The 72,089-nt window shown below is 40.9% G+C and overlaps 2 protein-coding genes across 2 annotated transcripts; both read left to right on the forward strand.

The window, feature by feature from the left end:
• Positions 1-21,124: 21,124 nt before the first annotated feature.
• Positions 21,125-25,991, forward strand: LOC311494177 (uncharacterized protein; the record flags this gene model as incomplete). The annotated part of the gene is made up of 4 exons (XM_084553087.1): positions 21,125-21,233; positions 21,745-21,876; positions 22,253-22,460; positions 25,497-25,991. The coding sequence occupies 4 exons, from the start codon at positions 21,125-21,127 to the stop codon at positions 25,795-25,797; spliced, it is 750 nt and encodes a 249-aa protein (XP_084409213.1). The 3' UTR covers positions 25,798-25,991.
• A 12,800-nt stretch (positions 25,992-38,791) lies between these two features.
• On the forward strand, positions 38,792-52,387 carry LOC311493779 (troponin C, slow skeletal and cardiac muscles-like; the record flags this gene model as incomplete). The annotated part of the gene is made up of 6 exons (XM_084552563.1): positions 38,792-38,815; positions 39,784-39,814; positions 43,078-43,224; positions 43,377-43,491; positions 49,467-49,603; positions 52,356-52,387. The coding sequence occupies 6 exons, from the start codon at positions 38,792-38,794 to the stop codon at positions 52,385-52,387; spliced, it is 486 nt and encodes a 161-aa protein (XP_084408689.1).
• Positions 52,388-72,089: the final 19,702 nt, after the last annotated feature.

Here is a 72,089-nt window from a genome sequence, read left to right on the forward strand (position 1 = left end):
TTTTTCTTCTGCAGAAAATAAAAATAGATTTTCTTTTGGTGCTGTCACGGATACCTCTAACATTAAAGGATACTATTTTTTAGGAACTAAAATGGAAGTCCGTCATAGAGAAAGAAAAAAAAAGTGAACTAGATGTCTGTCAAGATAATCAAAGAACTTGTGCTAAGATATAAACACGCTAGCTAGATATTCTCAGAAGAAGAACTCTAAATATTGAGTACCTTAAGAAACTTGACTAGTTCGGTAAAGCTGGAAAGATATTGACAGATTCGAACTTCCGGGATCAATAAATCTGAAGTGAAACGTTTTTCAAACATAAATGATGCCCCTGTCCCACCGTAATAGCATAGACTACGAGCTGCAAGGACCAAAACCCCGATTTTTTTTTACAGAACTAAGCTGTCCTCCGAGCTCGTTACAACATCGATTTCTATACGCAGCCGGCAGCCGGGCGAATGCGCAGGGACCGTCTGCAAATTGCAAGATGAAAGCGAGAGACTGCAAACAAAAATAAATAACTCCACTATTACACAGTACAGAGGCTCCAAAATCACTACACACACCAAGGGTCTCCTCATGCTCATACTACAACAGCTGTTTACTAAAAATGTGCCTTTTTAGATTTTTGGTGATTTTTTATTGGTATTAATCGGTAGTGATGGGTAGATGAGGCCTTGTGAAGCGTTGCGGCACATTACCAAACCGTATCGATACTGTGTCGGTACTGTGTCACTCAATAGGGACACCTGCTGGACCATAAACATTATTGCAGGCAACCTAGTTGAGACTCCACTGACATAGTGATTGAATGACCTAGTATATACACAATATCATTTGTTATTGTTGTTTATATCGTGTTATTTTATATCGTAATCTAAGTGTAAAAAATCTTTGATATCTTTAAAATGTGGTCAATAAATAATGTGAACATGTGAAAATTATAGTGAATGTGTGAATGTGCTTATGTACTTGTCTTTGAGGCAGGGAGGGTTTTTTTTTATTTTATTTTATTTTTATTTTACAAATTTTTATTCAAAAAAACAAGCTTTTCCAGGGTTTTCGCATTTAGTCGATTTCGTTTTTTCGATGCAAGTTCTCCAGCTTTGGAGAACACCCGCTCGCATGGGACTGAAGAAGCTGGGGTGCATAAAAACTGTAGTGACAGCCGGAAGAGGTGTGGATAATTATACCAGAAGGCTGGCCCAGTACAGTAAAGGATCCTGGGATCTGGGGAGGTTGCCCTCAGCAAGGTACCGCTGCACCTCAATGATTGAGTCCGCTGTGGCATTACTCGTCTGCCTGCCAACGTCCTCATCGAGCTGCTGCCAGAGGTTATCTAAAAAACAACAAATTGGCATTTTAGTTTGAGTCATCAATTACAAGCCTGTGCATGTTTTGTAAGCAAATACATGCACAAATAAACTGATAAAACTGAACATAACATGCCTGCAGTGGGTGCCGATAACTGTTGTGAAGACGGTCCAGGCTGTGGCTCGGTTGCTACGCGCCCAATTACAGCTGCACATTCCGATTTTAACCTGTTCACTGCTTCACGGCATTTGGAGGAACTCCGAAATCCGAGTGACTTAAATCTGGGGCCTAGAAGTGTGGATAGGGTCAGCACACTCAATGACTCCAGATTGGAAGCAGTGTCTGTGACTCGTCGCCTAAGGTGTTGGTGTAGGTGCATGGCTGCCTGTGTGTGCAAAGCTGAAGCATTACGCTCAAGTGCATGACATAGCATTTTCATCATCGGGATGACCTTTGACCCTGAAACTCTCTTCTCCTCAGACAACTCCACCGTGGCTTGATGGAAAGGAGCAAGCACAAGAAGTGCTTCTCCTATGATGTTAAACTCATCAGCCGTTAGTGGAGTTATGTCTGTTGGTAGTGAGGCCAGAGATACCCACACTGGTTCCTTCTCATCATGTAGCCTCACCAGCATCTGATATGTGCTGTTCCAACGTGTTGGTACCTCATTGAGAAGTTTCAGGGTTGGCCGTCCCATCTGTTGCTGCACTTGAGCAAGCTTCTCTTTGGCTGTGGTGCTTGATCTGAAGTATGTTACAATTTGCCTACATTTGTGTCTGATTGCTGTAAATGCTGGGATTTGATCACATGATTTTTTTACTATTAAATTTAGACTATGTGCAATGCAAACCGAATGCCGAATCTGGAGCTGTTTTGTGGAAGCAATCATGTTTGGTGCTGCGTCGGTCACGAGACACTTTACTTTATGAGTTATGGCCCAGTCATCCATCATGCCCCTTTTGACTTGGGCCAAATTGTCTGCAGTGTGACTTTGCGGAAAGTGTTGCACTCCCAGCACAGATGTACACAGCTGCATATTGTCATTAATATAGTGACAGGTTAGAGCCAAGTAAGCATCCATATTCACAGATGTCCACATATCAGCTGTTATACTCACTGCCACAGCTTGCTGTACTTCCATTTTCACTCGTTCTCGTTCCTCCTCATATTTTTTGGCCACCATTTCTTGGACAGTCTGAAAATTAAACCAAGTTAAGCCAAAAGCACGTCAATATATTTAAATTCTATACCACATTAATTAAATATAATTACTTCTGTAGACCTTTTCTATACAAACCTTTCTGGTTGGCAAAACATATGATGGCTCCAGGACCTGAAGCAGTTCCCTGAAGCCCTCACTCTCAACCGTACTGAAGGGTTGGCAGTCCTTGACGATGAAATTTATTATGGCCTGGTCAACCACATGCTTCCTGGAAGCTTGATGGTCAAAAATGAAATAATAAAAACAATATATGTATTCATTAATAACAAAAGCGACCATGAGGAAGTTGTAAAATGTCTGTTTATGCCTGTTTAGGCCTACCTGTGTTTATTGCAGGTGTATGTGGGGCCTCCTCATTTTCGTGCCTAGCTCTATAATGTCTTAGCATTGAGGAGGTGCTTTTATTTATATACGATAGTTCCGTATAACAAATGCGGCATTTAACCTGCAGAAAATAAAATGAGTAATTTAAACTAAGAGTCACTTTGATTTGAATTCTGATAGATCAAGTGGAAACTAAGAGCAATTGGATGAAATAAAAACAAATACCTTATTTGCCGATATAAGATCAAAATGGTCCCACACGGCGGAGACCTTTCTCTTTCTTTGGGGTTCCATATTTCAACTTGATTTGATTCCACAGTTCCAGGGTTTTTTTTGGCAAACATCATCCCGTTGACAGATGCGCTTCCTTATAAACACAGTTTGGCGCCTCGGTGACGAACGAAACAGCGTCTGTATCGGTCACGTGACTTTTTCTTAACGCGATACGCGCACCGAAACGGGGTTTCGCTCTACGAGCTCGACACATGCGCCGACGCATCGGTGTTGACCCATCACTATTAATCAGTAATATCTACCAATATTAATCAATAACTCCACTGTTATACACTATGGACACTCCAAAATCACCACACACACCAATGGTCTCCTCGTGCTCATACTACTACTGCTGTTTTGTAAAAATATGCCTTTTTAGATTTTTGGGGATTTTTTTATTGCTATTAATCAGTAATATCTACCAATATTAATCAATAATTCCACTGTTATACACTGTGGGCACTCCAAAATCACCACACACACCAATGGTCTCCTTGTGCTCATACTGCTACTGCTGTTTTGTAAAAATGTGCCTTTTTAGAATTTTGGTGATTTTTTTATTGGTATTAATCAGTAATATCTACGAATATTAATCAATAACTCCACTGTTATAGAGTATAGACACTCCAAAATCACCACACACACTGAGGGTCTCCTCATGCTCATACTACAACTGCTGTTTTGTAAAAATGTGCCTTTTTAGATTTTTGGGGATTTTTTTATTGCTATTAATCAGTAATATCTACCAATATTAATCAATAACTCCATTGTTATACAGTATGGAGACTCCAAAATCACTACACACACCGAGGGTCTTCTCATGCTCATACTACAACAGCTATTTTGTAAAAATGTGCCTTTTTAGATTTTTGGGGATTTTTTTTATTGCGATTGATCATAAATATCTATCCATACCAATCAATAACTCCACTGTTATACAGTACAGAGACTCCAAAATCACCACACACAGCTATTTTGTAAAAATGTGCCTTTTTTGAGAATTTTGGTGATTTTTTATTGGTATTACCGTAAATTCCGGACTATAAGCCGCTACTTTTGTCACTTGCTTTGGACCCTGCGGCTTATACAATGGCGGATGGATTTTTACAGCTAACGGTCACCAGGGGCGCACTATCATGTCATAGACGATGACACGAGGATTAAGAACTGACTTTTCTGGTATAGTAGGCTGGTTATTTTGATACAGTAAACGGCCGTGTTACTGCACCTTTACTGCTGTGTTCAGGGACGTGCACAGGAATTTTGAGGGGCAGTTGCTCTGACCTGAAAAAAGGGCATGAAAATCCCTACATCAATATCCCTATCCTGCCTTAATTGTCTCTCCCTCTCAGGGGCAGAGTGGGGCACTAAAATCCACCGGGAAAATTCTGACCGCACCCCCCCTTAATATAATACTAAATAATATATATATGGGAGTATTTGGCCGCTATTCACGGAGAATTTAGTAACGTCAATGATTCTGATAAGCTCAGGCCGGTCGCGTTCGCCTCGCGGCCGCTCAATTTGTAATCCGCTGCGTAAATCCTTCAGCCGGCCGACCGGGAAAAGTCCCGGTCGTCCCGATTGCCACTCCGCCCCTGCTCCCTCTCCTGAATCCGCCTTTTTTCGGTGGGCATCTCGGCTTCAAACAATACCAAAAATAGTGATAGGATTTAGGCATTTAACCATTTTGAATAAAATAATTAATGTGATGCATTACTTCCATCATTCATTCTTCTTGCTAAAACGAAATGTGAGAAACTAACTATCAGCAAACATGTAGCTTAGTTTGCCTAATGCCTAAAAAATAGCCTAGGCTATGTGATAACGGGCTGCTTGTCTGCAAGCTATCTGTCTGATTATTTAGGCTAAACGTGGCAAACTCAGAATATAATAATTAATGTGATGCATTACTTCCATCATTCATTCTTCTTGCTAAAACGGAATGTGAGAATCTAACTATCAGCAGACATGTAGTTTAGTTTGCCTAATGCCTAAAAAATAGCCTAGGCTGTGTGATAACGGGCTGCTTGTCTGCAAGCTATCTGTCTGCTAAACGTGGCAAACTCAGCCTGGATTTATGAAGATTTTAATTCATTTAATAAAACTTGATGATGATGATCGTTCGTTTGTTATACATCACAAACTCACCTTCTCCGACAGCGTTGAGTCGTCTCACCCGACAACCCTATCTTTTACTGTCTATGCGACAACCTCGACGTGCTCCTACTAGGGCCGCTGCCAGTCGCGTGCAGCACTGCAGCCACGTAAACAGAGTTTGCCCCTACTGACTTTCACTGTCGGTGCCCGAATGGAAGTGAATGAGGCTTTGCGATTATTATTTTTTTTTATCTAGGCCTACGTGAAATTCTGCATCCATTGTACAATTTATTTTTTTTCCCCTCAGAAGGGCAACGTGAGTCGAGAAGGACATATGGGCAGTTGCCCGAGCAACCTGAGCAACCCCCCTGTGCACGTCCCTGGCTGTGTTGGCTGTTTTCGAAAAAGATGCTGGTTATTTTGTTGTGCAGCCGGGTTACTGCACTGTTGCTGCCGTGTTACAGGCAAGCACTTTTAAAAACGAATTAAATTTAGCCATTTAACGTTATTGCCTCGTTGTAAGCTTTGTTTTTTGTTATACTGCACTACTACGGTTACTGCAGGAAGTGTGCAAAGAGCGCACCGTATTATTTGTGCACTGCACGAATGCTGTTTGTAATGTCAAAGATGTGAAAGTTTGATCGATTGATTTTTTGTTTGATTGATCGAAAGATTTATGTTTGTCAAATGTAAATAAATGGGACGCTTTGCGTTTCCAAACAGTCATTTCTGTCCCGACAATCCCCTCCGTGGTAGAAGAAACCCTTACGGTAATTAAACATTAAAACACCAGCGGTTTATAGTCGGGTGCGGCTTATAGTCGGGTGCTGCTTATATATGGCATAATCTGTAGTTTCCCCAAAATTTAGCTGGTGCGGCTTATATTCAGGTGCGCCTTATAGTCCGGAAAATATGGTAATCGGTAATATCTACCAATAATAATCAATGATTCCACTGTTATACAGTATGGACACTCCAAAATCACTACACACACCAAGGGTCTCCTCATGCTCATACTACACCAGCTGTTTCGTAAAAATGCCTTTTTGGAATTTTGGTGATTTTTTTTATTGGTATTAATTGGTAATATCTATCTATATTAATCAATAACTCCACTGTTATACATTATGGAGACTCCAAAATCACTACACACACCCAGAGTCTCCTCATGCTCATACTACAATAGCCTTTGTGTAAAAATGTGCCTTTTTGGAATTTTGGTCAATTTTTTTATTGCAAGTAATCATAAATATCTACCAATACTAATCAATTACTCCACTGTTATACAGTATGGAGACTCCAAGATCACTACACACATCAAGGGTCTCCTCATACCCATACTACAACAGTTGTTTTGTAACAATGTGCCTTTTTAGAATTTTGGTCAATTTTTTTTATTGCGAGTAATCATAAATATCTACCAATACTAATCAATTACTCCACTGTTATACAGTATGGAGACTCCAAAATCAATGCACACCTCAAGGGTCTTCTCATACCCATACCACAACAGCTGTTTTGTAAAAATGTGCCTTTTTAGAAGTTTGGCCATTTATTTTTTTTTTTTATTGCAATTAATCATAAATATCTACCCTGGTGTACTATTGGGGATGAAAACAGCCACTTGGAGTCACTTTTTGCTCTTAATCTGACCATAACTTTCACTCTATTGGAGCAAATGAACTGATTTTTGGCAAGGAACCTTAATTTTACATCAATTTTGACAATATGATCTCAAAATTTCCAACAGGAGGGTGGAACAGTGGCGAGGTGGTTTGCACTGATGCCTCACAGAAAGAAGGTCACCATTTCGAATCCATGGGCCGGCTGGGCCTTTCTGTGTGGAGTTTGTTCTCCCTGTGTCGGTTCTCTCTGGGTACTCCGGCTTCCTCCCACCATCCAAAGACATGCTCATTAGGTTAATTGGTGATTCTAAATTGGCCGTAAGTGTGAGTGTGAGTGTGAGTGTGAATGGTTGTCTGTCTCTCTGTGCTAGCCCTGCGATGGACTGGCGACCTGTCCAGGGTGTACCCCTGCCTCTCGCCCGATGACAGCTGGGATAGGCTCCAGCAGACCCCCGCGACCCTTAACAGGAATAAGCGGGTATAGAAAATGAATGATTTAATTAATTAATTTTCAACAGGCCAATAATACACTGTGGGCAAATTTACTATTCAATTCAATTCAATTTTATTTATATAGCGTCAATAACAATACAAATCGTCTCAAGACGCTTTACAAAAACCCGGCCTGAAACCCCCAGAGCAAGCCTGAAGGCAACGGTGGCAAGGAAAAACTCCCTTTTAACAGGAAGAAACCTTGAGCAGAACCCAGCTCATATGGAGGGACCCATCTGCCTAAGGCCAGCCGCGTACAGACAGAAGAAAGAGAGAAGAGAACAGCAAGATAAACATACATCTGTCATAGATACACATATCTGGCTAAAGCGTACATGTGGAATCTTATGATACAAACTGATGATGTTACATGACAGTTTGAAAATGTAAGAGGAATCATAGGCAGGTTGGAGAATTGTTCATTCAGGTAGGAGTGGATAACTGCAGGATTCCATGAAGACTGGGCAGGCTGGTGAGACCACGACAACAGATGTAGTATGGAGCTCTACAGGAAACGCACAACTCCAGGCCAGAGATACTCACAAACTACCCTTTCATGCTGTTAGTGGGTGAAAACAGCCACTTACTTTGACTGCTGTAAAAATATCAGATAAATATTTTTCCAACTTTTTTTGCTTCAGTCTGTTAATCAACTCCAGCCCTGATCAAAACTACTAAATATAAAAAAAATAAAAATAAAAAAAAAAATCAATATTTTAACCCTTTAGATGCCAATTTAGAAAATAAAGTCACTGTTATGGGGAAAATTACACACAAAATTACCTATTTTAAATATAAAAAATTATTGGAGACAGGAGTTTTTTTTAACCTGTTATCACAGTCTTGGATATGTCAAAGATTAGTAACATCATTGCCTTATATGCATATTTAGTTTTTGTGCAGCATCAGATTTTCATTAAAACTTCCTTTCATACTGTTAGTGGCTGTTTTTGCCCCATTGACTCCAGTTATAACCACATTATTTGAATGCACAGACGTGACACTAAATAACAATGCATTTTACAATCCTGGTGATTCCCCTTGTTCAGAAGGACTCAAATTTGGCAGTTTTACTGTTGATCACCAAATTGAGCCATTTACCCATTACATAAGCCTGTTGTATAAAAAGCTTATTTTTTCTATTTGATATATGGAGTTTATGAGAATATTAGTGTGCGTGGTGGTGGTGTTGGTGGCGTGGGGTGAAAAGGACAGGGTTAAAGTAGTGACTGCAGGGTTGTCCTCAGGAGTGTGAGTGCAAATTATGTGTGTGACCTTTGTGCACTGACATTGATATAACCATAACAGCTCTCAGAACACAAAGTCAACAAAAACAAAGTGTTTTTGGCTAAGTGCCTTTGGATTTGGATAAGTTATCTTTTACCCCACTACTTGTTTGGGAAGTGGTTGGGGGTGGGGTGGGTAGATTCAATTCAATTCAATTCAATTTTATTATATAGCGTCAATAACAATACAAATCGTCTCAAGACGCTTTACAAAAACCCGGTCTGAAACCCCCAGAGCAAGCCTGAAGGCGACGGTGGCAAGGAGGGAGGGACACACAGCAGTAAACATTCTATATAGTAATAGCACAGAATTGCATGACTAGTAGTAGATAGGAAATTAGAGGGCAAGAGCTCTGTGCCAGGGAAAAGAAAGTGGAGGTTGCGAGAGAGGAGAGAGAAGAAAGAAGGAGGACATGTGTTCGGTGCATCGTCCCCCAGCAGCCTAGGCCTAGGCTAGCAGCATAACTAAGGGATGGTTTAGTCCAGCCCTAACTATAAGCTTGATGTCTGTGAAGGTTCTCAGGTGGATATAAGCTTGATCAAAAAGGAAAGTCTTAAGCCTGACGTTAAAAATAGAGAGAGTGTCTGCCTCCCGAACCCAAACTGGGAGCTGGTTCCACAGGAGAGGAGCCTGATAGCTGAAAGCTCTGCCTCCCATTCTACTTTTTGAAATTCTAGGAACCACAAGTAGGCCTGCACTTTCAGACCGAAGTGATCTGTTGTGATGATATGGTACAATAAGGTCTTTAAGATACGATGGAGCTAGGCCTTTGAGGGACTTGTTTGTAAGGAGGAGGATTTTAAATTATATTACAGACTTTAAAGGGAGCCAGTGAAGAGAAGCTAAAACTAGAGCAATATGATCTCTCTTGCTAATTCCTGTCAATGCTCTTGCTATGGCATTTTGAATCAATTGGAGGCATTTTAAAGAGCTATTTGTACAGCCAGACAGTAATGAATTAGAGTAATCCAGTCTGGACGACACAAATGCATGAACTAGTTTTTCAGCATCACTCTGAGACAGGATGTTCCTAATTTTGACGATATTACGCAGGTGAAAGAAGGCAGTCCTGGTTACTTGCTTTGTGTGACATTTAAAGGACATCCTGAGGAACTCTGTAACTTACTTTTGTATAAGTAGAGGAATCATTGTTGACATGAACAAACTGGAATCTGTCAGACAGATAGGATTCAAACCAGTCTAATGCAGTTCCTTTAATCTTGATCTCACTTTCAAGTCTCTGTAGTAAAATATTATGATCAATAGTGTCAAATGCAGCACTAAGATCTAGCAGAACCAGTATAGAGACAAGTCCACTGTCTGAAGCCATGAGGAGATCATTGGTAACTTTAACCAGAGCTGTTTCTGTACTGTGATGAACTCTAAAACCTGGCTGAAACTCTTCAAACAGACCATTCCTGTTTAAGTGGTCACACAACTGATTAGCAACAACTTTTTCTTGAATTTTGGAAATAAAAGGAAGGTTGGAGATTGGTCTATAGTTGGCAAAAACATCTGGATCTAGAGTGGCTTTCTTGAGTAAGGGCTTAATTACAGCAATCCTAAAAGACTGAGGCACATGCCCTGTTAATAAAGATAAATTTATCTGGTTCAATGTGGAGGTGTTAATTAATGGAAAAACTTCTTTGAGCAATTTAGTTGGGATTGGATTTAGAATACAGGTTGATGGTTTAGATGCTGTAATTGTTGAAGAGAGCTCAAGAAGATCTACTGGGGAGAAGGATTCCAGATATTGATTAGGTCTTACAGAAATTTCTAATGTCACTGTACTTGCATCTTTGACAGCTGTTGGAAGGAAGCCTTGAATGTTTTCTCTAATGCCAACAATTTTATTAGTAAAGAAGCTCATGAAGTCATTACCACTGAGGGCTAAAGGAATAGATGGCTCAACAGTGCTGTGGCTCTTTGTCAGCATGGCTACAGTGCTGAAAAGAAATCTGTGGTTGTTCTTGTTTTCTTCTATTAATGATGAATAACACGCTGTTCTAATATTACTGAGAGTTTTTTTTATAAGTTGTTAAACTATCTTTCCAGGGTATGCGAGCTTCTTCAGAATTAGTGGAATGCCAAATTCTTTCTAACTTTCGAACTGCCTGTTTTAAACAGCGCAACTGTGAATTATACCAGGGAGCTAACCTCCTCCGATTCATGACCTCCTTTTTCAGAGGAGCAACTAAGTTTAGAGTTGAACTAAGTGATGCTGCAGTGCCATCGACAAAATAATCTATTAGTGCAGGGGTTAAATTGTGGTTGCTGTTTGCCACAACATTGGCACATGGCACTGGGGTAAATAAAGGAGGAATTAATTCTTTATATCTAGTTACAGCATCATCAGATAAACATCTACTGTAATGAAATGTCTTTTCAGTTCCTGTGTAATCCATTATTGTAAATTCAAAAGTTATGAGGAAATGATCAGACAAGAGCAAGACTAAGAGTAAGACTTTCAAATGAATTAAAGCTCTCCTTAGGTCTAGGATTAATAGATAAATCAGAGTGGAAGATTGCTGCCACTCCTCCTCCTCTACCTGTGCTTCTAGGAATGTGAAAATTACTAAGACTGGGTGGCGTAGACTCATTTAAACTAACATGTCATCCTGTAGCTACATTTCAGTCAAACTAAATAGATCAATCTGATGATCAGTAATCAGATCATTCACTAAAAGAGATTTAGATGGGAGAGATCTGACATTTAAAAGACCACATTTAATTTTCCTATTCTTCTGTTCTGCCAATGAAGTTGTACTGATTTGTATCAGTTTCAAATGAGTAACTCCTCTTTTGTTGTTTTTTGGTTTAAATAATCTGGGAGCAGACAGAACACCTATTGAGTTTATAGAGTTTTGGATGTGAGACAGTCCTAGAGAAGCGGCAGAGAAGTGTATAAGACTACAACTCCGCCTCCTGGTCTGAACTCTGGGTTGTCATGGTTTCGGGGGGTTAATAAAATTGGCCATATTAGTAAAGAGATGAGAGCAGCACCCGCTAAAGTGGGGTGGATGCCATCTCGCCTAATCAGACCAGGCTTTCCCTAGAAAGTGTGCCAATTGTCAATGAAGATGTGAGGTTTGAAAGCTTAAGAGAGGTTACCCTGTTGAAAGTTGTTATGCGTACACGTCTTTTTTGTACAATTCCCCTCCCCCTCCTTTTTTTGTTCCCTTTTTTCCCTTTGTTTTTTTTTTGTTATTTTTTTTCTTTTTCTTTATTTTCGTGGATGCAGGAACATTCATATTACCAATATTGCTTTCCAGATTAGACTATTGATAGAAACCAAAATAGATCCTTATGACTGGCGATGACAAGGTGGTAAGGTTTGTTAACTGGAACTGCAAAGGTCTGAATGCAACTGTGAATCGAGGTAATGTGCTTTCTTATCTTCGGAGATTGGGGGCCGATGTTGCCTTTTTACAATAAACGCACCTTAAAAATCATGCACATAAGCAACTCCATAAACATTGGCTTGGACATGTGTTCCATTCCAGCTTTAACTCCAAATTACGTGGGACCGCTATTATAGTTAATAAATATATTCCTTTTACTGCATCAGATATAATTGCTGATTCAAATGGCAGATATATAATAGTAACAGGGGAAATTTATAACACCCCAGTAACTCTAGCAAGCGTCTATGCCCCCAACTTTGACGATGAGAGGTTTGTAAGTTCTGCACTGTCATCTTTACCTAACCTTCACACTCATAATCTAATTTTAGCCGGTGACTTTAATTTCGTGATGGATCCAGTACTGGACAGATCATCAAACAGGTGACAATCTTTGTCCAAATCAGCTAAAATGTTGCAGAACTTTCTAAACTCAGATAGATATGATAATAGAAGCATGGAGATACATGGGTAACACTTTACTTGACAGTGTCGTCATAAGAGTGACATGACACTATCATAACTATGACATGACACTGTCATAAAAGTGTCATAAACTTTATAAACATGTCATAAACGTTTATGACCTCTGTCATTAAGTGTCATTCGGTTTTTGTTATGACAAGTTGACATTGCTTGGGTTGTCTCGATTATGACAATTTGACATTAATCAAAGTGACATTACCAGAAGTTGTCTTGGTCATGACAAGTTGACATTAAATATGTTTGGGACGTCTTTGTAATGACAACTTGACATTAACCAGGATGACATTACCAGAGGATGTCTTTGTCATGACAACCTGACATAAACAGAAAATCCACCTCTTTTTGTATTCATGACATGTTGACATAATGATTATTGTAATTAGATGTGCAATTCTAGCACTTGGTCAGATAGATGTGTGTTTGTGACATGACAGGATATTTCACAAAACTGACTGTCATGACACCGTTATGACAGTGTAACGAATACATTCTTTGACCTAAAGTGGTACCATTTTGATTTGTCATTAATATATCATGAAGGAAAATGTCTGTCATGACACCATTATGACAGTGTAACGAATACATTTTTTGACCTAAAGTAAAGTGGTACCATTTTGAATTGTCATTAATATATCATGAAGGATAATGTCTGTCATAACACCATTATGACACTGTAACGAATACATTTGACCAAAAGTGGTACCATTTTGATTTATCATTAATATATCATGAAGGGTAATGACTGTCATGACACCATTATGACACTGTAACGAATACATTTTTTGACCTAAAGTAAAGTGGTACCATTTTGAATTGTCATTAATATATCATGAAGGATAATGTCTGTCATGACACCATTATGACACTGTAACGAATACATTCTTTGACCTAAAGTAAAGTGGTACCATTTTGATTTGTCACTAAGATATCATGAAGGATAATTACTATCATGACACCATTATGACAGTGTAACGAATACATTCTTTGACCTAAAGTAAAGTGAAACCATCTTGCTTTGTCATTAAGATATCATGAAGGATAAGACTGGATATCATGACACCATTATGACAGTGTAACATACATTCGTTGAAGTGGTACCATTTTGTTGTCATTAAGATATCATGAAGGATAAGATGTGGCATACGTGTCATTGCACAATGTGCTGTTAAAATCTTTGTCAAGACAATGGGAAAAGTTAATGTTTTGCTGACATTACATTTGCCACAACAAAGATTTACCCTGAATGAACATGAATAATTAGTTTTGTAACATCATGAGCAAGGTCAACAAACACTCACACTCAGAAATTAAACAATAAAGCAGTTTAATACATCAACATTGACATGGGATGGTGGGAAAATAATAAAATGGAGATTCTGATTCAGCAAAAAAAAATAAAAAAAAACATGAATTACATTTGATAAGTGAAGTATAAAGGAAGTGATTACTTCTGTACTTTTTTAATGTCATGTACCAGTCGACCCAAAATATTGTTGCGATGCTGAGTTCCTAACCAATAACACCATTCTATCATTTTGAGGTGGATTTTGAGGGACTCCATTGTCCTGTTTCCTCTTAGGCGCCATATTTGATTTTTGTACGTCTGCCATGCTCTCTCAATGTGCTGTGTGTGGGCTCCATTATCTGTATTCACAAAGTTCTTTTTATGACAGACACTAAATTGCTTATACCCATACCGGGCTAGATGATCTTTGTATGCCCGCCATTCATCCGTAAGAATGCTGGCATTCCTTCTGATGTGCTTCTTAATGTGGCGTACGAGGGTTCTCCTGCAGCGGTTCCTAACTAACTTCAGGATTGGTCTCCTTGATTCCCTATCCACCTCCAACATGCCAAAAACCCAGTTGTGGGAACGGCGCCAAGTATTACCACAACGGCCACGATGGTACTAAAAAAAAAAAAAAAATAGAAACAGATGATCAATTACACATGACATAAATTTCATTTTTTTTACATTTATTTTTACTGAGGTTATCTACATCCTAATAGGAGGAAGGGTTTAGGAGTAGCATTACCATACATAGTTCCCTCATTTCAAGGGACAATAAGTGTTGGGACAAAAGCTGCTCTATTGACTTTACATGTCATTACCTTCTTGTTACAACAAGCGGTCAACAAAGGAGCTCACAATGCAAGTGAAAATCCATCAGAGAAGAACCCTTTCACAGCAGGATGTATGCATATCCTTATCCAAGTTTACCAAAAAAAGAAATTACATGAGAGTACAGGGTTCACCACAAAGTGTAAACTATTCATCAGGGTTCCCACTCTTAAGTCGGATGTAGACTTTTCCCTGACTTTCCCTGACAAAAAACCTGAATTTCCATGACCTACTAAGAATGAATCGTACAATATACCGACCAAGATTTCACAGAGTAACCACGTAGCATTCAAGAATCTTTGACTTTTTTTTAGAGAGGGAGATGAATAAATGGGCATTGAAAAAGCAAAGTTAGGCTAACCACTCAAGCAAGCAGTAAAGCTAATTACCGGATATATACATCAATTCTGCGTGGACATATATTTGCATTAATGTATTTTGGCAAGTAAATTGTAAACTGCTGCTACAAAACTCCCTGATATTCCATGACTTTGCCCCAAAAATATAGTAAGTATACTCTTTAGAGAGTACCACACAGTGAACACGCAGTGAGGTGAAGCACACACTAAGCACGCGCTAACCAGTAGGCCACAGCTGTCACCCAAATGATAAAATTCCATGACTTTCCATGTCTGGAATAGACTCTATCAAATTTACATGATATTCCAGAAAGTCCACAACCCGTGGGAACTCTGATTCATAAAGTAATTGGAGTTGAGGGCAGTTAAACATGTTTTTGAATATTGAACTTAGTAGATGAAAAGTTCATAACTCAAACATTTCCATGGAATTTGCCAGAAGCAAAAAGTGTTCTATTGCTCCAAGAGGAGCAAGTACACTCTACCAATGAACTCAATCAAACAAGACCAAAGTTGCACATGAATGGCAATTGCCGTTATGGTTGATAGCTTTTCTAACTACACTCAGGGTTCCAAAAGGGTTCTTCTTGAAGAGCTGAGGTTCTATCAAGGAAAAAAGAACAACCCTTGAATAAAGGGTTTTTCAATAGTTCTTAGTGTGCTTAGGGTTCCAGTAAGAACTGTTTTGATCCAGAGAACCCATCTTAGAAGAGAAGATTCAAGATTCTTCAAGGATTGTTGAAAGCATGGCTATAACATCCTCACCCTCCACCCTACAATATTAATGCATTAAAACTTTCTTAATAAAGAGGCAAATATACAAATAATTTCAGGGAGCATTTTCTTGTCGAAAGGACACTCATGGGACGTTCTATAGGGAACCTTTCACAGATGGTAGAGAAATAATCCTTCAAAAGGGTTTTGAGGTATAACTTTTATAAATGGTTCTAACAAGCACCAAAAATGGTTCTCCTATGAGGACAAGCAGAAGAAACAAACATGGTTCTACTTTTTCCCCTTTTTTTCTAAAAGTGTGTTTGTTTTTCTTCACAGAAAACCTTGAGCTCCTGGCACAGATTGATTTTCAATTTACACAGAAAAGTATGCATTCCATTTGAGTTCATTTACAAAGGTAAAGTGGGATGGGGGTGAGTTGTAACATATGCACTATACCTTGCGTTTGTGAGCAAATTTGCTTTCGTCTATGACTACAAATCGATGACGACCTCCAATCCTCATCCCTCTCTTCGTCAGCCGTGCGAGTCCAGCCAAGCAAACCTGTAGAAAGTAGAAAATCAGCATACTACAACGTTAACGGAATTTATAAATCTTTTATAAGTATGTTACTGTAACTTGAAATACAGTACCTAGGAATTGACTTCTGTGTGTATCATATTATTCTTTTTTAAGCAGATCAATCTATCAGCCATTAAGTGTGTCAAATTATATTACTATAAGCCTTATTGTGGTATGTGACTGACTGGAATCAGTACTGCATCATCCACCAACCTCTCTGAGTATTTTTGCCATCCTGGACAATGTCCTTGAACTTGCTGCTATCCCATCTGTGATCATGTCGAGTTGTTTCAGCCGCAAACCTTGTGCAAACCTTAAGGAAAGGAAATTATATAAATTAAAGACCTGTCTGTCTCGCGGGACCTATAATGATCTTTTATTTATATTTCCCCAGTGAAGCTGCGATGACCCAAACAACCACAAGTAATACATTGTAAGTTGTACATTATAAGTTGTAATACATTGTACGTTATAAGTTGTAATACATTTCACGCAGCTGCGTGAATCACGGAAAGCGTGAATGAAGTGGCCACTTCTAAATGGGACCCACTGTACATATGGGGCGGAAACAGGAAGTGCATCCCTAAATGTTCAATCTTAACATCCAAATTCATTTTGGGTTGATAATACCTTTCCAACAAAGTTAGTTTAGTTGGAAGGTGGGGTGCAGTACCAACTCCTCAATTGCAAGAGCAGATATTTCAATTACCGAAAACATTACCTCCTTGGCGGAGGTAATTACACTACAGACTATTCCTTTTAGGAAGAAACTTGTTATAAACCGTTTAGTCTGAAAATTCAGACATACAATCATTAGAGCCCCTTCAATGGACTAGGGTGTTGATTAGCCCAATGGTCAACTATTCTGCCTTAGCACATTCCTTTGTATGTCAATAACAGATAGGCTAGGTAACAAGAATGAATGAAGATATTCAGTGAATTCCCCCCACTTCCTCCACCTTAGTAAATATCACTGTTCATTATTTATCAACTCCATGACTTTGTTAACACAGGACATCTGAACACACAAAACAAATTTTGATAATTTTCATAACATTCATAACCGGCCATTAGAAATTAATGGGTGAAAAATGGTCAGTGTATAAAGTTGAGTCCAGGTGATCAGATAGACTATGTATAATTCTGTACATTAAAAACACACACAAACACACCCTCACTCCCCCTCTTTGCTTCTATGCCAGCCCCCACTGGAACCTGTCCCCAACAGAGTCTTCCCCTTTCTGACTTTCATGAGCTCAGGTCAATGAGCCTGCAGGCCATAAATAGCCTAGCAAATGGAAGTTCAAAACTGGTTATATACAATAGAACATTGATACAAAGGTCTATCACAACATAGGTAATAATATATGTGTTACTGGATTGATAACAAGTTAGTTAGTGCTGCAGTCATTTTTGACCGGGAACACAAAACTAGTAAACATGAAATGAACATAACAGGAAGGTTAAGTGCAATCAGTATGTTCGTTACACTTAGCCTACTTGATGGTAGCCTATCTACATTAGAGTGACATGACGCTGTCATGAACGTGTCATAAACATTATAAACAGTCATAAACATTTATGACATAACGCTTCCGTTACTCGCTTCTGTTGTGTCATTCGGTTTTTGTCATGATAAGTTATGACAGTGTCATGTCACTCTTATGTAGATAGCCTACCATAAGTATAGAGGCACTGACTTTTTTAGATAGCATAGGTTGAACATTCGTTAACAAAACATAACAAAAGAATACAGAGTCAAAGCACAAATAATAACTTGCACTTTATGCCTACCTGTGCATGAATTCCAGCCATTTTGCCAAAGGAATGTGGGATTTGGAAAATATTGTGCCCTTGCGTACTGACAGTGTGTGGCTTTTATTTTTGCAGACCCTAAAGAGGGCAAAACACATCAATGATCACCAATCAGAGCCTTGACTAATCAGCAAAGATTATGATAATTTTATAGAGCCCATCTTACCATAGAAATCCATCGATGCATGTGTGTTTCTTAACATGCATGTCTCGGTTGCATCTGGCACAGGTCATCTTCCTTTTTAACAGTCCCCATTTGCGCATCCATTTCACTGTTTTTCTTCTATTTTCTGTTGTATCTGGGCGCCGAATGTTTCTCAAAAGTCCTCTTAATAATCGCGTCATTCTGCTCTGCTGCCTAGTACCAAAGATCCTTGCTACTAGCGTCTGATCATATTGGCGGGTATTTCAAAATTTAGAGGTAATCTACAATTTACCGTATTTACACTAATACTGTAGCAAAGGAAATCGATAGTTGAAGATATTAAAAATGGCACGGTGACCAGACGTCCCCGATTTCCGGGGACAGTCCCCGTTTTGGATGACCTGTCCCTGGCTAAAGCTGTCCCCGAAAATGTCCCCGATTTAGCTTTTTATGAATGAAAAAATAAATAAATAAATTGCATGTAGACTAGAACAGCAGTTATTACGGTAGCCAGGTAGGAAGCTCGAGTAAGCATGGTGCGCGCATACGAGAACAACTGTTATTACGGTCGCCGGTCGCGATCAGTTCCAGGTGGTTCAGCGCGTTTTATTACTCTTTATTACTACTACTACAACTATTACTTTATTCCTTTTATTACTTTTAGGAAAAGCTAACAACAATGTTGAGAGCCACACTCCTGCTGTTTCACTTTATTATTGTTTAAATATGAATAATATGTAATAATAATAATAATAATAATAAATGAAACCTTAACATTGATAAACCATACAGCAACAGCCTTTCAATAATGTTCTCTTTTGGTTCTGCTAGTATCTGGATGCATATATATTTTATATTACGTATAAACACTGCGGTTATGCCTCACTGCACTGCAAGTCTACTTCGTCTATTACCGTATAGTGCTCACTACGCGCAAGAGAATCCTGATGACGAGGAAAAGAGACGAGGAGAGGTCAACTCCAACGAGAAAATACGTGACACGTTGTCAGAAGAAGAAAGAAGGGGTAATTTAAACCAAGCATGTTATAACTTTATTTTCTGTGGAAATGTAGGTCTATCTCTGGCAGTTGTTTTCCTATAAGTCAGTCTTTGGTGAAATAGCTGTAACTATAATCATAGCTAACTTTAGCTAGGTTACGCAGAACAGGTTAGCTAGTAGGGGAGAACGGGGTAAAGTGAGACATTATTTACATTTGCTCCCCTCTAAGAGAGCTAAAATGATATATCAATCAAATGTACACATTTTCCATTAATTCAGGATGTTTCCTATCAGTGGAAATTATCAGAATGTATTCAGGATGAAGGGCAGTGAAAATATGATTGTTTTTTTAAAAAATGGTCTTGTGTCTCACTTTACCCCAGCTTCAGGGTAAACTGAGACAGACCAGAGAAATCGAGGGGGTAAAGTGAGACACAAGACCATTTTTAAAAAAAACAATCATATTTTCACTGCCCTTCATCCTGAATACATTCTGATAATTTACATTGATAGGAAACATCCTGAATTAATGGAAAATGTGTACATTTTAATGATATATCATTTTAGCTCGCTTAGAGGGGAGCAAATGTAAAAAATGTCTCACTTTACCCCGTTCTCCCCTACTTCGAGTGCTAGTTTCCTAGGCTAGAAACGTTCCCCATTTTGAATAGAATATAACTGCTTGTGAGATATAAATTGATTGGTGTAGACCAAAATCAGTTTTTTAATATGGAGTTGTCGTGTTTTTTTCCCTTTTTAATGCTGGTTTAGATGGAAACTCGTGGAAAAAAGAGAGGGCTGGGCAAGACAAAGACAGCACCATGTAAGGGCAATCTGTCGTGCCTCAATGAAAAGGATGTGGAGGAGGTTCAGCGTTCCACTTCCCCAAAGACTGGTGGGTTAACTGGGTTTAAAAACAGAACAAATAAATAAATGCTTGACAGTATCGACATAAGAACTTTCACCATTTTCCTTCTTATCTTGTATAATATTGAATCCTCATGTATTAAAAGTAGAATCAGTTGGGCAGCTCATACATGTTTTGTTTCCCATATAGTAAACCAGATTTAACAACCAAAATGAATTATTTTCCAAAAGCCTCTTCACTATAAATTGCATGGCATGCATTGAAACACGATGTCCCATTTCCTTGCCATGGACAACAATAATAGATTTTATATTTTAATGAGATGCATTGATTTTGCAATGGGCATAGGCATAGTGCGAGCAGCAGAGATTCCTAATGGCAGAATAGCTTTGTAATTGAAAGACAGCAACTACCTGTGGAATATATTTGTAAGTGAAGGACATATGAGTAATACTTAAAATCGTTCTTGTTATTTTTTGTTAAATCACAAATCAGTTTTACAGTTGCAAATCCCGATACACATACACACAGTACATATGAGATGCTTCTCATCCCTAAGGTGGTGCAAAAGTCTGTGCACTTGCAGAAAAGATTTGTAACTGTAGAATATTTTTGTAATGGTAAAATATTTTTAACTGTAGGATGATTTGTAGCTGTAAAACCGATCCCTATCCGTAGAATAGATTTTGTAAGTGTAGGGCATATTTGTAATTTTGACAATTACTTGTACAGATCATTTTTACAGTTACAAATAATTTCTACAGTTTCAAAACGTGATACACACGTACAAAACATTTGCGTATAATATTCTTCCATAATAGGCCGCATACCAGAGGTGTCGTTAGCAACCCCTCTGGCCCATGGCCTATGAATTGTGAAATTATTAGCTAAAGGTTGGCTGGCTGTCTGTCTGTAGAAAAAGCAAAAGTCGAATTGAAACATTGCCTGAAGAATTCGTGAAAGTTAAAGAATGCCTTGCCCAAGAGTTTAACAAAATGTTGGATATGTGTCTGTTGATAGCTCATGATGCCCAAACTGAGGATGCAGTTGGGACACAACCAAAGACCAAAAAGACCAAAGTTTGTGGTTCCAAGAAGAAATCATGTAAGTCTGTGTATTGTGTATATTCTGGAAGACGTTCAAGCGTGTGAAAAAGCAGGAGAATCACCCTGAAATTACATATTTTCAAGAAGCCTGCATACAGTATGGCATGTGTAGCGAAGGGAGAGAGCAGTGACCCCACCCGGTCTTGCACCCGAGTCTCCGGGGCACTAATCCTGCAGCTTGACCGCAACGCCAAAGAGCCAGGCCCATTGGTATGGCAGTCAGAGCGCATACTGTAGTGACGGTACTCTGTCACAGCATGCATTGATACTATACATGTGCCATTCACCTCAATGTCAAGGACATCACATTTTTATAATATTTTTCTGTTTATATGAAATGCCTTCGTTTTCAATGGCCATTTACACATATGGCTCAAACAGTAATGCATCCCAAAATTTTCAGTATAATATTCAAATTAATATTTAGCATGACTAGACCGTGGGGACCTCTCAGGCCCCATAGCCCAGTTAGGAGGTTGACTAAATGCTGGTTGTGTGTCTTTTGACAGTGGCAATTGAGGAGGTGCAATCCGAAGTGGAAATTGAGGAGGTGCCATCCGAGGATGATGCTGCTGAGGATGAAGACATAATAATACCGAAGACCAAAAAAAACAAAGTTGGTTCTTCCCCGAAGAACTTGTGTAAGTGAAAATTTCATAAAGCCAATGGGTGAGACTGAGTGACTAGAGAAGGGGTACATGAATTACTATGACTTACTACTATGGGGGGGGGGTAGTCTTTCGGAAATATGTCACCTTTTTCAACCCTGATTGATTGATTATTCATGCATGAATTCATGATTATTTATGTACACTTACAGACAATGCCTTCCCCCAGCCCAGAGTAGCAGCCTGGGATAGATGATAATTTAATTGCTAAAATTTAAATAGTAAAATGTTGGCTGTCTGATTACTGATAGTGTATTCTTTATCCTTTATTATTTAGTTTGCTAACCATGTTTAGAAAAGCCTTTACAAATTGTTTACTTTAACATTTATTTTCTCATAAAATATGCAGGGTCACCAACTGGAGCATCATTAATTACAAAATTGAAAGAGGACAATAAATTGGCCAGGATACAAATACAACACCTGGAGGAGCAGGTGAAGTACCTGCAAGAGGCCAACAACGAACTCAAAAAAGACAAAGATTTTCTACTCACTAGATTCAGTGAGAAGCCAGGTACAATTCTATTAATCCCCGCACCCCCACTTCAAAGACCATAGCATATGAAGACATGAAACATAAGACATCTCTATTAAATTATATCATATGGGAGGCAAAGTTTATGGGATCTGTCCATCCACCAGATCTAGTGAGCGGAGCTGAGCGGTGCGAATATCCCGCTCCTCGCTCAGGTGGCTGTTCACTCAGCCACTCCTCCACTCAAATTCACGTCAGGCCGCTCCACTCAATTTCGCTCCGTGCTCCACTTAAAAATCCTCCCGCTCCAGTGAAATCGCTCCACGCTCGCTCCAATTTAAAAGAGGGAGAAATAATCTACAAGCCAAATTGTCACCTTAGAAAACTTAAATCCTAAAGAACTAAGAGCAACAGCAATGTCACTCATATAACATTTATTGTAAAAGATAATGCAACACCGATGAACCAACGAACAAGCTTGGCAAATAATACAGGCTTAGCATCCAAGTTTTACTTCAGCCTTACTTGATATGAAGCATATTCAAATTGCTCACGTTTTTCTTTGCTCTCCGTAGCACACTCATGTTTCCGCGAAATGTGTCTTAAATTCCTAAATGAATCTTTACTCACTTGAACAGTGTCACCACATGGTTGTTCTTGCTCTACATTGTTAGTATCTAGTTGTTTTGTAGGAATAGTAGGCTTGTAGACCCTATGACTATCAGTTTCCCTTCTAAAATATTTAGCGACTCCATCCCCATCAACGAACTTACTATGGCCAATATCTTTGAAATTTAACGTTCTTGATTTCATTAGGAAGACATGAATTCTGGGTGGGCATGCCTCAGACTCGTGGTGTGAGCGGTATCGGAGCTAAATTGGAGCGGAACAGAGCGGCCGCTCCGGCCTCTAAATTAAAAAGCGCTCCGTGCTCCAACAAATTTCCATCCACTCCGCTCCTTGCTCTCTCGCGCTCCGCTCACTAGCTCTGCCTTCCATTGATATGGCCACAGCAGAGAATTTGCGTCCGAAAGAAAAGTGCTTCGGTATGTTGTAGAACTGAAGATTCAGTATTCATGATCTCACCGACTGGTTTGTTACTGCCCTCACACAGATGGAGAAACTGGTGGCTAACTGACAGCTTTCTAAGTAACGTGCTAGCTATCCAATCAGCGCAAGCAAATATAAATACTGAATATTCATTCAAACTGAAAGTGAAATGCAACCATCTTCACTTTTTCCACAAACAATGGTACTATATTATTGCAGGGCATTAGAGATTAATGCAAAATGTCTGAAATATATGTGGAATGAGCTCTTTAAGAACTTTACTATAATCGTCAATCTCATAATTGATGAATTGCATTGCACATTTCTGAGGAAAGAGATTATTGGACACAATTTAAGATTCTTGGATTTTGTTTATTTATATGTCTCTACGCTGGTCTCTTGACATGTTCATTTTCATAGGTCCCAGCAAGTGTACCAAGCAACAAGCCTTGTCCTCATCTACCTCCCCTGAACCATCCTCATCCTCATCCTCATCCTTTGATGGGACATCCTCCTCAGGGGAAGAAAAGGTTAAGAGGCCAGAGGAAAAGGAGGACAAGAAGAAGACCAAGAAGAAGAAGAAGACCAAGAAGCCAGTGAAAACCTTAGAGCAGCACAGCCGCTCAAGGAGTAAGTAGAGCTATTGACTGAACAGGTTTTGAAAGAGGAATTCCATCAATTTTCAACTCAAAACCCTGTTAATCCTGTTGTTTGAAGTCACTGAGTGCTGTCAGTAGAGAAAAGAATGAGACAATTTTGTGAAACAGACTGAATTCATAAACCGGCAGCCAAAGTGAATCTATGGGGGTAACCATTGTCCCCATAGATTTGCTTAGCTGCTGGATCACATAAGGACTCTATACCAGTGGTTCTTAACTGATCTGGCTTTGGGACCCACAATTTCCCATGTTCATTAAGTCGCGACCCATATATTTTTTTTATATATACATCTATACGGTGACCTACATGGTAGCGAAGTACCTGTAGGCTTACTTGTTTGGAACATGCTGATATTTGGCATTACATTTGTCTTCAACTCCTGATGTCACCTTTCAAAGTACTCTTGGCATTTTCTCTCATGTGCCAGCAATTGAGTGAACACCGCACACTGGGGTTTCTGTCCCATTTTGTCTCAATTTTAGTGAATCCATATCCTACTTCAAATATTCAGGGTCGTAGCCTACTTGCGTTTACCGCTAAAATTATGTCTAACATGACCTGTCACTTAAACATTGTCTATGTCCTTGGCAATGACTGACATTAGAAAAAAATAGAAAAAAAAAACTATCAAAATAAAGGTCCAATATTAGATCTCATGAGGTAGCACTTTAAATGAGCAATTATTTGAACAGTTCCACGACCCACTTTTGGGTCCCGACCCACCAGTTAAGAAACAGTGGTCTATACTGCACCAAATTGTCTTTTTTCTTTTTTCCACTCACAGCACTTGTGTCCTTTAACAACAGGGTTATTTGTTGAAAACATAATCATACTTACAATGTAGTGATTTCTATATTGTTTCCTTGATTTTATCACAATGTTTTTTTTTTTATTATTATTATTCCAAGTTTGTATCTGTCTAGAAATGTGGCAAGTTTCATATCTGTTGATCTTGCTATAACATAACTCTCCACTCATAAATCGGGGGAGGGGATTAAGTGCTAATGGTGGGGTTCAGACCCATGTGCTAAGCTAAGCTTATATCACCCGTTTAACTGCAGCAGAGTAGCAAAAAGGCCAAATTCCATAAGACGATGACATGCTACTTACAAAGGAGGATTTTTCTAGACATATTCCTGTTTGTTCAATGCATCTCATTCCCTAAATAGCAACAACAATTTGGCACGACATTGATTTAGTACCCAAAACGTCAGGTAAAGTGAATGTATGTATGGGCCCCCATACATTTGTGTGTAGCCACCATTTCACCTACTTGGTCATTGTTGTGCCAAATTTTATCATTGTTGTCACTACTGAAGGAAGCATTGAACAAAGAGCCAAAATTCAACTTTAAGGAAATCAATCAAAACTAATTCAACTTTTGTCATCTTCTCTTCAAAGAGACAAGCATCAGTGGCGTCATCCGAAGGTACAAAGATGTCCTGAAGCACTTTGGAAAAAATGCAAGCATGAAAAAAGCCTTTGAGCACATGGGGGTTGACCGCAACACTATAGCGCGGACGGCCCCCATTGCGGAGCTCTCCATCACCTTCCCAGATATTTTTGAAACAATTGAGAGAGAGGAAAATGAAAAAATCTCAAGTTTCACTGAAAGGTGCAGGGCAGTAATCACTGCCGACATGGCAAGCAAAATAGCAGCGAAGAAAAAGGCAGGACACCTTCTGCCCATCACATACAAACTTACTTAAAATAAAACACCCTTTTTGATTGGTATTTGATTTAGCATTTTCATTTTTGATTACCATTTCAGCACCTTTTTGATTTCATTACCTTCATTACTTTGATTTCTAAACTGTTTCTGTTCACCGTTTTTCAAGTAAAGCCTTGAGAATAAAACGTTGATGTTCATTTATTAAACTGCTTTCTTGTTTAATTGTTAAATTAAGTGTGAGTGTTGATCTTGGTCATCGTGTTACAAGATTTTTACATCACATGATAATGTTTTAGGAAGGTAATTTATTGTGCGATGGCACTTCTTAAGACATGTCTTATCCTTTATGATACCTTAATAATAACATCAAAATATTACCAGTTGAGTTCAAAGAATGTATTCGTTAGACTGTCATAATGGTGTCATGACATCTAGTCTTATACTTCATGATATCTTAATGACAACAAAATGGTACCACTTGAGTTCAACGAATGTATGTTACACTGTCATAATGGTGTCATGACAGTCATTATCCTTCATGATATCTTAGTGACAAATCAAAATGGTTTCACTTTACTTTAGGTCAACGAATGTATTCGTTACACTGTCATAATGGTGTCATGACAGTCATTATCCTTCATGATATTTTAATGACAAATCAAAATGTTACCACTTTACTTTTGGTCAAAGAATGTATTCGTTACACTGTCATAATGGTGTCATGACACACATTATCCTTCATGATATCTTAATGACAAATCAAAATGGTACCACTAGGTCAACGAATGTATGTTACACTGTCATAATGGTGTCATGATATCCAGTCTTATCCTTCATGATATCTTAATGACAAAGCAAGATGGTTTCACTTTAGGTCAAAGAATGTATTCGTTACACTGTCATAATGGTGTCATGATAGTAATTATCCTTCATGATATCTTAGTGACAAATCAAAATGGTACCACTTTACTTTAGGTCAACGAATGTATTCGTTACAGTGTCATAATGGTGTCATGACAGATAATATCCTTCATGATATCTTAATGACAAATCAAAATGGTACCACTAGGTTAAAGAATGTATTCGTTACAGTGTCATAATGGTGTCATGACAGACATTTTCCTTCATGATATATTAATGACAAATCAAAATGGTACCACTTTAGGTCAAAGAATGTATTCGTTACACTGTCATAACGGTGTCATGACAGTCAGTTTTGTGAAATATCCTGTCATGTCACAAACACACATCTATCTGACCAAGTGCTAGAATTGCACATCTAATTACAATAATCATTATGTCAACATGTCATGAATACAAAAAGAGGTGGATTTTCTGTTTATGTCAGGTTGTCATGACAAAGACATCCTCTGGTAATGTCATCCTGGTTAATGTCAAGTTGTCATTACAAAGACGTCCCAAACATATTTAATGTCAACTTGTCATGACCAAGACAACTTCTGGTAATGTCACTTTGATTAATGTCAAATTGTCATAATCGAGACAACCCAAGCAATGTCAACTTGTCATAACAAAAACCGAATGACACTTAATGACAGAGTATATAAACGTTTATGACATGTTTATAAAGTTTATGACACTTTTATGACAGTGTCATGTCATAGTTATGATAGTGTCATGTCACTCTTATGACAACACTGTCAAGTAAAGTGTCACCGATACATGCACCAAACTCAATGGAAATACTCATTTGCACCTGCTGGCCTGCTGCCCTGCTGGCCTTTTGATCTTGAGAAGAGTAGCCCTGGCACTCAGAACTACAGAGAGTCTACATAGAGTAAACGCAAACAAAGTAAGTCAATGTAAGGTCCCGGTGGCCATTTGCTCATGAGAAGAGCAAGAGGAAACATGAAGAGGCACTTCAGCGTCAGAGAAGCTCTCAAAATTATTATGGAGACTGAATCCCCATGCCAGGGAGCTGCAGGATCCATCAGGAATGTCATCCTGCTCAGCACGAGGCACCAGGAGCCAGTAGTGACACAAGGCCCAAAGAAGAAGCCAGAGATTGTCGTCACCTACAACCATTGCAAAGGTGGTGTCGACAATCTGGACATGGTATGTGTCGGAACATATTTACCACATGTATCCTATTCCTTTAAAATTTTGCTGAATTTGTGTGCTTGATTAGTATTGGTAGATATTTCTGATTAGTCGCATAAAAAAATTGAACAAAATTCTAAAAAGGCCCATTTTTACAAAACAACTGTTGTAGTATGGGTATGAGGAGACCCTTGGTATGTGTAGTGATTTTGGAGTCTGTACTGTATAACAGTGAAGCTATTGACTAATATAGATAGATATTACCGATTAATACCAATAAAAAATCACCAAAATTCTCAAAAGGCACATTTTTACTAAACAGCTGTTGTAGTATGAGCATGAGGAGACCATTGGTGTGTGTAGTGATTTTGGAGTGTTCATACTGTATAACAGTGGAATCATTGATTATTATTGGTAGATATTACCGATTACCATATTTTCCGGACTATAAGGCGCACCTGAATATAAGCCGCACCAGCTAAATTTATAGCTGTATAACAGTGGAGTTATTGATTGGTATGGGTAGATATTTATGATTAATCGCAATAAAATATTGACCAAAATTGTAAAAAGGCACATTTTTACACAAAGGCTGTTGTAGTATGAGCATGAGGAGAACTTGGGTGTGTGTAGTGATTTTGGAGTCTCCATACTGTATAACAGTGGAGTTATTGATTAATATAGATAGATATTACCAATTAATACTAATAAAAAATCACCAAAATTCCAAAAAGGCACATTTTTAGTAAACAGCTGGTGTAGTATGAGCATGAGGAGACCCTTGATGTGTGTAGTGATTTTGGAGTCTCTGTACTGTATAACAGTGGAGTTATTGATTGGTATGGGTAGATATTTATGATCAATCGCAATAAAAAAAAATCACCAAAATTGTAAAAAGGCACATTTTTACAAAATAGCTGTTGTAGTATGAGCATGAGGAGACCCTCGGTGCGTGTAGTGATTTTGGAGTCTCTGTACTGTAACAGTGAAGCTATTTATTAATATTGGTATATGTTATTGATTAATACCAATACAAAATCACCAAAATTCCAAAAAGGCACATTTTTAGTAAACAGCTGTTGTGGTATGAGCATGAGGAGACCCTTGGTGTGTGTAGTGATTTTGGAGTCTCTGTACTGTATGACAATGGAGTTATTGATTAATATAAATAGATACTACCGATTAATACCAATAAACAAATCACCAAAATTCCAAAAAGGCACATTTTTACAAAATAGCTGTTGTAGTATGAGCATGAGGAGACCCTTGATGTGTGTAGTAATTTTGGAGTCTCTGTACTGTATAACAGTGGAGTTATTGATTGGTATGGGTAGATATTTATGATCAATCACAATTAAAAAAAATCACCAAAATTGTAAAAAGGCACATTTTTACAAAATAGCTGTTGTAGTATGAGCATGAGGAGACCCTCGGTGTGTGTAGTGATTTTGAAGTCTAAATACTGTATGACAATGGAGTTATTGGTTAACATAAATAGATATTACCAATTAATACCAATAAAAAATAACCAAAATTCTAAAAAGGCAATTTTTTACAAAACAGCAGTTGTAGTATGAGCACAAGGAGATCCTTGGTGTGTGTAGTGATTTTGGAGTCTCTGTACTGTGTAACAGTGAAGCTATTTATTAATATTGGTATATAGCTATTATTGATTAATACTAATAAAAAATCACCGAAATTCTAAAAAGGCACATTTTTAGTAAACAGCTGTTGCAGTATGAGCATGAGGAGACCCTTGGTGTGTGTAGTGATTTTGGAGCCTCTGTACTGTGTAATAGTGGAGATATTTATTTTTGTTTGCAGCATCTCGCTTTTGTCTTGCAATTTGCAGACGGTCCCTGTGCATTCGCCCGGCTGCCGGCTGCGTATAGAGATCAATGTTGAAACGAGCTCAGAGGATGGCTTAGTTCTGTAAAAAAAAATCGGGGTTTTGGTCCTTGTAGCTCGTAGTCTACAGACCTGCCAACCTTGAAGAAATTTTATGAGTACAACCCCCACATCGGCCACCCCCGCACCCGGCAACCCACCACCTATGTACGCTCCACCATTGACCACCCAACAGTAAGAAACCTATGAGATACCTACAGGGTAAAGTAAAGAAAATTCCATATATAACACATTTTGTAGGTGGAGAGGGGAAAGATTATGATAAGCTACTATGATTAGGTCATATTCCTGGATGTTGTTACAAATATTATGATCACACACTCACACACACAATTAATCAAAGGAAAACTAGATACATGTAATTTATATTGAAATACATTGTTTGGCTCATCACTACCTCCTAGATTACAATAAATTATTAATATGTAGAGGAATGGAGTGGATGAATGACTGTATGTGTAGTGTATGTGCCCATATATTTTTGAGCTAATAAATAGGCCTAACTAAGTACTTCTGTGTTAAAGATGAGTCAGACCAGGTTAGCCTTCTTCTGATTACTGAAGGGAAATTAAGTAGCTAGTCTAAGTAATGATTTACTCATGCAACATTAAATAGGCCTAAAGTAACTACTGCAAAAGCACACTATTTAAACCTGCACAAGATTATAGGCTAATAAATAACGTGGGTCAGATTTTTTCAGATAGGCTTTATAAAGGTTGACATGGCATTATGTCAGTTGCCATCATATTTGCCTAGCAAATAGCCCTATTGTAGGCTATGCATCAGAGCTCATCAAAGCTGGACTCCGTTATGATGTCAGCGTCGGTCTTGCACACGGTGCAGAACGCGTGATTAGGTAGTGTTGAACTGTGGAGACAAGGCCATCTCTCCCGATAGCTTTCGAGAAACCGCTGTGGTTTCCGAAGCTTTTTCTGAGGCGGTTCAGCCATAGCACGCAAGCCTGCAAGTTATCCGGCCAGCCTGGCTTGCTTTAGTCACTGAATTGAACTGAACGCGCGAAGCATTTGTCTAAGAGGGGTAGGTGGGCGGAGGGTTAAAATGCAGCACTCTGATTGGCCAAAAGCTTTTCACTCCACTTACACGCTGTGGCTCAGTGGCAGAATCAACGTCATAGATTGCATAGAAAGTTTAGAAACTGAAACCGGCGAAATGCGAGGTGCAACAAAATGTGTACCAAGAGAGCAGCGAACCGTACAAGCGTACTTAAGGGTCAAAATGCGTGCCGAGTACATGTTGGCAGGTCGGACTCTATGCTATTACGGTGGGACAGGGGCATCATTTATGTTTGGAAAACGTTTCATTTCAGTAAACATTTATTGATCCCGGAAGTTTGAATCTGTCAGTATCTTTCCAACTTTACCGAAGTCCAGAAATTCAAGTTTGTTCTTTTCCTCTGGGATGATCTGGGCGATTATTTCCATCACCTCTCTTCTCACATCTTCGTTGCTATGTTCCGGGAGATTCAGAAGACGGAGGTTCCATCGCCGTCTGTACCTCTCCGCCTCCTCTTGTCTCTCCTGGAGTGCAGTCATCCGCTCGTTCAGTTTCTTTACGGTGTCATCTGTCTCCTTAAACTGCATCCCAAGGTCTTTCACATGTTCCTGCATGGCAATAATCTCCGCTGTGTTCTTGTTCACTATTTCTTCAAATTTGGAGAATCGCCCAGTCAGCCCGTGAATAGCTTTTAGGATGTCAGCATTGGACACAGTTTCCGCTCTCTCCGAAGTTTCAGTGCGAACCTTCTTTGGGTCGGGGCTGTTGAGAGGGGTATCGGGAAGAGGTGAGCATAAGCCTGGGAAAGCTTGAATAGACTCCAAATCCATTATCAGACCTCCCTTTCTTCTTGCCTCTTTCTTGGCCATATTTTCAATGTTAGCTTGTCACGTGTTAACTAACTTTCCTTTATAAGCTAGCTTGTTCACTGGTTTCATTCTTCTGCTCTGTTCGCTGTCTACGGCAGTGATTGACGTCAGCTCCGTGTTAGCATGTAACTGTTTACTTTCCCGGGCGGCCGGGACTAATGGGTTTGGTCAAATGGCTGTGATTGGCTGGATGGCTGTCAATCAATCTAACTTGACCAATGGGTTTTCATGTCTGAGGTGCGCTCCATTTCAGTAAGCTGGTACACTGGGGAGAGACCCGGAGGTGGACTGTCCCCCGCGCCCCCTCCCCTTTCCCTTTCTCACACACAGCTTATGTGCACGGCACCTTCTCAGCAAGCAGGGGCGCCTGCTGCTGCAGGGGCCGTAGCGGTACAGACAAGGCTGGTTTTTGCTATGGGCAATGTGGGTGACCGCCCAGGGCGCAATCTATATATAGGGCCTATACACGAGCGCCCTCAAAAAAAAATAAATAAATAAAAAATCAAAACAAAACTCGCCAGTTTTCTAGACTACCGCTCATTTCCATGTCAAGTTAGTGGAGTGGGCGCTGGGATGCCCTCATTGTCACGTCAGCTTGCTGCTGAGAGTCATACAGATTGTGTGTGTGTCAGAAGAGGCAAGGGGGAGGGGGGCGAGGGATAGACTGATCTGGCCACACAACACAAACTGTTTCCAAATAAATTGTATTTCATTCCTAAAATTAACATAGACCCATATACCATTAATGCAAAAGTTAATGATGTCGAGTCTTCATCTTCATCATGGATCAAAGTAAAAGATCAAAGAAGCCATCAGGTGCCCAGTTCAGAAAAAGAAGATAAAGGTATGCAGATTTCTATGAGTGACGTGAGTGACAGTAGGCTATAGGCTATTTATTAGCCTCTTGCTAATATGTTGCTATTAGCCACAGAAGACAACTGTATTTGGTTTTTAATTTTGCTGAACTAGCAACTATTAGCGTTGCACAACAGATTTCATATGATGATGTAATTGATGATTTTGCATCAAAGAAGGCTAGGAAAGTCAAGTTTTAGATTGCATTTCACACCTGTTGTTAATGTTAATGCCAGTTGCAAACAGGGTGAAAAACCCAGGTTGAAAAATCTACTACAGTCTGAGCACTGAATTCAGATTATGTTAATTATCTGTTGTTTCTCTATGTACAAAACTGGTGTGTTATCATATCTGGAACTGTTTTTTTATGTAGTTATTTATTTATTTTTTAGCTTTCTTCAGGGATTTTTCAAGCGTGGTTATTAGATCCTGTGATGAAGGATTTGTGCAATTTACATTGGTGTTTATATACTGTATTTCATTCTTGTTACTTTTTTGTATTTAAGATTATATATAATAAAATAATACAAATTATATAATATATTGTTGTGTTGGTGGCAGGGTTTGGGGGTAAGTCTTTTTTTTTTTGGCCGGGGTGGGGGTGGGGCGGCCAAGGGATGGTTCGCCCAGGGCGTAAATCTAGCCAGGACCGCCTCTGTGAGTCCGCTGCGGATCCGTCACTCATGAGTCTGCTGCGGATCCGCCATTCATGAGTCCGATTCGCCACTCATGACTCCGCTGCAGATCCGCCACTCATGAGTCCCTGCTGAACCGAGAGCAGGGAGTCAGCCATTCACTCGGTCGGTAGAGAAACTAAACTTAATGTTGTGAGTGAATTAATTCAGTTTAATTAATGGCCTCTGCATCCACTCCACATAAAATTTAGACCATAAGAAAATAAAATATTATTTCATAGTAGTGACCCTGTTCTCATTCTTTTTTTTTTTTTTTTTGCACAGTTTAATTTTGAGCTTTAGGTTTAGGCTTATGTAAGATACTTGATATGATTTTCAGTGGCTATGTATCACAACTGATAAATGGCAATAACAGGTAACTGTAATAATCCTTTATTAGGTGTGCTTTATCATGTCTCGAGTGCAAGTACTGGAAACACTTTCTTTCGCAATCGGGCCATTTTGGTTCAAGTGACTCAAGTGACTCAAGTGACTCGCAAAACCCGGCTCATACAAGTGAGTGACTCAGACCGATCCGAATCCCTCAAAAGATCCAGGTTTTACACTACTACTTTCCTGTGATGCAGTTGTCACTTCCGGTGGCGGCAGGAAGGAGGGGCTATGGGCACACTTTGATAATAGCCTTTTATACAAGGCTCTTATGACCGAATGCTCTTGTACTTTCGTTTAGTTTAGCTGCACAGTTATATATAGCCTTTTTATTTCAATTGTTTATTTCGTTTTTCCATACTTTTACTGAGTTTTCATCTGGAGACGGGGACGCTGGCGAGACTGACGCCGCTCCATCTGGCTTGTTTTTGTTTGGGTTTTTCATTTTTTTCGCAATTTAATTTTAATTTTTTATCCTGACGTTGCTGTAATTTTCTTGCATTTTACCCCATCGTGGGTTTTATTTTTTTCGAGTACTAAGTTTACTGGCCTGGACTGAGTTGAAGGCTGACGTTACTCACTGCTGATAAGTGCGCTGCACTCCACTGTTACTGAGCTGGTGGTTTTTGGACTTTTGGCTACACAGTGTCTCTCTCCCTTTCCATCCTGTCGCCGAGTTTGTTTTTTGACCAGCTGCTAGGTCAGTCGGTTGACTACCTTCCAGGGAGATCGAGGCTTTGTGCTGTGTTCGTGCTTCCATTTTCCACAGTGTTTGTCTTGTTATGTTAACGTTACATGGGCAGATTTGTCTACACCGCCGAGCAACTCCGACAGCATGCCATCACTTCCATCGATAAGGATGTGCTCCACATTTGCCAGGCTACGGGGATCCTTCGGAGGAAGCGCTATATGCATAGAGGGTCGCGTCGCTCTCTCACCATCCATCATCGAGCGACGGAGGATGCCATCCCGACTCTGCAGTCCCGGTGCGGCTCTCCTGGATGGTCCACTCCTGTTTGCAACTCTGCATACCGCACTGCGGACTCCGGTGGGGAGGCAAATCCCTGCCAGATGCGTGGAGTGTATTTTAATGTTTTGCGCTCTGTACAGAGATTCACCCCACAGTCACTGGTCAAATTCGAACTTTTTAACACTCAATCTATCAACAATAAATCCACACTGATTGAAGAACACATCAGGGAGAAAGGACTTGACTTCATGTGTCTGACAGAAACCTGGCACCAACCCGAGGTTTACTCTGCCCTAAATGAAGCCTGTCCCCCCGGCTACAGTTACTTGGAGGCAGCTCGCAGCACTGGCCGCGGTGGCGGCCTAGCTGTCATTTACCGACAGGACCTGGAGTTATCCCCCATCTCGCTGCCTACAACATCTTCCTGCGAATGTCTTGCATTTAAATGTAAGCCCCCCTTTCCCATGACTGTTCTCCTTATCTATCGACCCCCAAAACCAAATTCTGCCTTCATCCCAGAAATGTCTGATCTCCTCACAACACTCTGTACTACCTCTGCCAATACCATAATCCTGGGTGATGTAAACATTCATGTCGACACCCCCTCATGTCGTCCAGCTGCTGATTTTCTTCAGCTGCTAGACTCCATCAACCTACAACAACATGTTGATGTCCCCACACGTTGCAGGGTACACACACTTGATCTGGTCATCTCTAACTCTGCCCCCATCAGCAACCTACAGGTCTACGATCTTGGGGTTTCAGATCACAAAGTCGTGTCAATAGAGCTGCCTCCCCCCCCCCCCCACCCACACCAAACCAAAGCGACAGATCCATTTCAGAAAAATGAAAAACATTAATGCGGATGCCCTGGCCCTGGACCTTCAACTTCTCTCCTCTGGCTCTACTGACTTCCTTTCTGTTGATGACTCCGTGGACTTCTACAACCAGTCCCTGAGCAATCTCCTGGACCTCCACGCCCCCTTAACATCCAGGACAGTCTCATTTTCGCGCTCAGCACCCTGGTACACCAACGAGCTGCGAAAGATGAAGGCGGCTGGGCGTGTCCTTGAGTGACGGCTCAAGGCCTCTTGACTGTCCACAAACAGGCATACAGGGAACATAGGAGGGCGTATGCAGAAGCTCTGAGGGATGCACGTTCCAGGTTCTATTCCAACATCATCAACAACAGCCCGGTGACTCCAAACAACTTTTTTCAACAATAAATCACCTTCTTAAACCCCCCTCACCCTCCCACTCTGAGACCACTGAAGAGAGGTGCAACATGCATATCACTTTCTTTAAACAAAAAGTTAACACCATCCGCTCTCACCACTCCACCACTGCGGTCCTGCCCCTCCCAACTGCTGACCCACCGCTTGAGATTGTCCAGCCGCTCTGCACTTTCTCTGATGCCACACAGGAGGAAGTAGAGGACATCATGAAAAAAATGAAGCCGTCCACCTGTGCCCTTGACCCTTTCCCTTCAACCATGCTGAAGGCAAATATTTCTGCCATCTCTCCATTCATCACCAAGATCATCAACCACTCCCTCCTGGCCGGCCATATTCCATCTGCATTAAAAACTGCGGTCATCAGACCTCTACTGAAAAAACCCACCCTCGATCCAGAAGTTCTCTCCAACTACAGGCCCATTTCCAATCTTCCATTCCTATCAAAGGTTCTGGAAAAAATTGTTGCAGCACAACTCCATGATCACCTCAAACTCAATAACCTGTATGAGAAGTTTCAGTCTGGTTTTCGCCCTGGCCATAGCACAGAAACAGCCTTGGTCAGGGTCACCAATGACCTCCTGATGGCAGCAGATACTGGTTCCCCATCACTACTCATCCTCCTGGACCTCACAGCTGCCTTTGATACAGTAGACCACAATATCCTTCTCCACTGCCTGCAATGCACCATTGGACTTTCAGAAAATGTTCACAACTGGTTCACCTCTTACCTGACCGGCAGAACTGAGTATGTCGCCCTGCCTGGAGGAGATAGAGGCGTGGATGAGGTTCAAATTTCTTCAGCTAAACAGTTCCAAAACGGAGGCCATCCTGGTTGGCACACCACATCTGCTCCGCTCTTCTACCATCACCAATATTACTTTCTCTGGCCAAACCATCTCCCTCTCCACATCTGTCACCAACTTGGGTGTTAAAATGGACCCACAACTCACCTTTGACACCCACATCAAACACCTCTGTAAGACAGCTTTTTGCCACCTCAAGAACATCGCCAAACTCCGTCCAACACTCACCTTAGCAGATGCAGAGAAGCTCGTCCATGCCTTTGTCTCCTCCAGGCTGGACTACTGTAATGCACTTCTCATTGGGATCTCTGGCAAGAGCATCCAGAGACTCCAGTACATTCAGAACAGCGCTGCCAGGATCCTGATGAGGGTGCGCAAGCATGACCACATCACCCCCATTCTGAAATCCCTTCACTGGCTCCCTGTCCCACTCAGGATTGAGTACAAGGTCTCCCTCCTCACTCACCAGTGCATTCATGGACATGCCCCCCTTTACCTACAGGAACTCCTCACCCCCCACACTTCCTCATGCACCTGGTCTGCAACCTCAAACACCCTTCAAACCCCCAGAACCAAGCTCTGCAGCATGGGTGATAGGGCCTTTGCTTCTGCTGCCCCCAGGCTGTGGAACGCCCTCCCTGACCACCTGAGGGCCCCACAGACTAGAGATACTTAAGGACTTAAAAACATATCTTTTTAAAAAAAAGCCTACAACTAAAATGTTTTTTTTTTTTTTTCTTTCTTCTATTTTTTTTTAACCTTAATTTTAATTTTTGACCCTGGTTGTTTTAACTTACATTATTTTTAAACTGTTTGCCCTGTAGCACTTTGAGATTGCTTTAAATGTAAAGTGCAATACAAATAAAATTGATTATTATTATTATTAAATATGGGCCAATGACTACAATGGAAGAAAGAACAGTTAGGGTTAGTAACCTGACCCAGTTTACCAGTGAGCAAGAATGTATTGATGTATTATTAAGCTACACATGAAAAACTGCTTGTGCAGTGAGCACCACACATTTAATAAACTAATTTAATAAGCCTATTTACAACCGCTGCACATTGGGTGCTATCTGTTCATTCTGTATAGGGCTAGCCTTACAACACATTTATCACCATACTCCTTCTCTAACCCTCCCTGCAGATAGAGGACTACTATTTCTAGTCAAGGACACACTTTTAAAATAGCCCTATCTGAATATCTATTGTCATGTAGACATTTGACTCCAGTCTATACTCAGGGCATAGGAAATAAATGAAAACTAAACATTAAATTCTTTCAATTTGACTTTAAAGGATTATGATTAATTATGGTGAGTTTATGGGTTAATAATGTCAGAAAGACAGAATGATACATGAAGCATTCTCTATGACGCTGGCGGAGCTTTCCAGTAGATTTTTACTCTGTCCTGTGAGCACCATTTAGCATAAATGATGATAATGTCCTCTCCAGCATAAATGATGATAATGATGGTAATGTCAATTTCCCTCCGGGAACCTCCCAAATGTATCAATAAAGTTATCTATCTATCTATCTATCTATCTATCTACCTATCTATCTGTCTGTCTGTCTATCTATTTGAAGACGTCACAGTCTGAGGGGATGTCTTTGATAATTTTGATAAACTTTAAGAACAGTTTTTGAAACTTTCTGACAAATTCTTGCAATTCAAATTAAACAATATGTATGTCTTTGCACATCATAAGTTTCAGCTTTATACAGCATATTTATTTTCTATTTATTGTCATAAAATTAATTATCTTATCTCAACTTGACTGAATAACTGAATATTTAAATAACATATGGAAGCTTTGTAGGACAATTTCTGGGAGGACCAAGATGAAATAAGCACCCTTTATCAGTCAAATCTACCAAAAGCCTATGCTAAACAAAGACAGTTTATAACCCCAAAGGGAACATCTCCATTTTGGTACTGCTGTCAGTCTTCTCCACTTGTTAGGTGTTTTCTGTTGTTTACTATTTATAGATGTTTCGCTCTCTTTCTGTCTCTGCCGGTCTCTCTCTCTCTCTCTCTCTCTCTCTCTCTCTCTCTCTCTCTCTCTCTCTCTCTCTCTCTCTCTCTGTCTGCCTGCCTCTGTCCGTCATCTCCCTTGGATTTTGCGGGATGGGTCAAGAGCTTTTTTAGAACCACAACCCTCCAACAATAAAGACTGAGGCAGTTATTCCTGTCAGTACTTGTTCAGTATCTGAGTGCAGTCTTGTGTCAGTCTGGAACAAACCAGCAGCCATGGATGACGTATATAAGGCAGCAGTGAGTATGCTATGTCTTTTGCATTTCTCTATCTAAACCTTGACTGTGAGGTGAGAATTTCTAAAGCATGTAATTATTGGAAAATCATACAACAAACTGTTGCATGTTGTTGCACAGCACTTAAAAACATTTAGAGACCATTGTGGCAGCTGTTAAGATGAACTCTACTCCTGTAATTCCAATGTCAATTTCGATAGCTATAGAATTTTTACGCACAAACTGTTGTAAAATCCACTACCGCAAACATGCAATAATTACAAACTTGTGAATCTACAACATAGAGAATTTTAGAGTTCTATTAATTTTTAGTCTAACATTGAGGACTCTGAGGTCACGTCCTTGGCTATGTTTTCAGGACCATTCCAGTATTGTTAGAATAATTAAATTTCTAAAAACTATTTCTAGAAAGAGCTAATTAATTCATTTTCTCCACATTGTTATTGCATTAGTAGCGATAACTTTGAAACAGCATAGAAAGAAAGAAAATATAAATAAACTTCTAATCTGTTAATACAATTTCAAAACATCAAATTGTAAGTAAAACAAAAAACAATTCTCCAGTCCCAACGTGTAAAGTAATCATTGACCTTTTATTTCTTCTTCTTAAAAAACCTATATCATTCATATGTTGGACAGGACAAAAACAGGAGTTCAGTTCAATTGAAAATGGGTGTTATGCCCAGTAACAGCACAGAGGATAATGTGACAAGGTCATATCCGTGTGCCTGACAATATAACAAAGGACAGTGGACTGTTCATGGGAGAGAAGAGAGGGGGCAGCTGATCTTCTCATTGCCCCACCTCCTTTGAACAAGAATAGTATGTGAAGAAATTGTATCATATTACACTGCAACTATACTCAGTGTAACACAGGCTGCTTCTGTTAAACTCCAACATAAGTGTTAAAAAGAAGTGAAATGCTTTAAAAAAAAATAATAATAATATATACAACATTTGTCTCCCTCCAGGTTGAGAACTTGACAGAGGAACAGAAAAATGGTGAGAAAACTATTATTAGGGCCCAAGCAACGAAGTAGCAGGGACCCAACAGGGCCATGCAACTGGAGTTTCAAGGACCCTATTGTTTTCATACTGTTTATTTTTATTTTTATTATTTTTTTCCTTCTCTTTCTGACTCTTCGCAAGGCCATATTAGTGCCTAAACATGCACGACAAGTCCTGAAACTCTGCAGACACCTCCGGTCGCCCGAGAAATTTAATCTGTAAGGGTCTTGAGCACGGGCGTGGCCAGCTCCTGAAGCCTGTTGTGCCTAAAAATCTGAAAATTTGCACACATATGTAACATCCCAGGACACACTTTATGTTGAAGGGCCATGGCCATTTTGGCTCCTCCAAGTTCCATGACTCGCCATGAAACAGGAAGTTGCATTAAACGTGCTGTAATTCAGCCATACTTTGTCCAAACTGCATCAAACTTTACAGTATCGTTAATGGTCCCTAACTGCACACATCCATAGGTCGATATTCATACAATTATTGTAGCGCAACCTATTGAGAGCAGGAAATGTCTTATTTTGTAGTGTTTGTCAGGTTGATTGAATTCACTTCGAATGTTGTCAGGACAGCCTTACACTTGTCGTGATGAGTTACTGCGAAACTTGTGAGTTTTGTTCTGGTTGTTAAAGTGAAATGACTGACAGTCTCCTTAATTCTGGCACCATTTCAAGTAGTGTGCTACTTTGTCCAGCAGATGGGGCCATTGCATTTCTCTCTGGTGGGCTGTCTGCGTGTGTCTGTGTGTGGGTGTGTGTGAAGCTATTTTAACATACTCTGATGCCTCAGAGAGAATACATTCAAAACAGCCAAGACTTACAGCTGCCGCAGATGATGTGCCCTGAAAAATATTCAACTGCACAGACTATGCAATGTGCCATGGTGCATTGTTACTCCAGTGTATCCCCTGAGACCTGCAGTAACCCCGCACTTGCCCGGCCCTCAACGGGCGTGGGCTGCAAGGGCCCATTCAACGCTGCTTGCCGTTTTAATTATTACTTATTGTTATTTACCTATATTTAGTATTATGTACCTAATGATACTGATTAGACACAAGTATGATTACTACTGTTATCTAAAGGAAAAAATTTATTGATTTCACATTTATATATTAAGAAATAATGGGAATATTAAAACAATTAAAAAATAAATTAGGCACATACTGTCCACTTATCTTAATGTATATGAAGATGTGTTTAAGTAGATAAACACATCTTCCATCTACCAGAAAAAGCAGCAAGCCTCCCAGGAGAGGGAATTTGTACTCTTGGCTGAAAAAAGCAGGAAATTTTCCAAAAACCAGAGACATTTCCTGGAAACTTTTTGGAACACCTTTAGCAAGCATAATTGGTTTGAATTATGAGTGGCAATGAACGGTCTCTGCTCTGTAAAAGATAGTATATAATAAGTGTGAAGAGAGCAACATAAAGACAGCCAGAGTACAATAAGTGAGGATGTGGACTTCCAGAAAAGGTGACCAACACAAACAACAACTTGAGCATTAATACACAGAAAAAATGAGTGAATGAGTGAACTGAGTATTTAACTAATCTCAGTGGTCATTCATGTGGCGTTAAAACACAAATTCTCAAAAAATATATTTAATTCTTTATTTGGATCCTGTGTCGAATTCCTGAAACCTCTTAGTTTATCAGACAGGGGCTTTTAAGGATTTACTTTTGACTCCAGCATTTAAACAACATTACCTGACAGTTCTAATCTTTTAGAGGTCTACTGACATTATTCATATAAGGAACCTTAAATAAAAACAAAATTCTAATAATACAGTAGATAGAATATATACAACTAAAGACTGTGTTCTTATTGTGGAAAGACTCTCCCTGTGTGTGCAATTTAGTGGCATCTAGTCTAGTTTCTTATGCCACACTGGCATAATAAGCAGCCCAATGGAGGAGATAGAGACCACTGATATAAAGACAAGAAAGCCAAATCGAGCACCCTAAGGTTGTACACCAAGTGGAATAAAGGAGGCCAAGGATCAGTGAGCTTCACACCCACTATACAGTATGAAACAACAAAGATCCAGGAGTACATTTAGGAGATGATCTCGTCTGATGAAATGCTTAGCAAATACCTTGGGAAGCAGAAACCCAAAGAGGAAGATAAAGAGGAGCAAAAACCATCATGGGAAGACAAAATCTTGCATGGTATGTAGGACTAGGATATAACAGAGTTGGCTGATATTAAGAAAGTTGGAAAAGCCTGGACTAAAAGACAGTCTGGTGGGTGTAGCCCATCAGAAGCTTTACTTGTTTCTGTTAATGGCCAGAAACTGGCACGACTAGTGTCCATTAATGGGTAGATACATACCTATCATTGAGCGTTAACTGTTTGGCCCTGTCCTCTTTTCCTTTGAATGGTATTCTAACGACCAGTTATCAGGTAGAGGCTCCAGTCTCAATGTGTGAATCGGGTTGAAACTTCTTGGGGACAGAAATTAGGACTGTATTGTAAATTGATGGCTGATTATACCTTAGCCCACCTCCTCTGTTCAGAGAAGTTTTTTCCAGTCTAACATACATAGCTTCCTTTACTCATCTTTCAAACTATCTGTCTTCTCTGGCTAACATTTCGACATTGCCGTCTTCAAGTGAGTGTTCTTTGTCCTTCAGGTGTAGGTGGGCCGCTGAAACATTTCCTAATGAGCTGGTTCTCCTGTGTTAGGGCATGCGTTTGTGGATAGGTTTTGTTTCCCCCAGAAACAATTTTGGTTTTGGCACACCCTTTCTCACTAAACTACATAATGCAAGTGTCTAGCCATTAACAGAAATTAGCTACACCAGTGTTGGAAAAACTATGAATATTACCACCTCATGAAGTTGTTTGAGAGAACGTCCAATGTGTGTAAATATGAAGAATGTAAAATCAAATGGATTTTGCTTGCTTTCACTTTTTTGCTTACTATATAATTCAATGTGTTATCCCATCAATGTAAGGTTTTGGTATTGTTTTACAGTGCAGAAAATAGTAATTACATTCTTAGGTCCCAGTGAAGCTTTTTTTTTTTTTCAAAGAAATTCTCATTGTCAGTAATTAGAATGAGACATAGAGGTTATTAAAGCATTGCAGACCTGTATCTGCATGTCAAATGAATTAATGTTGTCTATGGTCCTAAAAGGACCTGGCCTTAAATTAATTAACTTATTAAAATTGAATAACGTTAGAAGATTATTTGTGTCACCACTTGCATTGCATTTTCATCATAGATGTCCATGTTTGTCTTCTAGAGTTCAAGGCTGCATTTGACATCTTCATCCAGGATGCTGAGGATGGCTGCATCAGCACCAAAGAATTGGGGAAGGTGATGAGAATGCTGGGACAGAATCCCACCCCTGAAGAGTTACAGGAGATGATTGATGAGGTGGATGAGGACGGTATGCCATCATCATTCCGCTTGTCAGATCTATTGCCACCATGTTTGTTTTATGGCATGACTAAGAGAAAAACTGTACAATTAAAGGATAAACAGCTGAAATATGATACTAAAGATACAGAGTCTTTATAACTTTATGCTATATGTTCACAGGCAGCGGCACAGTAGATTTTGATGAGTTCTTGGTTATGATGGTTCGCTGCATGAAGGAGGAGAGCAAGGGAAAATCAGAGGAAGAGTTGGCGGAACTTTTCCGAATGTTTGACAAGTAGGTCTCTGGTCACAATAATGTTTTAATTATCATTAAAGTCAAATGGAATTATCTTGCTGATCTTAATATGAGAAAAGACCCTGTTAGAAAAAGATGATGTAGTTCAGCACTGTACACCCAGAACAGTTTAGTGCTAGTGGGTCCCAGGTTCGCCTCCCACTGTGACCATGGCTGAGGTGCCCTGAGCAAGCATCTAACCCAAACTGCTACCCAGGCGCAGTCCTTAGAGGCTGCTGCCCACTGCTCCAACTGTACACACAACTGTGTGAACAAATGGATGGGTCAAATGGCAGGAACTGAAATTTCTCCATTGCCGGACAATAAAGGGTTAAATTATTATTAGGGGTCCATGCAAACGAAGTTGCAGGATCCCTATTGATTTTGTTGCGATTTTTATTCTTCTTATTTTTATTATGATGAATCTTATTCTGTGTAGCTAAAGCATCACGGCGGTCCCTAAGGGGTGCTACAAAAGCAACATTTCAATATGTCAAAAACTGCAATAACCAACTTCATGAAATTTGGTATACAAAAGCTGTAAAATATTGTGTAGATGCCCATCAAGTTCAGTGACATTATGTGTACAGGGGGTGCTACAGGTGACACGGAAAACTTTCATATGAATTTAAGGCCTATACTAAAAGTATTCACCCAATCCTTATGACACTTTGCAGCCATCATTGTAATATGCTTGCGTACAATTATGCCAAGTTTCGTGAAATTCGGGCTGTAGGGGGCGCTACAACGACTACATGTTTATATCTCACAAACCACCACAGTAAACTGCTTGAAATTTGACAACAATAATCTGTGGATGACTCCTTACAAGCCCACCAACTTCCGTGCAATACGGTCTATAGGGGGTGCTACTGGTGACTTATGCCTCTGTGTCCCGCTTGGGCACAACTTCGCCATGGCATGGACCCCTTTGTGATCGCAACGACATTGCAGGATCCTTATTGATTTTGTTGCGATTTTTAGAGGTCCATGCAAATTAAGTTGCTGGAACTCTATTGATTTTGTTGCAATTTTTATTCTCCTTCTTATTATTATTAGGGGGCCATGCAAATGAAGTTGCTGGAACCCTATTGATTTTGTTGCGATTTTTATTCTTCTTATCATTATAATTCATTCATCTTCTGTACCCGCTTATTCCTGTTAAGGGTCGCAGGGGTCTGCTGGAGCCTATCCCAGCTGTCATCGGGCGAGAGGCGGGGGTACACCTTGGACAGGTCGCCAGTCTATTGCAGGGCTAACATAGAGAGACAGACACTCACACTCACACCTACGGCCAATTTAGAATCACCAATTAACCTAATGTCTTTGGATGGTGGGAGGAAGCCGGAGTACCCGTACCTATGTCGCCTATCAATATAATAATAATTATTATTATTCCCCGTCGCATAGCTAAAAGTGTCTGCCCAGTACAAACTGCAAGGGCGAAAGGAGTCAAACCTGGTAAACTTGGTAGAAGTCCTAGCATGTCACTTTGGCAAGATGTCAATACACATGCCTGCAGCTAGGTGGCGCTGTAATGAGCCAATTTACGTTTTGCCTCATATCTCGAGAACCGCGTGCCCTAGAAACAAAATTCTTTCTCCCTCTGATGCCTTAGATACCACTGGACCAATGGACTCCATGCCCATTTCCGTCTGCCATTTTTTGGAAAAAAATTGCACCTCAAAGCAAAATCAACTCCTCCTTGCCCATTCAACCAATTCTCACCAAACTTGGCATGTATAATTTATGGCAATGATAATGAAAAGTTCTCAAAAGAATTTTAGCAGAGTTATTGATTACAAAGTTAATGGCTAATTGTTTTTTACAGCGTGGCGCAGTATAACTCCAAAGCTAATATTTTGTGAAGTATATACCCAAACTTAAAGGAGTCCTAGAACACATTTTTTGACTATTAGGAATTGATCTTTGAGCCTAAATAATGGCATATGTAAATTTGTGGGGCTGAAAACGCCCCAGGAGCACTGCTAGAGAGCCTAATACAAGGTCATAAATAAGCCCTGCAATGAAACAGTTTGTTTTTCCCGCCCACTCAGCAAGTTCATGAATAATGAAATGAGCTGCGTGCTGATTGGCCAGTTTACCCAAAGGCTGATTGGCCCACATATCCTGAAAGCTGATTGGCCTAATCCACCGGGCTGAGGCTGGAGCCAAAGCCATCGATAGCTAACCGAACTACGTTTACTGCTGAGAAAGAAATTAGTCGAATTCGTCGGCGTTAGCAAACGCTATGCCAATTAGCAACACTAATTCTGCCCTGTATTTTTCGAGCCGGGCAAACTTAGTTTTCAATCCATATAATGACAACAGGTGATCGATTGCATTGCCACAAATGGTCCACAAACGGGGAAAAAACAGGGAAAAACATATCCTTAACCATAACCGGCCATTTGTCATACAAACTAGTCACAAAAACGCAAGACGTCAAACTGATAGCCGTAGAGATAGCTAGCCAAATCATATACAGATAGCTACTATGCCTAATAGCTGATGCATTAGTCATTAACGACACACAAAACACACGAAATCCTAGCGTGATACTTACGGATGTCTGCTGTGGTGTCAAAATCGTTGGCACTGATCCTGGGTTTAATTTCAGGCGCTGTGCAAAGCCGGCCTGATACTTTTTTTTTTTTAAATATATTTTTTGGGGGCTTTTTGTTGCCTTTATTATAGAGACAGCTGAAGATAGACAGGAAAGGGGGCAGAGAGAGAGGGGATAACACGCAGCAAAGAGCCACAGGTCGGACTCGAACCCTGGGCTGCTGCAGCAAGGACTCAGCCTCGGCATCTGGGTCGCCAGCTCTACCCACTGAGCTATCCCGGCGACCCAGCCGGCTTGATACTGTCCGAGGTCGGAGAAACACTCCGGGGTGAAGTGGGCAGAACAAACTACCAACCTCGGGTTGAAGCTCTGTGGAACGCGGTTGTAAATGAACATCAACCATTCCCGCTGACAGTTGAGTTCTTGGGGAAGTCTGTGTAGAGTCTTGACCTGCCCCAAACATCCTGGAACATTACACACATAGTCCGACATACCGTATCCCTCTTGTCAGAAACTGCGGTTAGCTGTCGCTGGGGCTAGCTAGCTAACGCCTCCGCCCTTACAGTGGGCTGGAACATGCAAATTAGAGAGGGTGTATCCAAAAGGGCTGGGCGCCTATTACGTAATATCGGAGCTCTGTTCAGATTTGCCCATTTCAACACGGCCGTTTCTAGTTTTGAATTTGCATACGAAAGCAGGCTGGAGAAGGCGGTGAAGTTTTTGGTGTGGTCCTTAGACACCACTCGGAGCCTAAATTCAACAGGAACAACGTAAATGTGGTTTTGAATTCTAGGACTCCTTTAATCAAACTTCATAGCATTGATAATAATATGATTCTGTACAAACACCCCTACTTTTGTGACCCTTGGTCTCTAGGTGGCGCTACACAAGCAATATTTCAGTATCTCAAAAAGTGCAATAGCTAACTTCATGAAATTTGGCATACACAATCTGTAATATATTGTGTAGACGCCCATCAAGTTGCATGAAATTACGACAACAGGGGGTGACAGGTGTCACCAAACATTTCATATGACTTTAAAGACTATAACCCTTTGAAGTATTCACCCAATCCTTATGAAACGTAGCAACCATCATTATAATGTGCTTTGAAGTATTCACTCAATCCTTATGAAACTTAGCAGCCATCATTATAATATGCTTGCGTACAATCATGGCACGTTTTGTGACATTCGGGCTGTAGGGGGGCTACAACAACTACATGTTTTTATCTCAGAAACCACCACAGTAAACTGCTTGACATTTGACAATAATAATCTGTGGATGACTCCTTACAAGCCCACCAAGTTTCGTGCAATACGGTCTATAATGGGCGGTACTGGTGACTTATGCCTCTGTGTCCCACTTGGGGACGATTTTGCCATGGAATGGACCCCTTTATGATTGCTTGCGATCATCTATTTCTTCTTATTATTATTAGAATGATTAATCTTATTCTGCTTAGCTAAAGTGTCTACCTCGGACAAACTGCAAGGGTGACAAGGCATCAGACCTGGTAACTTGGAAGAAGTCCTACCATGTCACTTTGCCACGGTGTCAATACACATGCCTACAGCTAGGTGGTGCTAATAGGCCTTTTTACGTTTTGCCTCATATCTTGTGAACCGTGGGCCTTAGAAACAAAATTCTTTCTTTCTCCCTCTGATTCCTTACATAGCCCTGGTTCTAATGGACTAGGCCACGTCCATTTCCGCCAGCCATTGTTTTCCGCCATTTTGAATAAATTGCACCTCAAACAAAACCCAACTCTACCTAGCACGTTCATCCAATTCCTACCATGGACAATGGACAAAGATAATGAAAAGTACTCAAAAGAATTTTAGCAGGGTTATTGATTACAAAGTTAATGGCTAATTAATTTTTTATTGTGTGGCACAGTGAAAGCTAATATCTTGTGCAGTATTTACCCAAACTTTATCAAACTGCATAATCATTGATTCTGTACAAGCACCCCAACTTTTGTGACCCTTGGTCTCTAGGGGGTGCTAAAAAAGCAACATTTCATTCATCTTCTATACCCGTTTAGTCCTGTTAAGGGTCACGGGGGTCTGCTGGAGCCTATCCCAGCTGTCATCGGGCGAGAGGCAGGGGTACACCCTGGACAGGTCGCCAGTCCATCACAGGGCTAACACAGAGACAGACAACCATTCACACTCACACCTACGGCCAATTTAGAGTCACCAATTAACCTAATGAGCATGTCTTTGGATGGTGGGAGGAAGCCAGAGTACCCAGAGAGAACCCACGCAGACACAGGGAGAACATGCAAACTCCACACAGAAAAGCCAGCCGGCCCATGGATTCGAACCGGTGACCTTCTTGCTGTGAGGCATCAGTGCTAACCACCTCGCCACTGTGCCACCCTAGCAACATTGCAATATCTCTAAAACTGCATAGCTGTTCATGAAATTTGGCATAATCTGTAAAATATTGTGTAGACGCCCATCAAGTTGCGTGACATTACTTTAACAGGGGGCGCTACAGGTGACACGAAACATTTTATATGACTTTAAGGCCTATAACTTTTGAAGTATTAACCCAATCCTTGTGAAACGTATCATTACAATATGCTTGCGTACAATACTCAGAATCAGAATCAGAATACTTTATTAATCCTTCAAGGAAATTTGACAACTGTAATCTGTGGATGACTCAAGCCCAGCAAGTTTCGTGCAATATGGTCTATAGGGGGCGCTACTGGTGACTTATGCCTCTGCGTCCCGCTCAGGGACGACTTCGCCACAGCATGGACCCCTTTATGATAGCTTGCGATCATCTAGTTTATTATTATTATTATTATTATTAAAAAGGTTAAACTCAGTGAGTAGAACTATGTCTGTGAAGATTCTCATTGATCCAGGTCATGGTATATCCAAAAAAGGTTCAAAAAAGGCAGCTGGAGTTTTTTGAGAAGACATTTCACTACTCACCTGAGTAGCTAGGGGACTGGTGGGAAGTTTGAGGTTTAAATAGGAACTCCTACTGAAATTTGCTTGTTGTGTAAACAACAAGCAAATTTCAGTTTTAACTTCTGTCCAGAAGAAGTTTAAACTCCATTCACACCTTGACACTGCCTCTGACAGACAAGGGTCGTTAGAGCACCATTCATAATGAAAGAGGACAGGGACAAAACAGCTCCCTTCAACGACAGGTAAGTACCCAAATGTTAATGGAAATTTGTTGCACCGGTTTCTAGTTGTTTACACAACAAGCAAGTTTCAGTAGGAGTTCCTATTTAAACCTCAAACTTCCCACCAGTCCCCTAGAACTGAAGAAGCTACTCGGATGAGTGGTGAAACTTCTTCTCAAAAACTCTACAAGTCCAGTTTCCCCTTTTTTGAACGTCTTTTGGACAGTGAGTAGAAGGATTTCTTTCTCCTATTTTGAGGAACGGAGATGGTTACATTGACTTGGAAGAACTGAAGACCATGCTGGACTCCACTGGAGAGGCCATCACCGAAGATGACATTGAGGAGCTGATGAAGGATGGAGACAAAAACAATGATGGCAAGATCGATTATGACGGTATGGGGCCCAGCCCATTAATAGCACAAAGGCAAAAACGAAACATCAACTTTATGACCAGCAGACTGTGTTCATATGCACAGAATTTGATAGTGTGCATATGCAGAAACTATAATTTACTAGTATTTGAGTAATCAGCATAGTATTCTACTTTATAACTTATACCTACTCCTTACAGACCATATCAAGTGGACTGTCTTCTTAGTCTCTAGGTGCTGGCTCAGACATGCATTCTGCAGCATCCTCTCACGACAGTCCACACAAAAGACTAGCCTCATATTAGTGTATGATTTCGCATGAACATCCGTGAACTGATTGTTTCATAAAAATCAAAACAAAGTCACAGAGATGAAACAAGATCAAATAGACCCAACTACTTGCTCTTAGTGACAAAAAGTAAAAGAGTTTGAAGTTTCAGGTGGGCAGCATTCACTAATATTCCTATTTAAAACTCATCTATCCATAGAGTATATTAAAATATATTCAGAATCTGTACAAAGCCAATTTTGTAGTCTTTGTGAATTCTCATTTTATTTTTTATTAGTCTGGACTACCATAGTATGAAACACAGCAGTCTTCAAAGTCTTGCATTATGTACTGAAAAAAATCACAATTACAAGATTGCAGCATGCACATACTGTGAGTAGTAATTCAATGGCAGTCCAATATTACCTCAGGACATCAAGCATTGTACAAAGCTCCTGTTCTTGTTAAGAATACATAACAAGACAGTAGACCCTGGAAGGCATGTGGACCACACAAAAGTAGCCTAATGATGCAGTCAATAACAGTTATCAACATGGACAAATTAATTAAACAATAAAAGGGAAAGCCGTCTTTATGGCATTGTAAATCCAGCATCAGTAAAAATTAAATTCCAAGTATTGACTATTGACATCATCTAACTAGTGCACTGTATTTCATAAAAACAGAAAGATACCTGGGATGAGTTGTGAAAAAGAGTTTGTTATTCATTCATTCATTCATCTTCTGTAACCGCTTATTCCTGTTAAGGGTCACGAGGTCTGCTGGAGCCTATCCCAGCTGTCATCGGGCGAGAGGCGGGGTACACCCTGGACAGGTCGCCAGTCTATCACAGGGCTAACACAGAGAGACAGACAACCATGCCTAATGAGCATGTCATTGGACGGTGGGAGAGAACCTACGCAGACACAGGGAGAACATGCAAACTCCACACAGAAAGGGCCAGTCGGCCCATGGAGTCGAACCCGGGACCTTCTTGCTGTGAGGCATCAGTGCTAACCACTGCCGCCCACAAAGAGTTCATTAAATAATTCCCAATACAATAGGTTGGACTCAATACGTTCCAAACTATCTCTGGAAGGATTTTCACACTATGGCACAGTTAAACAACACTAGAACACCTCAGCTGCATACTTGAAATACTACAGATTAATGTGTTACATTTGGCTGTTGTCCCTGTTCAAAAATTTTTGGCATTAAGCAAATTAAGCACGTGGTTTTTATGTATACTCAGTTCAGTTCAATTCAATTCGATTTATATAGCATAAATAACAACACAAATTGTCTCAAGACACTTTACAACATCCGGTCTGAAACCTTTTAACAGGAAGAAACCTTGAGCAGAACCCAACTCATATAGTGACATATGATATCACAAAACTCTGTAGTATGAATGGTATTAACATTACATGCTTAACCAGGCACTGTCCTGTGAAGGGTCGCAGGGGGTACTGGAGCCTATGCAAGCTGTCATCGGGTGAGAGACAGGGTACACTCTGACAGACAACCATTCACACTCACATGTCTTTGGACAGTGGGAGGAAGCCGGAGTACCCAGAGAGAACCCACGCAGACACAGGGACAACATGCAAACTCCACACAGAAAGGCCCAGTCGGCCCATGGATTTCAAAAGCATCACTTTCACATAAAATTTAAACTTATGTTTCACATGTAACCCCATTGGTCTCCCTTGTAATGCCATGGGAATTACATATTAACACCATGGCGTGTTCCAAATCCACATGTTTCCTATGTGTAGCACAAGATTCACACATCACAGCCTACATTAATTACAGCTGTACTATTGTTGTGGATTCAGTCCCATCAGTCCAAATGTATGTGGCGAGTAGGTTAGCACTGATGCCTCACAGCGAGAAGGTCCCAGGTTCAAACCTGGGCCTTTCAGTGTGGAGTGTTTGGTTCATTGGTGATTCCAAACTGGCCGTAGGTGTGAATGTGAGTGTGAATGGTTGTCTGTCTCTCTGTGTTAGCCCTGCGTTAGACTGGCGACCTGTCCAGAGTGTAACAGGATTCATCCTTAACAGGAACAAGCGGTTACAGAATATGAATGAAAGGACTTTACTTATTGGTGAATGAATGTGTTCATCACCTTGGTCACATCGGTAAACTTTATTATGAATCCAAACCTGCAAAGTAACTTAAGCTGTGTAGTGGTATAAAAGGTGTAATATTACTTCTAACATGTAGTGGGGGCGGGCAGAAAGTAGCAGAGCCTTGACATCATATCTGGGGACAATGGTGGTATTAAAACACAGAGTTGCAACCCCTTGCGAATACGCCACAAGTAACACAGGAGTAATTTCTAAATGACACGACATCTCCAGGTACCAATCCTGAGTAAATAGTGCTTAACATGCTGTGTACATTTTTTAATGAGTCAGTTATAATGCTGGCCTATGCATACTGCATATGTGAAGTATAGTTTTACTAGTGATAATATATTGACTTGTTTGTTGTCTCTGACAGAGTTCCTGGAGTTCATGAAAGGTGTTGAATAAAGGATTTGGCTTGCTTCACATTACAACATCTATCTCCACTTTGTACTGACAAGATCATCTAAGGCCCTTCCTGAAGACACATCCTCCTTTGTCTGCTTTAAACAATATACAATGCTTGTGCTGTCAGTTATTCTCAAATTATTTCACCGAGGCCTTAAAAGGTTTGCAAAGAAATGTCAGTGAATACAAAGATACTAATGACAAATCAAAGAAAGACTATTTTAAATAAAACTATTTCCATAATTGTGTGTTTTCTTTATCGTAATAGGTCATGTAATGTGTTCATTTAAACACATAAAAAAAAAAATCATTTTACATATTGAGAAAAATAATGTATAATATTTTCTTATATCAGCTAGATATTTTTAGATCAAAAAGAAACTAATGACCTTCACATCTGAAACAATAAAGTTGAATATGGTTAGGGTTATGATCATTGTATTGCTTTGGTAGATTTTCATCCACTCAAGATGATACATTTTAGAACAAATTCTAAATTCAAAATGTAAATTCTGAACCTCTACAAAATGAAATGCTCATTAACATGAATTCGGTGCATGCATGTCAATAAAATAAGGAAAGTGAAGAATCCATCACCTTAATGCTGATGTCACATGAACTTTGACCAACAGATGAAGGGAAGAATATACATGTTACTGACTTAGTGTACTGTTCGCAGCAGAAGGGAAAGATTACAGACTACAAACATTTTTACACAACATTTTGTCTTTCCAGTCGAGTAAAAATATTATGAGTTCACTCAACAAAAACTGTCTCCGGCACTTATGTTTGTTTTCCTTCTTTGTTTGCTGGTTTAGTTTTTTGGGCAGTGGGTTGGTAATGGTCATGACATTTACTAGGAGCATCAGCCATTGGTTCTTTACCTTGCATACCTGCATGTCTTAGTCCCTCCTGCCTGAGATGTGAGCAGAAGACGTGTCCACTTGGTATCAAATTCAGTGTGTAAATTCAAAACATATTTCTCTGGGCCAGTTTCTTGAGATCTCTCCTCCTCTATAATGCATTGTGATGTTCTCAATCAAAATCTTAGTGAAGAGGTAGACCATGGTTTACTTCAGTGTAGTGTTTTGCAATCGCATGTCCATGTTACCCACTGTTTGAAGTTTTGTGTGCTGATATTCATAGTCTGAGGGGCATTTGGACTGTCTAACATATGCAAGGCCATAGAGACACGCTAACATGTATCACATATGCTGTTTCACAGTTTGTAAATTCCAAACAGGGACTCTTCTCTGGGCAAGGAGTGGTGTACACAAAGCTTTCTAGATCGAGTTACAACCTCTTGCATTAAAGAGAGTAGTCACAATAGTTTAGAGTGCTGTTACATGTGATTTGGAATTATTTTTTTATAAGCTGTAAACCATTTTACTTTCCCTGGGAGTTCGCCTCATTCATTCTGAGCTGTGTGTATATTCCACCACATGCCTGCTTGCACACGGCGCTTGCCGACCAGATACTGTGCGTGCAGTGGAAACTACTTGCACTCCTTATGATTTTCTCTACGACTTTATCAAACACAACCTCACTTATGAACTCCCAAAATACAGACAGTTTATTAAATGTCCAATCAGAGAAGAGAACATTCTGGATCACTGTGTTCAGGGCTGTCCTACCTGAAGGCCATCACCTACTTTGTCCTAGACACCCTGTAGTCTACCTACAGTGCCAACAGATCTGTAGATGATACAATAAACCCGCCTCTCCACTTCATCCTCTAGCACCTGGAATCTACCGGAACCTACACAAAGATCCTGACTGTAGATTTGCTGCAGGACAAGCTGTGTAAGCGGAGTGTGACACCTTTTGCTGGTGGATCACAGACTTCCCATCGGACAAGAAGCAGCACATGAGGCTGGGAAAGCTCACCTCCAACTCACAGACCATCAGCACTGGTTCCCCTCAAGGCTGCGTTCTGTGTCCTCTGCTCTTCTCCCTTTACATGAAAATTTGTATCTCCAGTCACCTGTCTGTCAAACTCATGTAGTTTGAAGACAACATGACCCTCACTGAGTCAATTTCTGATGGGGATGAGTCCGCCTACAAGTGGGAGATTGGTGTGGCACTAATAACCTACAGCTGTGCACTGTGAAGACAGTGGAGATGGTCATAAATTTCAGGGGGAACGCTGCCCCACCTGCCCCCATCATCCTGGGTGACTTCCAGGTTGACGCTGTGGAGTCCTTCCACTTCCTGAGAATCATCATTACACAGGACCTCAAGTGGGAGCTGAACATAGCTTCCTTATCAAAAAAGCACAGCAGAGGATGTCCTGTGGCAGCTGAAGAAGGTCAACCAGGGACGTGCGGTCAGGGGAGGCAGGTAAGGCAGTGCCTCCCCTGTCAACATGAAAAGTAACAATGATAACATAAATTATACCAATGATACCACTGGTCTGTCACATAAATGTAATATCAGTGTGATTCCAGTCATTTCAATCATTTCTATGGTCAAAATTGCAAAATGTATGTATTTCCTGTGTAAATACAGGGAGAGAAGCGAGTTGAGTCAGCAGCAAGTTAAGCCTCACCTAGAACTGTGCAATCTGTCACAAACTGGGTTAAGCTCATGTCCTTGGCGCGTGCCTATGGCTAGCTCTCTGCATGTCACTAGTACAAGGGTTGTGCACGCCTTTACCATATGTCATCATTTTCCGTAGCCTGCAGCCACTGCTAAGGACAAAGGCAGACTGCAACATATTATTCGCTCTGCAACCTGCCAACTCAAAACAAAACTCGCCAGCTGGGGCGCCCTCATTGTCACTTCAACTTGCTGCTGAGAGTCATACAGGTTGTGTGTGTGTCAGAAGAGGCAAGGGGGAGGGGGGCGAGGGATAGACTGATCCCAGGCCACACAACACAAACTGTTTCCAAATAAATTGTATTTCATTCCTAAAATTAACATAGACCCATATACCATTAATGCAAAAGTTAATGATGTCGAGTCTTCATCTTCATCATGGATCAAAGTAAAAGATCAAAGAAGCCATCATGTGCCCAGTTCAGAAAAAGAAGATGAAGGTATGCAGATTTCTATGAGTGACGTGAGTGACAGTAGGCTATAGGCTATTTATTAGCCTCTTGCTAATATGTTGCTATTAGCCACAGAAGACAACTGTATTTGTTTTTTAATTTTGCTGAACTAGCAACTATTAGCGTTGCACAACAGATTTCGTATGATGATGTAATTGATGATTTTGCATCAAAGAAGGTTAGAAAAGTCAAGTTTTAGATTGCATTTCACACCTGTTGTTAATGTTAGTGCCAGTTGCAAACAGGGTGAAAAACCCAGGTTGAAAAATCTGCTACAGTCTGAGCACTGAATTCAGATTATGTTAATTATCTGCTGTTTCTCTATATACAAAACTTGTGTGTTATCATAACTGGAACTGTTCAGATGGTATTAGGATGATGCAAAACAAAACTCGTATGTAAAATACGAAATAGTTTACTGCAGGAATCTTTTTTTTATGTAGTTATTTATTTATTTTTTTAGCTTTCTTCAGGGATTTTTCAAGCATGGTTATTAGAGCCTGTGATGAAGGATTTGTGCAATTTATATTGGTGTTTATATACCGTATTTAATTTATTTATCTTGTCTTTTCTCTGTTCTTGTTACTTTTTTGTATTTAAGATTATATATAATAAATTAATACAAATAATATAATATCTTTAAGCTGTTCTTGTACATGAACAGCAGCAGATGTTGAATACATTAAGTTTGAATCAGGAATCTGTTTAGATTTTGGCAGCCTTTTTCCATAGCACTTCAAGACTTTGCAGCTTTGTCCTGGACCACTGAGTGGATTTTTCTGAGGTTCTGTCGGACTCTAACAAACTCCATCAAGTGGGCTTCATCTTGTGTCTCCTCATGTTGTTCTTTCTCCATCTAAGAGAAAAAGAGAAGCATTGTCACTCACTTACTCGTGTGTAGATGGCAAAGTGTCTTGAGACGATTTGTATTGTTATTGACGCTACACAAATAAAATTGAATTGAATTGAAAGTATTTTTAAGAGCAAAAGTGCAGTAGCTGTTGTAGATGCAACAGTGCAAATGCTTTATATATATACAGTACCAGTCAAAAGTTTGGACACACCCTCTCATTTAATGGTTTTTCTTTATTTCCATGACTATTTACATTGTAGATTCTCCGGTAAGGCATCAAAACTATGAATTAGCACATATGGAATTATATAGTAAACAAAATAGTGTGAAATAACTCCAAATATGATTCATATTTTAGAGTCCTCAAAGTAGGACTCCAGTCTTTACACCCCCCCAGACAGCCAATCAACAACTCACCACTGATCCCTTCCTGCCTATCACCTCTGCTCTCCCCCCAACTCCCACCCCCACCAAGAAGACTAGCCGTATGACTGTGACGCCTGGCCAGGTGAGAAGACAGCTGGAGAGAGTCAAGCAAGGCAAGACAGCAGGCCCCGATCGTGTCAACCCCCGGGTCCTGAGGACTTGCGCTTCACAGCTGTCTGGCATCCTGCACTTCATCTTCAACCTGAGTCTGAAGCTGGAAAGGATACCAGTGCTATGGAAAACATCCTGTGTAGTGCCGATGCCCAAGAAGCCCATCCCATCTGGCCTCAACGACTTCAGACCGGTTGCACTGACGTCACATGTCATGAAGGTCCTGGAGAGACTCGTTCTGGCTCAGCTGAGACCCCTGGTGACCCCTGTCTTGGACCCTCTTCAGTTTGCATATCAGCCTCATATAGGTGTGGATGATGCTGTCATCTACCTGCTGCACTGTGCTCACTCTCACCTGGATGGTGGTAAGGGCTCTGTGAGGATCATGTTCTTTGATTTCTCCAGTGCTTTTAACACCATTCAGCCCTTTCTGATGAGTGAGAAGCTGCTCAGGATGGGTGTCAGCTCCTCCATTGTCTCCTGGATTACTGATTACTTGTCTGACAGGCCCCAGTTTGTGCAGCTGGGGGGCTCCCTGTCTGATACTGTTGTCAGTAATGTGGGGGCACCACATGGGACTGTCCTGTCTCCATTTCTGTTCACTCTTTACACCTCTGATTTCCAGTACAGCTCTGGGTCCTGCCACCTGCAGAGTCATTCTCTGATGACTCTGCAGTGGTTGGGTGTATTAGAGATGGACAGGAGGTGGAGTACAGGACACTGATCGCGGACTTGTGGAGTGGTCCCAGACAAAGCACCTACTCCTGAATGTGGACAAGACCAAGGAGCTGGTCATTGACTTCAGGAGGAAGAGGACACCAGTGGAGCCCATCACCATCCAGGGTCTGGAGGTGGAAGTAGTGGACCAATATAAGTACCTGGGAGTCAACATGAACAGCAGACTGGACTGGAGGGACAACAGTGATGCTGTGTACAAGAATTCATGATATTCATGAATGTCAACATATATATATATATTTAACCTCCTTAACACTCTAACTCCTCAATCCAAATTGGTTGTTTCAACTCAGACCAGACACTGTGAATCTCTTTGATGCAATATGTAAATATTTTTTGTAGATAACATATTTGTTGGCCGTATTCTATTTTTATTCTATTTTTTTGTATCTTCTGCATCTCGCACTGTTGTTTCCTGCCGCTGTAATGCCCTAATTTCCCCACGGGGATGAATAAAGTCTTATCTTATCTTATCTTATCTCTTATCTTATCTTAAGGGACTGAGTAGACTCTACTTCCTGAGGAAGTTTAGGTCTTTTAACATATGCAGCAAGTTGCTGGAGATTTTCTACCAGTCTGTTGTTGCGAGCACCCTGTACTTTGCTGTGGTTTGTTGGGGGAGCAGCACCAGCAAAAAGGACATAAGTAGGATCGACAAATCCGAAAGGCTGGTCATGTGATTGGCAGTAAGTTGGAGACGTTTGTCTCAGTGAGTGACAGGAGGACACTGGACAAACTGCTCTCCAACATGGACAATCCGTCACATCCACTATACCAGACTATAGAGGGGCAGCGGAGCTCATTCTCCAACAGACTGATCCAGCTCGCTCCCACACTGAACACTACAGGATGGCATTCATACCATTCTCTGTCCAGCTGTACAGCAACTCACCTTTCTGTAACAGATAACTCCATGTTATTAATGTTAATGGACACTATTGCACCTTACACCTTACCCTGTATATATAATTTATATTCTTCCTTGTCTATTTCTTGTACATTTGTCCATATGCTAATATGCTAATTTGTACATTTTTGCTTATACTATTTTTATTTTATTTTACTAGATTTTATTTTACTTATTTTTATTTCTATTTTATTTAATTTAATCTTTTTTATCTGAGGTTCTTAAGAGTGTTTTTTATGTACAACTAAGCTACTGTGACCAAGCAATTTCCCTTGTGGATGAATAAAGTTTATCCAAGTCTAAGTCTAAGTCTAGCCACCCTTTGCTTTGTTGACAGTGCTGCAAACCCTTGGACTTCTCTCAATAATCTTCACGATGTAGTCACCTGAAATGATTTTCACTTCACAGGTGTGCCTTGTCAGGATTCATTTGTGGAATTTCTTTCCTACTTAATGGGGTTGGGCCCATCGGTTGTGTTGTACAGAAGTTAGGTTGGTACACAGCTGACAGCCCTATTTGACAACTGTTAGAATTCATATTATGGCAAGAACCAATAAGCTAAGTAAGGAGAAACGACAGTCCATCATTACTTTAAGAACTGAAGGTCGGTCAGTCCGGAAAATTGCAAAAACTTTGTATGTGCAGTTGCAAAAACCATCAAGCGCTACGCAGAAACTGGCTCACATGAGGACCGCCCCAGGAAAGGAAGACCAATAGTCACCTCTGCTGCTAAGGATAAGTTCATCTGAGTCACTAGCCTCACAAATCACAGTTAACAGCACCTCAGATTAGAGCCCAGATCAATGACACACAGAGTTCCAGTAGCAGACACATCTCTACATCAACTGTTCAGAGGAGACTGCGCCAATCAGACCTTTATGGTCAAATTGTGATAGTTCTGGTTTTGTGATTCCTATGTTCATGTTTTGAGTTTTGTTCATGTTTCATGTTTTCCAGTTTCCTGTTTTATTTTGTTAAGTTCTTGATTTCCTGTTGTGTTACTCCCTGTGTTTCCCCCCTTTTGATTCGGTCATTGGTTGGTGTTGTCTTGATTTGTGTCACATGTGTCTCGTCACCCCTCTGTTCCTTGTGTGTATATATAGCCCTGCTTTCCCCTTCGTTCCTTGTTGCGTCATACTGTTTTTTACTGCTTTCCTCGGTTTCTCTGTGTCCCCAGTGTTCCTGATCTCAAGTCTTTTGTTGTTACGTTTTTTGTCTTTTTGAAAGTTTTGATTTTTGTCTTTGGAATTTGGAATTCTCAGCAGCGCTTTGTGTTTCCTTTTTGTTTAATTAAATTCATTTTTTTTTTGCCTATTCCTGCCTCCTCACTCGTCATCCAGCATTTGGGTCCTACCTCCCCTTGAAAATCCGTAACACAAATAGCTGCTAGAAAACCACTACTAAGGAAAAACAACAAGCGGAAGAGATTTGTTTGGGCCAAGAAACACAAGGAATGGACATTCCTACAATACAAATTTGAGATTTTTGGTTCCAACCGCTGTGTCTTTGTGCGATGCAGAAAAGGTGAACGGATGGTCTCTACATGCATGGTTCCAACCGTGAAGCATGGAGGAGGAGGTGTGATGGTGTGGGGGTGCTTTGCTGGTGACACTGTTGGGGATTTATTCAAACTTGAAGGCACAGCATGGCTACCACAGCATCCTGCAGCGACATGCTATCCCATCTGGTTTGCATTTTGTTGGACCTTCATTTATTTTTTCAACAGGACAATGACCCCATACACACCTCCAGGCTGTGTAAGGGCTATTTGACCAAGAAGGAGAGCGATGGAGTACTGCACCACATGACCTGGCCTCCACAGTCGCCTGACCTAAACCCAGTCGAGATGGTTTGGGATGAGATGGACCGCAGAGTGAAGGGAAAATGGCCAACAAGTGCTCAGCATCTCTGAGAACTCCTTCAGGACTGTTGGAAAACTATTTCAGGTGACTACCTCACAAAGCTCATCGAGAGAATGCCAAGAGTGTGCAAAGCAGTAATCAAAGCAAAGGGTGGCTATTTTGAAGAATCCAAAATATGAATCATATTTATTTTTTATTTGAGGACTTCCGGTTTGGCGATGTAGAGGACGGACGTGTGGGAGCATACATCCGTATAATTTCGGGAAATTGTGTTAATTACGTCATTCTTCGGTGTAACTACTTGTTTTAATTAACGCCGCACTGAACCACCGCAAGAATGAGCAAACGAACTTGGAAAAGTCAGGCACAGCAACAGACTCTCCCCTTCTCTGGTCGGGAAGCTAGCAACATGGCGTCGGGGCCTTCCCCTCTCACTTTGGAAACTCTCATCACTGAACTGGAAAAATCGCCCGATTAATTCAGCTCTTGAGTCCATTGCCGCCACCGTGGCTAAACACACATCTACAATTTCGGAGATGGAAACAACCCTCTCGACCCACTCGGATAACATCACCAGCCTGGAGCAAGACGTGGTGGAGCTATGCTCCAAGCTAACCTCGTTGACGGAAGAGCACGGAGCTCTCCAGGCTACCGTGGAGGACTTAGTGTCTCGCTCAAAGCGACAGAATTTAAGAGTGATTGGGCTTCCTGAAGACATTGAAGGTAACAACCCGAGACAGTTCATGGCAGACGTATTCAAGGAAGTGGCTGCAGAGGCTCTATCAAATTCCACACCTGAACTAGACCATGCCCATTGCAGTTTCAGACCCAACCCTCGTCAAGGATCCCGCCCTGTGATAGTGCGCTTTCACCGCTACATCGATAAAGAGAGAGTCTCACTATGGGCAAAAGAACACCGCAATATGACATATCGAGGATATAACATCAAGTTTTACGAGGACTTCAGCGCTGCAGTGGCGAAGAGGCAAGCTGCCTTCAACCAAGTTAAATCCTTGCTTTTTAAGAAAGGGATACAATTCGGCATGATCTACCCTTCCCAGCTGCGTGTCACTCTCAATGGTGTGACCCACACCTTTGACTCCCAGGAGCAGGCGGAGCTGTTTTACGAGGAATGAATACGCGACTCATGAAGGAGGGAGCGAGCGGAACGACCACCGACATAGGTGAACTTACGATTCTTTTGGGACCATTATTTTAAATTTTATTTTTTCTATTCTGTTGCTGGGTGCTTTCGAGGTAAGGCGCGACTACACTGTTGAAATGGACCACAGACTATGAACAGTACCACATATCACTCCATCCCATCTCCAGTTAAATGTGGACAGTGCTTAAGTATCATGGCCAGCTGCTATTTGTTTTCTAACCCTTTACTCCACGTGTGCCTTTTTTGTCGTTGTTTATATATAAATGTCTTTTCTAAGAAACACACTCTTAATTTTTTGACATGTGGGTATTAAAAAACACCACTCTCTACTTTATGTACAGCTTGTAGTCACCAGTTAATGGCCTGAAACGACTTATCTTAATCATTTTTCTTTCTTCTTTTTTTTTTTTTTTTTTATATATTTTTCACTTAGTTATTTTAAAAAATTTTCCTATCCTTGCCTGCACTTTTTAGCTGGGAGATTACATGGTCAGCCTGGTACAAATACCGGTCCTTCCCTTTTCCCGCCTTCCAGTGTTACTCCAGGTTGTTTTCATAAATAACTGTTACAAGCTTCTTTATGGCGTATATTTTGGTTCATCAGGAGGCAGAACCTACTGCATGGTAAACCGGTTGTGTGTACTCCAGTCCTGCAGCTCGTGCAGTCCAACGAGTTTCGCTGCAGATAATGCCTTATTTAGAGGCTGCGTTTTGATGCCCTGACCACTCCCACTATATGGATATACGCTGATCTAATTATCTCCTGAACAAGTGCAAATGAAACAAAAGTGATATTTGTGAGTAAACGATGATATTTTATACTATAAATAAGGTCCAGGTTGTAAAAAACAGTAGTTCCCCTTTAAATGCAAAGCCACAGATGTTTCTGTAATGAGCAGTTAAATAAAAATGTCATTTATTTCAAGTCATACATCTTTTAATTTAATTCTAACAAAAAGGCCCAGCCTATGGGAAAGACATTTTACACTAAATGTATCTAATATTGTGTTGTTCATATTTAAATCATTCATTATGTTTTGTTGGGGAAAAAAGAGGATAAAATAAATAATAAATAAAAAATCGCATATTAAATCGCAATTGCAATATTGGGGGAAAAATCACAATTAGATTATTTCCCCAAATCGCCCTAGTTGGAACGTTCGTGGACTTGGGGGCCCGATAAAGCGATCCAGTGTTTTCACATCTCAGAGGTCTTAACACTGACATCGCTTTCCTTCAGGAGACTCATTTGCATATGCAAATGATCATTTCAGAATGCGCAAACCATGGGTTGGACAAATATTCCACTCAGCTTTCAATAGTAAATCCAGTGGCGCTGCTATTCTTATTAACAAACGTACCCAGTTCTTGCCTGATCAGATCATATCTGATCCACACGGGCGTTATGTTATAGTAAGCGGCACATTATATCAAACTTCAGTTGTATTGGTTAATGTTTTTTGCCCCTAATTTGGACAACCCAAATTTTATGACTTCCCTTTTCTCAAAAATTCCCAACTTGGATACTCATCGTCTAATTCTAGGGGGGGAACTGAACCTAGTAATAGACCCCAAACTTGACCGATCTCACCCGAAAGTACTTATACCCTCTGCCATGTCGAAGACATTATCATCCATTATGAGTCAACTGGGCTGCATAGATGCTTGGCGCCTGCTCCACCTATTCTTAAAAGAATTTTCTTATTTCTCCAAAGTACACCAAGCTTATTCCCGCATTGACTATTTTTTTTATAGACAGGGCTCTTTTACCTGCTGTGAAATCCACTGAATATTCTGCTATTGCTGTTTCTGATCACACACCCCATATATTAGATTTAGTGCTCTTACCTGTCACCACAAAACAGTAGAAATTTAAGACAGGATTACTAGCTAAAGACGAGTTCTGTGATTATATATTTTTTTAAAATAGTGTCTTCCTTGACAATAATAAGACTCCACATCACCCTCTTTGTTATGGGAAACATTAAAAGCAGTAATTGGGGGGATATTATTTCATATAGCACACATCTGGCTAGGAAAAATAAACAAAAGCAGCAAGAGCTTATTGATGCAATTCTCAGCGTAGATAGAGAATATTCAAGCTCTCCCAATCCAGAATTGTATGCTAAAAGGATCAAATTACAATCTGACTATGACCTTCTCGTCTCGTCTCGTCTCGTCTTTTTCCGCTTATCCGGGCCCGGATCATGGGGGCAGCAGCTTCAGCAGGGAAGCCCAGACAGCCCTCTCCCCAGCCACTTCAGCCAGCTCCTCCGGAGGAACCCCCAGGCGTTCCCAGGCCAGATGAGAGACACAGTCCCTCCATCGTGTCCTGGGTCGGCCCCGAGGTCTCCTCCCGGTGGGACATGCCCGAAACTCCTCTCCCAGGAGGCGTCCGGGAGGCATCCTTACCTACAGTTACAGTTCATACTTTTGCACAATATTGGAAAAATAGAGGTATGGTGACCTCAACGGGAAAACCAGTAACACATGCTGAACTTTTAACAAACTTACTGCAAGCAGTACAGTTGCCAAAGACGTTATCCATATGTAAATGTGCAGCACATACGTCCGGAAAAGACATAATATCTCAGGGCAATGCATTTGCAGATGAAACAGCAAAAGCAGCAGCAACAGGCCAGATTAGCGTGTTAGCTGTAGAAGAATGCACAGACTTAGACCAAACAATTTTAAAAGAGATGCAACATCAGAGCTCAGAAGTTGAAAAACAAACTTGGACAAAACATGGAGCAACACTACGAGATGACATTTATGTATGACCAGACAACAAACCTATCCTACCAAAAAATCTATACAAATGGGCGGCAATATTGAGCCATGGTGTTTCACATGTCTCAACAGGAGGGATGGTAGGACAGGTACATCAATATTACACTACCTATGGTTTTAACTCTTATTCAAAAAATTTTTGTAGAGCATGTTTGACGTGTGCTAGACACAATTCACAGGGGAACCTTAGACCGCGTAGAGGAAAGTTTCCTACGCCACAATATCCATTTCAGGTTATTCATAACCCTACGGATGTAAAGATAGCTGAAAGATCGACGTGGGTTCATTTGACACACTGTAAGAAGGTCATTTCGGTTGAAAGCTCCGATAGGGGAGGTGAGCCAAAGTCTGATAATAGGGTGGATCCAGACGTATAGAGGCTGGATAGACCCGAAAGTCAGTGAAGCCTTTACAAGACACCAAACCAAGTAGAGGAGACAAATTTGACCAAAATGACCTCGAGATGGATACAGGATGCCATCCGTTGCTGGGTGGCAACTATCTTTCTGATACTGATGTTCCTACTTATGTGGTACCTGTGGGAACCACCTAAGTCAAAACAAAATGAGACGGTGCCTGTAACAAGCTGCGCTAAACGTGCCAAGGGCTCAACTAACGTGCCTCTCTGTCAGCAAACAACATCCTATCAGCATAGTATTCAAATCTGTGTGCCCTCTAACTCTAGTGCTACGGTCACAGTTCCTTTTGATAGTTTGACAAATCAAGGTGTAAAAGGCCAAGACTACAAAGATTATACTTGGTATCTTACTAACGATCAAAAACAGACACAATGGGCGACGAGTGGTTGATGAAGGTAATCACTGGACGCCCACCTGGGGTACTACTAGTTATGCAAAACATCAAAAATCATGGTTGACTCTCACACGAAGCTCAAGCGGAATAACACTAACCATTAATTTTACAAGCAGTTCCTTGTTTCCAAATGGTTATGAATCCAGGGGTGGTGTGCAACTAACATGAACGTAGACAGGATCAATTACATCCACTACAACGTTCAAAAATTAGGCAATTGGACACAAAGTGGTTTTGAAGCAGTTCATGATCAGTTGGCCGCAACTTCCCTTATGGCTTTTCAAAATAGGATAGCCCTTGATATGCTACTGGCCGAGAAGGGGGGTGTTTGTGCAATGTTTGGTGAGCAGTGCTGCACTTTCATTCCCAATAACACCGCTGCTGATGGCAGCCTGACGAGGGCCATAGAAGGGCTTCGGACTCTCAATCGCAAAATGAAGGAACATTCTGGCGTCAATACCACTATGTGGGATTCTTGGATGGAGGCCTTTGGGAAGTATAAAGCCCTAGTGTCATCTATTCTGATTTCTGTAGCGGTTTTTGCCGAAATTCTAACCTTGTGTGGGTGTTGTTGTATACCTTGTCTGCGTGCCTTGCTTAACCGTCTCATCACTACAGCTATCTCACCCATGGAACACCGAGTGGAACAGATGTATCCTTTACTTGGCGGTGATGGCCATGGAGATGACGAGGATAATGACAATGACAGAGAAATTGAGTGTGATCTGCCCGACTCGTTTCCTGATCCGGGTGATTATAACTAAGATGCCAACTAAGTACCTTTGAGTGTAAACGTGTTTGTGCTCATAAAAATGGTCTTGCACCTGAACATCTAACTAGAAGTGGCTGATTTAAAAGTGATATGAGAATTTGAGTGAATGTGATAAACAGGAGGGAAATGTTGGAATAAACGTATATAAGTTATCCCATATTCACTCTATTACTTAAATACTATCACTGACCTATTTTAGTATGTGTGTGTGAGCAGCTTGTTTGTGTAAGAGTTGTTTCCTCAGGAAAGCAAAAGTAAGATGGTGCAACGGCTGAGGAATCATCAAGGAGTCAGATGTGCGGGAGAGGAGCTGAGCCCTGACCACAGAGCTGATGGAGACGGAACGAGCCGTTCCGAGGTCAAGGATAGAGCAACGGTGCAGACAAAGATACTAGACATATAGACTGAGAAGTTGCAGCTGTGTGTCCCCCCTTTCCTGTAGTGCTGCAACTCTTCTTCTGTAACTAGGGACCACCCTAAGGAAATAAAAAGAGAGGAGACGGCTGAACACGCTTCAGAACGGCATGAGATTGTAACAGCGTGTCTCTGTCCGTTCTCCTCGCGAGTAAGAAATCTAACCCTCTTGTCTTTCTCTTCTTCTTTGTGGTGTTCTGAATGTTTCAGGTTAATTGAACCAGGCATTAACTTTGTGTATAAGATTTTGTATGTCTTAGGCTGGTTGAACCTGACAAACATCTTCGAATATGTCCTCCCTCGTGAAGCTCAGGGATAGTTGGGAAAGGGAGCTTGACTTTGATTTGACTGATGAGTGGTGGAGAGAGTCAGGCCAGCTGACAGTCTTGCCTGGGCTTAATCTTAGATGCCCCCCCCCCCCCCCCCCCCCCATCACTGTGACTCTCTCTTGCGCGCTCTTCTCTCTCACCGGTAGCCTTACTCTGTCCCTCTGCCCCTCCCGCATCACTCTCTCTGTCATTTGACTGCAGCTGGATCTCTTTCCTCTCTGTCTCATCCTCTCTGACGGAGCTACCAAACTCAAATGTTTCTGTCAAAGATAACGTGTTGTGTCAGGCTTTTATACAAGCTAATGGACGTTAACGTTAGAGCTAGCTTGTTAGGTTACGTTACAAGGCTGGTAAACGTTGGTTTCACTTTACTAGTCCCAGCTTCACTGTCACCACCTTTTTTTAAATACTTGTTAAGAAAATCTTTAAGGCCTCTATTTTCTTCTTCTCTTCTTCTCTTTTCTTTCCTTTTCTGAGCACCGGACTAGTGCTGACCGGACATTTTGAGCGTACTGAAATTCAAATCAAACGGCAACATCAAATTTTGATCAGTGGCCAAACCATTTTTGTGTTGGGGGTGGGGGGGGTTCTTGACCACTATTTCAAGGACAATTAGGAAGAAAACAAATAAAAAGCTTTTATGTAACTCAAATATTACATATTTTTTTCCACAAATATGCCTATTTTAATTATTTTATTTTATTTTTTAAAATTACTCCATAATTTAATGAGGGCCCAGTTCTGCGGCCCCCCCTCTACCCTGGGCTCGGGACAGCAGACCCGTTTGTCCCCCCCTATCGGCGAGTGTGGAGAGAGTCACTGATCAGGGTCAATTCTACATCTTCCTGTGCTCGTCTTAGTTTGATCCAATTTAAGGTTTTAAGGTTTAAATATTCCCTCAGGGGTTCAGCAGCCAATTTTTTTTTTAAAATGGCAACCTCTCATAACATATGTAAACACCCTATATAATAATAATACATTTTTATTTATAACGCACTTTACATCAAAGCAATGACCTCAAAGTGCTACAATGCACATAAAACAACATAAAGACTTTAAAACTAGCATAAAAGAATAAAAAAGAGAGACATTAAAAATAGCAGTTTTAGCCATAGGCTTTTATAAAAAGATGAGTCTTAAGGCCTTTTTTAAAAGAGTCCACAGTCTGTGGTGCCCTTAGATGCACAGGAAGAGTATTCCACAGGCTGGGTGCAGCTGAACAGAAGGCGCGGTCACCCATGGTTCGAAGCCTTGTCCTTGGAGGCTGGAGGAGGTTGGCCTGTCCAGTGCGGAGATGGCGTGAGGAGGAAAGGGGGGTGATGAGTTGTTTGAGGTAACCGGGGGCAGTGCCATGGAGGCACTGGTGGGTCAGAAGGGAAACTTTGAATTCAATCCTGTACTGGACAGGAAGCCAGTGAAGGGATTTGAGGATGGGTGTGATGTGGTGGTACTTCCGCACCCCCATCAGGATCCTGGCAGCACAGTTCTGGATGTACTGCAACTGCTTGATGTTCTTGCCTGGGATCCCGATGAGGAGTGCGTTGCAGTAGTCCAGCCTGGAGGAGACAAAGGCATGGACAAGTTTTTTGTTATATCACGGAGAGTGAGTATGGGGCGGAGTTTTGAAATATTCCTGAGGTGAAAGAAGGAGGTTTTGCAAAGGTGTTTAATGTGAGCCTCAAAAGTCAGGTGAGGGTCCATTCTGACACGGAGGTTTGTGACTGAGGATGAGAGGGGGATGTCATGGCCGGAGAAGGTGATGCTGGTGATGGTGGATGACCGGGTCTGGTGTGGAGTGCCAACAAGAATGGCTTCCGTTTTTGAACTGTTAAGTTGCAGGAAGTTAGCCGTCATCCACGCCTTTATCTCCTCCAGGCAGGTGGAAAGTGTGGAAAGGGCTGCAGAGGGGTTTGGGTTGGTTTTGATGTAAAGTTGGGAGTCATCAGCGTAGCAATGGAAAGATATTCCATGCTGGCTGATGACATGACCAAGGGGGAGCATGTAGAGCGTGAAGAGGGTGGGGCCAAGGACTGATCCTTGAGGGACACCACAGGTGACAGAGTGTGTGTCCGATTTAGCACCACCCAGGGATACATACTCTGTTCTGTCGGTGAGATATGATGTGAACCAGGCCAGGGTAGTGTCAGAGAGTCCAATGGAGGAGTGGAGGCGGTGTAGAAGGATGTGGTGGTCCACAGTGTCAAAGGCTGCGGTGAGGTCAAGAAGGATGAGAAGTGATGGAGAGCCAGCATCAGCCGTCATCAGTAGGTCATTTGTGACCCTGACCAGGGCAGTTTCTGTACTGTGGCCAGAGCGAAAACCAGACTGGAACTTCTCATAAAGACTGTTAGTTATGAGGTGGTTGTGGAGTTGGGCAGAAACTACCTTTTCCAACACCTTTGACAGGAAAGGGAGGTTGGAGATGGGGCGGTAGTTGGCAGGTACTTCAGGGTCAAGGCTGGGCTTTTTGAGTAGTGGCTTAATGACAGCAGTTTTCAGAGACGTGGGGACATGGCCGGATCGGAGGGACTGATTGATGATTTTGGTGATCATGGGACTTATTGCAGAGGAGTGACTTTTTATCAGGGCTGAGGGAAATGGGTCCAGGTCACAGGTGGAGGGCTTCATCTTCCTTAGGAGGTCCTCAATCTCATGCTGAGTGATGTCCGTAAAACAGCAGAGGAGCTGGGTGGTCCCAGATTGAGGGTCAGTGGAAGTAACTGAGGGGCTAGGGAGAAGAGGGGGCGGGGGCGGGGCAGCAGATACAGCGGGGGGGCTGGAGGGCAGGGGGACGGGGGGCTGGAGAGACAGGAGCGGATGTTTTCCACTTTCATTTTAAAAAAGGAGATGAAGCTGTTACACCGCTCCTGCGTGTTATCTGAGTATAGGGGGGTCTGAGGTTTAAGGAGATGATTTATGGTTGAAAAAAGTTGCTTGGAGTTACAATGGCTATTGTTGATTATGTGGGAGTAGAACCGTTACCGTGTGTCACTGAGGGACTTGCTGTAGGCCTTCTGATGTTCCCGGTAGGCTAGCTTGTGAACAGCAAGTCCTGAATCCTTGAAACACCGTTCAAGGACACGTCCTGTTCTCTTCTGTAAACGCAGCTCCCTGGAGTACCAGGGGGCTGAGCGTGTGAAGGTAACGGTTCTGGACTTGAGTGGGGCATGACGGTCCAGAAGGGTGCTGAGTGATGAATTGTAGAGATCCACAGATTCAGTGACTGAAAGTGGGTTGGCAGCAGAGAGATGACGGAGGTCAGTAGTCAGGGTGACTGGGTTGATGTTCTTAAGGTTCCTGAAACTGATTTGTCTGCTGGGCTTACTGAGGGGGGACAGGGTGGGTAGCTCCATTGAGATGGCCTTATGGTCGGACACGCCCAGATCATGCACCGAGAGATTGCTGATGGTGGTGGAGTTGGTGATCAGCAAATCAAGAGTGTGGCCTTTGGAGTGTGTTGGGACATTGACGTGTTGGGTGAGGTTGAGACTGTCAAGAAGATTAGTGAATTCAGCTACAGAGTAGGAAGGGGGGTCGTTAACATGGATATTAAAATCACCGAGTATGATGATATTCCCTGGGGTTGTGCAGAGTGTGGTGAGGAGATCATGTATCTCGGGAATAAAAGCTGAGTTTGGTTTGGGGGGCCGGTAAATCAGCAACATTGTGGTGGAAAGTGGCGGTTTGCATTTGAATGCAAGGCATTCAAATGAGGAGAGGACTGGCAGAGACAGGGGGGACAACTCAAAGTCTACCCGGTGCACAATGGCAAGGCCACCACCGCGGCCAGTGGCCATGAGCATGCTAGGCATCCTTTATTTAAGTAACCATTTATTATTAGTAGTATTAATTTTTCTCTTTTGCCTCCCTTTATATTTTTTTCTTTTTTCTTTATTTACTGATTTATCTTCACTTACTAATTATTTTTGTATTTATTTTTACTTAGTTGTTTATTTATTTATTATTATCATTACTATTATTTATCCATTTATTTTATTTATGTATTTTTTTTTCTCTCTCCCCCTTTGCTCTTGGGAGATGTTCTTTTCTGGTTCTCTGTTCTAATGTACCATACAAAAAAAAAAAAGGATGGAAAACAGCTGTAGTATAACTATGTACTGTATTGATGCTTGTGAATGCTGGTTTCCAATAAAAAAATATATATAGATATATATATATATATCTATATATATTTATTATTATTTTTTTTTTGAGAGTACAGAAAAATGAGTCACACCGGCTCGGACGTTGCCCGGATCAGCAAGGTCCGCGTCAGGTGCTAGGGAACCAGGGCAACCTGATGAGAAATGGGCTACTGGAACAAGAACAAGACATAGATGGACAAGGGTGGAAAACACGGAACTGTTGGAATGCTACTATATGAGCAACCCCAGAGAGAAGGGATACATGCAGCGAATGTGGGACCAATGGTCACTTCGAAACCCACAATCAAGGCTAACAACAAAACAGCTGTTAGCCCAGTGTTCCAACATAGAGATAGAGATAGAGATAGAGTTTTTATTGTCCTATAAAGGATATTCTTCTTCACACATCAATTCATTCCATAAAAGAAAGACAGCAGCATTTGATGTTAACATCACAGTCTCATACAAAAAATCACACATCACATATAACATATAACATATAATATGACACGCCATACCCCCCCCCCCCCCCCCAGTTACCCTCCCTCCTCAACACAGTGCAAGCAAGAGTGGACAGTGCAGACAACATAAACACAAAAGAATAGAGGGGATGGATTATTGTCACTGGAGTTTGTTTAATGCAGTGATGGCTGAGGGTACAAAACTCTTCTTAAAGTGCGCTTTTTTCCAGTCCAGGGCTCTGTATCTGCGGCCAGATGGGAGTAGGGTGAAAAACCGGTTCAGGGGATGGTCAGGGCTACTTGTTATGGTGCGGGCAAGGCGTGTGGTGGCTGTGTCGTTTGCATCAGTGAGGCTGGGGGTGGGAAGCTGTATTATCTTGGATGCTAAGTGTGAGATTTTAATGAGTTTGTTCTTGCTGGCAACAGTTAGTATGGTGAAGAAACAGGGGGAACAGTAGAGTAGAAGGGGTTGGATGATGCTTTTGTAGAGTAGCAGAAGAAGGTGGGGGGCAACAGACAGTGATCTTAGTTTTCGTATTACATACAGTCTCTGTTGTGCACATTTCTGTGTGATGGTGACATGTTCATTGAAGTTAAGCTTATTGTCCATGATGAGGCCAAGATATTTGAAAGTGCTGACCTGTTCAACTGGCTGGCCATGGATGGTGATGTGGGTGAGTCCAGGGGCTGTTTTTGATGCGTGAATGACCAGTTCTTTTGTTTTGTCAATGTTGAGTTGTAGGTAGTTAACAGAGCACCACAGTGCAAAATCTGTGATGGACTGGTGGTAAGCTGTGATGGAGCTGTTGTCTGTAAGTAGTCCTACTATGGCTGTGTCATCTGCATATTTGTAGTAAGTGGTGTTG

Source organism: Chelon labrosus, assembly GCF_963514085.1.
Source record: "Chelon labrosus genome assembly, chromosome: 10".
Taxonomy (NCBI): domain Eukaryota; kingdom Metazoa; phylum Chordata; class Actinopteri; order Mugiliformes; family Mugilidae; genus Chelon; species Chelon labrosus.